The 72,089-nt window shown below is 42.1% G+C and overlaps 3 long non-coding RNA genes across 3 annotated transcripts in view; all 3 read right to left on the bottom strand.

Moving 5' to 3' along the window:
* LOC141744041 (uncharacterized) overlaps positions 1-9,337 on the bottom strand; it is a 16,912-nt gene extending 7,575 nt beyond the window's left edge. Inside the window, exons 1-2 of the long non-coding RNA XR_012587322.1 lie at positions 9,170-9,337; positions 8,307-8,573 (exon numbers count right to left, since the gene is read on the bottom strand). This is a non-coding gene — a long non-coding RNA (uncharacterized LOC141744041). The remainder of the gene's footprint in view (positions 1-8,306; positions 8,574-9,169) is intronic.
* Positions 9,338-13,969: 4,632 nt separating this feature from the next.
* On the bottom strand, positions 13,970-36,029 carry LOC141744042 (uncharacterized). Its single transcript, XR_012587323.1, has 5 exons — positions 35,772-36,029; positions 28,803-28,933; positions 20,247-20,343; positions 15,245-15,634; positions 13,970-14,037 (listed from the first exon to the last, which is right to left on the bottom strand). It is a non-coding gene; the product is annotated as an uncharacterized LOC141744042 (long non-coding RNA).
* Positions 36,030-36,703: 674 nt separating this feature from the next.
* On the bottom strand, positions 36,704-43,849 carry LOC141744044 (uncharacterized). The gene is made up of 3 exons (XR_012587325.1): positions 43,722-43,849; positions 38,115-38,358; positions 36,704-37,246 (listed from the first exon to the last, which is right to left on the bottom strand). It is a non-coding gene; the product is annotated as an uncharacterized LOC141744044 (long non-coding RNA).
* Positions 43,850-72,089: the final 28,240 nt, after the last annotated feature.

Below are 72,089 nucleotides of genomic sequence, written 5' to 3'. Positions count from 1 at the left end.
GTTGTTTCAGTTAGAATACAGATGCTCAGGCTTGGTCTTTAATTGATCACCATCAAATGAAGGGTCTCTTCAGTACCCAGGGAAGCCTGCTGTCCGCTTGAGTCACAGCATTTGAATTCAGGCAGTACTGGCAGAAACAAAGGTGACAAAATACAGACAGGGGGGAAAAAAAGAGAAGGAAAAGTCTCAGGAAAGAGTTAAATGGAGCGAGAAGGCTCAAAACAGATAAATGAGATTTACCTGGAATAACAAAGTAACAGAGAGAAAAAGAGAGAAGAAAAACCACAAAGTCAGCTGCAAAGAAGTTCACAGAAAAAGGGAGAAAGGGAAGATGGTTGGGAGACACTGAGAAAGCTGAGACACATACTGAAAGGAACAAAAGAAGAAAAAATTTAGAAAAAGTTGGAAAACAAGCCATACCTCTAACTACTCTGTACTCGGCACTGGTGAGGCCTCATCTCGAGTACTGTGTTCAGTTCTGGGCCCCGCTGTACAAGAGGGACATAGAAGGGCTGGAGCGTGTCCAGAGGAGAGCTACCAGGCTGGTGAGGGGTCTGGAGACCAGGTCATATGAGCAGAGGCTGAGGGAGCTGGGCATGTTTAGCTTGGAGGAGGCTGAGGAGAGACCTCATTGCCCTCTACAACTACCTGAAAGGAGCTTGGAGAGAGGTGGGTGTTGGCCTCTTCTCCCAAGTGAATAATGACAGGACCAGAGGAAATGGTCTGAAGTGGCAGCAGGGAAGGTTTACATTAGATATTAGGAAGAATTACTTTACTGAAAGAGTGGTCAGGCACTGGAACAGCCTGCCCAGGGAGGTGGTTGAGTCACCATCCCTGGAGGTGTTTAAGAAACGTCTAGATGTGGCACTTCAGGGCATGCTCTAGTGGCAGAGACTGTAGGTTGTTTGGTTGGACTCGATGATCTTAAGGGTCCTTTCCAGCCATAAAGATTCTGTGATACTGCTTTCTACCTTCCTGAAACCTAACCGAGGTTTTGCAAGCAGCTCTGTTACCCTGGCCTTGCATTTAAGCTGTTATTCTAAATGAAATGCAAGAAGTCACAGAAATTACACGGCACATTACAAAATGGTGTCTTAGAATCTCCCATTCTGGGCAAAACACATGTCTCTGTTCATGTCTGCAAACAAGTTGCAGCATGCACAGTTTTCTGAACGCAGTGTTTTGCCAGACCGGGCAGCTGGATCTCTTTGCAGCTTGCTGTGTCGAGCAGTGATACCTCTAGATAGCAAAGCCTGACAATGCCACCCTCCTTTTCTAGCAACTACTGCTCTTACCTGCCAAGGCAGAATTGCGAACACCAGCCCTCACCTTCACAAATAGCTTTTATTTACTTTGTCCCATTTGCAAAGTGTTTCCTCTGGAATAAAGATGGAGGTGTGATGGAGAGTACCTGAAAGGCAGTTTTTGATCCCTGCTTTCTTATAGGTCTCCATTGTTGAAGAAGAAAACTCAGGATGAAGCTCTTCCTTCAGCTGTGGTGTTTATAGAAGTGCTCTTTCTTGTGCAATCTCTGCTTGTCTTTTGCTGAGCTTAAACACCATCTTTCCTCACTGAGGACACTGACAGAAACCCTCTCCTGTACTTGGCTAGACAGAACTTGTAAGAATTGACATACTTGTCAGATTTGTTCAGAGTAAGAATTACTGGGAAGGAAAAAACCAGAAGAGGATTACTTCATACGCCCCGTTTCCTTTGGAAACTAAGCTAAAAGCATTATAGATAGGCTTAGAAAATAGTTACACCCATTAATCTTTGATTGACCTTCCCGATGCTATCAAAACTGAGAGCAGTGAACCATGTGTTTTCCATTTGATTTGCTGTGTTCTTGTTCAATAGGTTAAAATCTAGGACACGTCTTGAAAGACAACTGTTTGACTGGGGCAACCAGAAACTGTCTGCTTAATGATGCTCTTCCACACTACCTGTAAGTTTTTGTAAAGCGCTTGCCTTCTCCTGATGACAAAGGAGCTGCCAGGTCCGAAGGGTCACAGCTCAGTGACACAAGTCCGACTCGCAAAGTAGGAGTTGTCACCATTGCAAACCAGCTTCCGAGCTCCATTGGCATCTCATGTCGTTCACAGGGCTAACGAGGATTTGCCTAAGTCAAGTTCAGAAAGTCAAGGAAGAGTTTAAGGTACTTTCAAACTCTAAGTGCTTCTCACACCAAATTTCTGCGTATATGATAATTCTGAACTCTCAAATAACAAACTGGTAGAGTAAATACAAGTATCCAGAGGCAGACAGACGGGCTGAAGCTGCACATGTGAAAAACACAGTGCCAGAAACCACTTCTGGGTCGGCTCCACTACATCTGCAGATCAGCTCCAGCATGCTTCGGCCTATGCCAACAAGTCATTTCCCAAATTCTGCCATTAGCACAGCCCAGGAACTACATCCAACAGCAGTTTCCATGTAGGCAAGCAGCTCAGCTGAAGGAATTTAACAGTGTGGACAAGGTCAAGTCCTGCCAGCTGGCCTGAGAACCAAAACCCACTCTCTGCTACTGTTTAATCAACTAGCGCAGCTGTAGCCCACAGCTGGTGGAAGTTCTGACAAGGCTTGCTTCCTCAGATGCCATCCACCATTTACTTTCTCCAACTCAAATCTTTGAAAAGATGTCCCGTTCTTTAAGGATCACCATCCTATAGTGTCCTACCCATCCAACGCCACTCCAAAACACAACTTTAACTGAAAAACTCATACCTCTAGATGGTGGTTACCAGTCCTTTCACAGTTCCTCCCTTTCCAAACAAGGTGAGTAACATGTTAAAGAGATACTGCTGTTTTGTCTGCTATCATGCTAATTTAGATGCCTTTATATTGCTGCATTTTAATCCAATTTGCAGACATAGGGGGAAAGTTTACTGCTGCTTGTTCCAAGGAGTAACTGCGCAACCTGATATAGCTAGACACCACCAGCTCATGCTTACAGAGGACTCTAAGCAGTCAGTGATCCTAACAAACAGAAACTGAAATATTTTGGTGTATTTAACCTTCATTTCACAAGTCATGCAGCTGCATTTGAGAGGGTGACATAGATGAGAAAGAGGAAGTTGAGACCAGATTTCAGATTAGATTCGGAAGCTGTGCATGACATCAGTTTAGAAGTACGTGGATAAGATGCATCATTCCACTAAGCTCGCACTATTCATGACAATTCCTATAGATCCATGAGCAATTGCTAATCACACTTTAGATATGTGACAGTCAGTATGGCATATATAGGATCACCATCAGAAAAATATATTAAGCATTCAAGGAATAGAATAATCAAGGAAATGATGACTAATACAATTTTAACACCTTTCAGCTAAGTGTACATCTCATATCCCTTAAATATAATATTTTTTTTCTCCACTGGTAAATAGCACATTATTGTTACAGAATCATAGAATAGTTTGGATTGGAAGGGACTTCAAAGGTCATCTAGTCCAATCCCCTGCAATGACCAGGGACATCTTCAACTAGATCAGATTGCACAGAGCCCCGACCAACCTGACCTTGAATGTTTCTGGGGATGGGGCATCTACCACCTCTCTGGGAAACCTGTTCCAGTGTTTCACCACCCTCACTGTAAAAAGTTTCTTCCTTATAGCTAGTCTAAATCTACCCTCTTCTAGTTTAAAACCATTACCCCATTAAAACCACAAAGCCTTTCCTATCATATCAGGCCCTACCAAAAAGTTTCTTCCCATCTTGCTTATAAGGCCCCTTTAAGGACTTAAAGGCTGCAATAAGGTCTCCATAGAGCCTTCTCTTCTCCAGGCTGAACAACATCAACTCTGTCAGCCTTTCCTCCTAAGAGAGGTGCTTCAGCCCTCTGATCATCTTCATGGCCCTCCTCTGGACCTGTTCCAACAGGTCCATATCTTTCTTGTATTTTCTTGTACTCCAGGTGGGGTCCCACAAGAGCGGAGTAGAGGGGGTGAATCATCTCCCTCGACCTGCTGGCCACGCTTTTTTTGATGCGGCCCAGGGTACGGTTGGCTTCTTGGGCTGCAAGTGCACATTGCTGGCTCATGTCCAGCTTTTCATCCATCAGTACCCCCAAGTCCTTCTCTGCAGGGCAGCTTTCAATCCCGTCATCCTCCAGCCTGTATTGATACTGGGGGTATTCCTAAGGAACGGAATTAAGCAGAATGACATGCATGCTGAAGACGTTCCCACAAACCTATGAAGTTCTTTATAAAACTGCATTTAACTAAAAAAAAAGAAAAAAAGTTTGTTTCAGAAGAAATTTAATGATGCATCCTTAAGTGAATGCCTGGTTTCATACTTCACTCAAGTGTATTACTTCATAGTTATTGTATTGTCACAGGTGACATATAGTATTAATTTAGTTAAGATGTTTTTTCTTTTTTTTAAATTATCTCTTCTGTGAGTCATTCAATGAGAAGCAACATCACTGAAAACCTGTATTCCCACATAGTTCCACTCTGTTGGCTGGCTTCACTGATGTCTAATAAGATGTAAGTTTTCTTACTGTCAGGATGCTGCTATACCATGTTGTTTCACTGCAATCAGTGGTGTCCTTTTGGTGGGAGCAATATTGGATCTCAGTCTCTTGACATCTGACCATCCTTTCTCATAGGAGCTTAATTACTTCTGCGCACCCTTGTGTTAAATTCGGTTAAAGTGGCAAAAGAATTCAAAAGTTATATACTAAAGGAGGGAGACTGAAAAAAAGACAGTTCAGTGTGCCTGATCTCATTTCTTCAAGAAACTTTCAGAAGGAAGGCAAGGAAGAGCGTCGTTCTTTAATCTCACAACAGCTTTGCGTTTTGGTGCACAAGGTCCTTACCATGTGTGCAGGAGCCCTGCACAACTCTTGGCTCTATCCAGGTCATTCTGTGTGTCCAAACAACCAGATCCCTGAGGTACAGTGGTTTTCAAAATCACTGATCTTTAAGTATGTCTACGGCATGAACTGGCTTGATTTTGAAAACACCACTCACAGCAACTCCATCTTTCAGCTGAATAATCCATGTGGCCCAAACCATGTGAGAAAAAGCAGATGTTAGGAGATGTAAGGGAGGACTTTGCAGTATTCTTAGCTCCAGCTGAGATCAAGTGACAAAGTGTTGGCATCCTGAACATTTTTAGAGCTGGGAGATCATTTCCCAGCTAGCTTTATTGTTTTTCAAAATCAGGTTTGTTTATCCTGGTGCTAACATGAGGTGTGAAAATGAGGTATGTACTTATCCAATCTTAGTTATCAGGCTTGTCAGCCTATACTCCATGCTAACCCAGAAAACCTGGCAGGCTGCAAATCTGCCTTCCTGACTTCTAATAGTAACCCATCTCCATGGTATTATAATACCAGTTCAGCTATTGGAGCAAAAACCCGTTTTTTGGGTCCTGAAGGACTGAACAGCTCTTGGATTTTGCCTTCCAAAGAGGGAAAATAGAGAGACAGACTGCTGTTCAGGCTGTCACATCAACTGCACTTCCAAAAAAATTCTGCAAGAGCAAAATGTATAGAAACTGTACAGAAAAAATTGCTTCTGTTGGGTCTGCAGTCTGAGCCACAGCACTATTTCAAGGCTGATAGACCACAGGAGAGCTAGGTGCTCCTGGACTCTTTTGGCATTAAAGATGTGGCCAAGATAAATAGCAAAGGTCTACAGAAGAGAGTTTTCACAGCTCACCCACGGTCTGGCAGCTGGGCCTCTCTAAATCCCCAAAGCATAAAAAATTGGCTCACGCCACCTGCCCAATCCAAAATTCAAACAGTGGAACTAGCCTAGGCAATTAGGGAGAAACTTACCACCAGGCAAAGGCTGCGTGCTGTATTCTTGCAGCAAAAAGAAAACCAGCATTATGATTAGAGTATCTTTAACACAGTAATAATTTATGGAGGGGGGAAATCTATGTATTCAACTTAGCAAAGAAAGGGGAGTCTAAAGCAACAGGTTTCACATTTTTTCAGAGATTCAGCACACAGCAGTTGCCCTTGGTCTTAATGAGGTGAGGAAGATGGGATTTCTCCGGTGCTGTCACAAGGGTACAGATTGCTGAGGATTCCTGCAGCCAAGCACGATTTCTCTGTTTGAACATTTTTAAAGAACTCCCCCCCACACACACACACTATCCCTCCCAAAAATACGTGTGTCAATGCTGCTGGATTCATACAGATTCAAGATCCTGAGAAGTTCAAAAGAGTCAATGTCAAGATTTTGCAAAAGGAAGTGATGCTGGTTTTTTTGTCAGATTGAAATAACATTTTTTTTTAGTAAAATTAACTATTCGGTGTGCATTTTAAAATATGCAAACCTCAAAACCCAAAGTAAAATAGACTCAGATTTCCTTTACTCTGGCTTTGGGGGAAAACATTTAATATTTAACCTGACCACAAATTCAAATATACATATAAGCTGTGAAGCACTTGACTACTACAGCAACAGGGTAGGGGGTACACAGAGGAGAGAGACAAAGAGGTGAGTAGGATGGGATTCTCATGCTGTTTCTTAAGCCATACAGAGATCAAACAAAAAACAGGTCCAGAGAAGACAAATCCTGAAATCCGGCTGAAGCACAAAAGTCTTTGTTTTGCTTACTTCTTGGAGCCCTTTCACTGACCAGGGAAACATCTGATTTAATGGTCACTGTTTCTCTCTGTCCCATCCAAGCTATGATTTTCCAGCCCAGCAATGCCACGCTGACAAACCCAACCTCACAAGAGGCTGAAGCTTTCCTCCGTTTCTCAAATCAAAGAGAAGGAAACATGCTGTACTAGGTCAGGCCAGTGGTGTAAGTAATGCCACTACAGCAACGGGCATCTTTGAGACTTCTCAATTTCACAGGTATCTCTTGCATCACAAGAAAAGTATAACCAACCTCATCCTCATCACTAGTGCATATCTCACCTGTTTGCTCCCTCCCCTCCTTTCCTAGTCATTTTTTAAGTCTTTTTTCTAGATATTTTTCATTTCTCCCATTTGGGCGAGCTGTGGTAGGCCCACTGCAGGAAAAGACAAGCTGCAATGAACAACCTGTGCCTCACTGCAAACATCAGATGACAAGGAACAGCAGCTAGACTGTAACAACAGACCAGGAGGTGGCTACTCACACCCCAGGACGGTTAGTGAAGGACTGTCTTCTGAGAGGATAAGCTCAGTATTCTCCTCTGCACAGGGGAGCAGGATACAGCAGATGAGCCCTGTGCAGCCACAGTGATGCCTGTAGCAAAGCAGCAGCTCACATGCAGACGTAGATCCATGCACAATTTCTGCCTGGCTGCTTCCACTGAGAACCTGATTCAACAACATTTGGTGCTGGCACGGCACTCCAAAAAGCTCTGGGTGGAAAGGAAAGTGTTTGTAGAAATGAGGCAGTGCCTAATCAGGTGCCTTCTGACGTGCACTTTGGTTCATTTCATAAAGCAACGCTACTTTTGAAGCCCAGACACTGCACCTCAGCACACCTACTCCTCCTGCAGGAAGGCTTGTGACAGAGCTGATACGTCACGTTGCTAATGAAGCAAAACCATCATCCAAAGTAATTTAAGCCATTTGGAATGGCCAAATTCATCAAGACAGCAATGACTGTGACTGAGATCCTAGCTGAAGCAATCACATTCAAAGCCTTTTTGCATCTTCGGCCAAGGGAGAGGCAGGGATGCCAGGCTGCAGACCTTAGGGGAAATGAACTGTTCTCTGGAGCTCCTGTCTCTCTAGGACTTGAGACAGAGGTTATGGTGTCTGATTAAAGCACCTCAACAAGGTATCTGAGACTAAACTGGATAAGCAACACTCTCTGGTTTCAGAAAGCCTGAAGTGATCCCTAAAGAAGAGCTGGAGCGTGCATGGCCAGTGACAGTGCTAACGCTCATTGCCACAGCTGTGGCTCTGCTGTTCTATACTCCACCAGAGTCCGGCCCTGCGCTCACATAAGGAACCACAGAGCAATCATTTTGCAATCTCCATCAATAAGCAGAAGGAGGCAACATGCTGGATACTGCTAAGTATAACTGCAGTTTATCTCCGGTTGAGCAGGATATAGTGACTTCAGGCACCCTTTTCCTCTTACATGACTCCTCCAAAACCAGAGAGCAACTCATGGTCAGCACTGTTTAAGGTGATGGGAATCAGATCAGCTCCCTTAGCAGCAGCTGTTCAGATTTTCTGTCTCCTCCTGTGTTTTTTCTAAAAGGCCAGGTAATTACTCAGGACTGAAAAATCTAAGTCAAAGCCATCAGTAGTGTCACCTTGTTGACTTCAGAGAAATTGCAGCAGGAATTAATCCGACTTCACTATTCTTCTTTTCCCTGTAAAAAATTGAATTACCTATGTAGATCCTGCCTGTAGGCAGCACCACGCAAGAGGTCACTCCAATAACCTGTGGGGCTTGATCCCTCTGGAATGCCATTTTCCTCATTGAATTCTCCCACATCTGGCAGCTAATGTTAGCAGCCAGCAAGGCACTGAGATGTCCCTCGTCCCCCGTCTCAGCCAAGCAATGCGAGGGCAGAGCTGACAGGGTCCCTGCTCATTCTCCTCCTTCCCTGTCCACAGGCTGAGATGGACATCGAGGGCCACTGCTGGAATTAGGGTCTGGAGAGGAAAAAATACAAACACAACAAAAGTTCTGTTTCTGAACTGGTGGAAATACACATAGTTCACCTTGCTCTCTAGCCTACATACAGAGGAGTGAGGAGGGACTGAAAGACAGGTAAACAGGTATTTATCCTTGCTCTAAATGCTACTTAGTTTTTGCACTTTCTTTTCCCCAGAGCTCCTTATGGTCTAACCAAAACCCATCCATTGGAAAAAAGGGAAGGATAGAAAAGGAATTGTAGTGGTAGATGTTAGTTTGCCAAACAAGCCACCAAACAAAGCGTGCAGAAAAAAATTCTCTGCTTGAGCAGGGGTGCTTGTTCATCATTTACCTCATGTGTTTACCCTTGGGCTACCATTATATTAGCGACATTTCCTGACTGAGCTGGAGCACCTGGTAACTATAGTAACCGCATTTTCAATTCTGCCCATAAATTCCTTCGGTTCTAATTAGGGCACTCATTTATAACAACACGGGAGAAATAACAGCAGACTTAGCTGAGATGCAGTCACCTCTCTCCCTCATGTCACAGAAATGACCCATATCTGAGCAGCACCATAAGATGTTGCTTATAGCACAAATCCTACCTTACCTGCCATGTCGACTGCTTTGTATCCATCTGCTACGTTGTCTGTATCTTCTCACTTTCTAAAACGTCTGTTCATCAGCCTTCCAGTTCAAATGAAAGCCTGACTCTTCTCCTTGCCAGCAAGCTTCACACCAGGCTGCGTAAACGTGATTTTCTTGATAGAACGAGGTATTCACACCTAGCCTACAACAAAATCGCACACCCAGCACCATTGCAAATTTTACAGACAGTAGGCGGATGCTATTACAAACAGAAAGGCTAAGCAGTTCAACTTACAAATTTACCTAAGCAATCTAGATAGCTATGAAGAGAGGATAAACCATGTCATCCAAAACAAATGACAGGTAAATGATGAAGCAGCAATGTACAAGAAATCAAGACCAAGTAATAAACAATTGCAAAGTTCAATGGCTCGGTGTGTTTTACCACAAATTATTTCCTTCTCTATGAAACAATAAAACTTGGTGAACAATTTGAAGTGTGCTGACATGATTTAAAAAGATGGATGGGCTGGTAGGTAGTTGAGAGTGTTTGCTTTATTGTTCACAGAGTCACTGCTCAGAAGTACATTTGTTTTGGAGTCTATGTGAATTATTGTCAAAAAAATGACAAATCTCTTTCTCACTTCAGGCCACACTGTGCAGGCCTTACATGAATTTCTTTTGCTAGAAGAAAAAAGACATCACGTCTGTGTATTGGCAGAGGTAAGACAGCAAAGCCCAACTCTGCCGAGATCAAGAGGGTGGGGCGGCTCTGGCTTCAGGTGTTGGGGGGCTTGTTGCCATCAGAAATTTTTCTCTTGATAGAAAAGCATGTCAATTAGCATAACTTAACTGTGACTGTCACAACAAGAATATCTTCTCTTAAACCTTTATCCACTTTTCCTCCACATCCCCTGGAGGCTGAGAGAACTGGGTAAGAAAACATACTGGAGCATTTGCTGGTGCTGTTGGTGATTTCTACTTTGGAATATTAAATAGCCCACCAGTTACCCTGCTTGCCTTTGCTTACAGTGGCTTGATGGCAGACCTCAGCCAGGGCTTTGGGGACCAGATGATCCTTGGCAGACAGAAAGGGTGCCACCTTGCATGAGAACACTATCCACATTCCCACTACCAGCACAAAAATTCAGGGGCACATTCAGGCTCACTTTGATCACCAAGAATGGAAGGTATTTCACCGAATTTTTAATTTTGGAACCCACTGGCATAAGAAGGGGTGCTGCGGTCACGTTCCAGAGAGCTTCCCCATTCCGGTGTGCCCTGTTTTCAACCAAAGTACCCACCAAGAGAAATGGCACCTTCCTGGCTCAGTGAAGTGATACCTGTTACCACTGGTGACAGCCAGTGTGCGTACCTCTCCCCTGATGACCCAGTGGGTTTGCATCAAGCTCAAAGCATTCTGGGCAGAGTTGGGTGAGCTGCCCTTAGGCTGTGGTTGTGAAAGGCAGGTAGGGTTTGTTCACTGCATGCTATTTTATCGCTTTATCAGCTCTTTACACCAAGTAATAAGAGCTTTCAAAGCGAACAGTGTTGTGATGAGAAAATGTAAACTTTAGTGAATTGCCAAAGAAAGGTTCAAGTTATTTGCCAATTTAGTCATCAAGCACCATTTAGAAGCATGGACAGAAAACATGTTGATGATCAAATTCTAATATAACCACAAAAATTGATTTAAGATGCTGCCAAACGTGAAGCACAGTAACATTCAATACCACATATATGCTTTTTCGTTAAATAAGCGAAAAGTAATTTCACTCACTGCCAGACTGGATTAATCTTTGAAACTTCCCTCAGTTCATGAGATGCTGTTTGGGACTTGGGAGGAAAGTAGCCTGTTGCAAGTTGTGTCACTCATCACTATACCCTCATTTCTCTGTCAATCTCTTACTTATTCAGGCTGTAGTCTGTTAAGAGATGGGCATTTGCAGTATGCATGATGCATAATGAGGCTCCAGTCTCTATGGAAGCCTCTAAAATTGCCCATCATACTTTGCTTACTGCTCTTCCCATTTTCATTATGAGGGAACACTCTCGAACTGTCAAAGTCTTTCCAAATGACCCCATAGTAACCACTGTAGCCTAGAGTGCTGCTTGGCTTATTAAATATTATAAACAGAATGTGAAAAATATGATGTTTTACTTGATTCTACTAGTTAAGGAAAGCAAGTCTCCGAGAGAAAAATAATTACCCATAAAATCAGGCAAAATGCTAATTAAAAATAAGATTAAATAAACAGTTTCTATGTGATCTCTTGAGCTAGTTTCATTGCAAAGACATCCTTTACCTAGCATAATGTGTGGTTTGCGAGACCCCTATGTAAGGTTAAGCCTTCCTTGGCAGTTGCCTGGAAACTGTGCCAATGACAGTTTGTTCTCATTAAGGGCAAATAATGCAGAAAGACTGTTACAATTGTACATCTGAACATTTAAATCAATTCATTTTGGACATGTTTTTTCTCTCTAAAGATGCAAGTTCTGAAATCTTACCAGAAGTGTTAGCAGGAAATAGATTCCAACTTACATGCATGAGTCAGCACAGAAATTAATTTGAAATTACCACTATTACTATTATTATTCTTTAACCTAATTAGTGATGAGCAGGAAACAACTGTTTTGGTTTTTCAGTGTTTTTGAGGTTTTTGTGGTTTTTCCTTCCTGTTCTGCACAGTGCGAAACTCGTCGCTTTTTAAAAAGGTCCTCTGAAAAGTAGGAGAGACACCTTTCAAAGACACTGCTTGGAAAATGAGTGAGAAGAGCAGAAATCCACCCAAAAATAGCTACCGTACTGGGAATTGGGGAAGTTCTTCTTGGAAAGGAGAGCCCACAAATTTAGTCCTTGCTTCACAGTTTGTTGAAACCACACTGCTTCACCGGGCCCCGATCAGTGATGCCTGCGCTTGCCTGGGGACGTGCTTCAGGCTCATGGCTACCGGGGCACAGCAGTCATGCCCCAAGCCTTACAATACCTGCTTTTACCCTGTAAAATTCATCTACTGGTGGCGTTAATGTTCCAGTTTAATTCAAACTCCTCTGAACCAAACGCAAAAACAACCTGCACAAATTTCACTGCTTCGGTCGTCCGTTGGGGCACCACGTCTACTTTAACTTCACCAGTTAACAAAGCTGTGGCCCCCAGCCATCTCCCTCTGCTTTCCATCGAGGCTGTCCTTTATGACCAGGTGAAGCCATGGTCAAACACGGGAAGCGCAGACCAACCAAAGCGCCTTCTTTACAGAAATCAATGACAGCACGAAGCATCACAGCTGCAATTAGAAGAGCTTTAACTAGTTCAAACTGCTGGCAAATGAAAAGAAAAACCACCCTGTTTAGGACTGGGAGGAAGGCATCTATTCTTACAGATTTCCAGTCAAATATTGCCTTGTGGGGATGAGCAGGTGGATAGGTGGACATATTTGTGATATTTAAGAGCCGCAGCTGGCAATCCTGTATGCTCTTTTCCCATTTTCTGTGCAGCTTGCTTGTTACATTGCATTTGCCTTAGATTCATATAATCGATTTTGAATTGATCTGATGGAGGAGAGGACTGCAGTGTTACAAGTAGCAGACATCTTGTTGTGGCCAGAATCAGGAAATGTCTGTTCCCATCAAGAGATCCACAGGTTTTCCCTGGAAGGCATCAGTATATTTAGTACCTGTACTAAATTTAACACTATATTTAGCAAAGTCCATTCCATCATTCCATCACATGAAATTTTCTTCTTTTTTTTTTTTTTTTTTTTTTTTACAAGAGATATACAACAGCTTAGGAGGAGCAGTTATAAGAGTAAGAGGGGGAAAAAAAAGTACACCATTTTTGTTTAGCTTTTGCTTTTGTTGTTTTTTTTTTGTTTTTTTGGTGTTTTGTTTTTTTTTTTTCTTCAAAGTGAAACCCACGCGCCACATAAAAGATGATTAACAACAGGGAAACATCTTCCTGCATGGACGGAGTTGCATGAGGTTACTATGAAGACAGGTTAGTGATCTGTATTTCTCAAAAAAGGGAGAATTTACCCATTTTATTTCCTAAAGCAAAATGAACTCCACTTTACGGAGAAGCTTACAAACAGCTGGATCGGCCAGCTAGGTACTACTGGACAACAAGCAGATTTTATAAACAACTAAAGAAGTTTGCCATCTTATTCCCATCCCACTGGGAATAAAAGATGAGGTCGAACTCCATTCCATTAAGGGAAATGAAGACAAAGGCTTGTGCCAGACTGGGAGGGATGCAGGCAAGACAACCACTGGCAACAACGCTTTCCCACAGAGTTGTTTCTTTTCTCCACTGCTGCAAAATCAGTTTACAACCGAACAAACAGAAACTGCTGAAAGCGTGAATGCAAGATATTTCCCCTGTCCTCAGAAGCTTTATGTTTCCAAAAAGCATGGGGCATAAGGGGAAATCTTTGGAAGAAAGCATAGTTTATCTTGGAAAAATGACCAATAACTAAAATCTGTCCTCCTGAAGAGGACTGCAGAACTGAAGTTGAATCAGAGACAAAATCTTTGAGGAAGCACAAAAACTTGGTGTAAATAAACCACCACATGCAGCAAACTGTCTCATGTTTGTAGCCTCTTGGGCTGCTGGAACAAATACTAGTCGGTATATATAAGCTTGAATTAGTAATGGAAAATAGCATTAGCTGTAAATTCCTCTTCTTTCTCTCATTGACCGTTGGAAATCAGAATATATTTGCAAGCCCAATTGTATGCATGCTGGTCAGATGGCTATAAGGAAGATTTTTCACACAATGTACAATTTGAGACAATTTTCAAAGCAGTCATTTGCTACTCACAATGTGTTATATCGAAGCTGTATCTGTCTTACATGTCTGTATCTCTTCTCACCAACTAGAAGACTGAAGCTTCCTAAACAGAGTAGTAGTAAAAAATGAGTAAACAACCTGTTCCCATGACAGTAACCCCTCCTTATTCTTCCCATTGCAACAGTATGTCGTCTATTATAAATTCTAGCCTCACGCAAAGACTCAGCGCAAAGTCCCCCTAAGACTTGAATCTGCATCATCTCACGCTGGCTGTCTGCCAAAAGGGAAGTTTTTACCTGTGGCAAGTAAAAGGCAGCCCCAGGTGTAGGCAAAATGAACTGCAATAGAACTGCAATGAGAATATGCAAATGCCATTTTGCAGCATTTGACCCCCCTCCAGCGAGAATACTCCAGTGCATTGTGCAAGACAAACAGACCAACCCGCTCAAAGAAGAGTTCTTTTGCCAATTTAAAAGGTATTCTAGTTATAATTTTTAATTGTAGGATCGACTGAGAAAAAAAAATGAAAAAACATGCATCCATAATTCCATTAAATCCATTTTATGGCTTGGTCTTAACTCTCATACCTTCTACCCAGGGACAATGGTGCCTACAGCAAGGGGCTTAATCTGGCCAGCGATGAGTGGTTCTAGCCCAGTGTCTCGCCACCACCTGCAATCCTTTTCTTTACACACATTAAAAGCAGACTTTTACATAGGGTAATTAACGCACAGCACCTTCCTCCGATACAAAGTCGTAAGGCAGATGGGTGGACATATGTACAACTGCAGCTAACTGCTAATGTAGCCATTAGCACTCAGAAACATGACACCAGTTTGGGACATTTTCTGGAAGAATTTATTTTTATAAATAAAACCTTGGCATCCTGAGACTGATATAATCTTGCTTTCATGCAACCTGTGCGGGACATTTAAAGGGACACTGACCTCATTCTCCTTTTGCCCCTCTCTGATGAAGGTTCAATAATATCTCTTCCTCTCATCATGAAAATACTATACTGACATGAAAATTCATTATATGACCCTGGACTTCAAAACCCACTTTACTTTAACTTCCATTTCTATAAGTTAGGGAGACTGATTTGTGATGGAGAAGTTTTACTCAATTCCTCCACTGGCCAAAATAAAATTAAAATGGAACAAGAGCAAATGAGAAAATACAATGAAAGACTACAACAGTAGAAGTCTTCTTCTAAAATACGCGTCTCCATATCAGGAATGGACATGAGTACATATCCATCCACATATTTTTTTGAGGTTCATCACTGCAGACATGAGAATTTTCCATACCTGGAAAGAATATAAATTCAGGACTTCATTAACAGCAACTGAGTCTCCATTACGTATGATAGACAGTTTGGTCCTGGGGTTCTTCCACAACTAAACTAGGCAGATGGTGAAGTGGTGCTGAAGAAAACAAATGGGGTCCTCTCCTATTTAGGGCATTCAGTTGGCAGCTGGTTTCAAGTGATGTTGACGAGGTCTTCCCCCAGGGGTTACCTAGGTTAAGGCTGTCAACACGTTACCAAACTTCAGAGGAATTGTCTTTGCCTTTTGCATGTAAAGCCTTCTCTTTAAGGGGATGGTTATATCATCTCATGCTGGTCATATGTCCATATGGTCAAAGGACTAAGAGATCTTTTCCGGGCTCCCATCGAAACAATTACAGGCAGATTGTTCCTGAAGAAAGAACAAAAATTTTATTTTTACAAATCACGTGTTCATAAATATTTGGGGTTTTTTTCAACATTTACCTAAGCACTATTAATAGGTAAATAAGTAAAATGGCTTTCCCCCCCAAAATTAGTCAATTTACAAAATTTACAGTAGAGCTTTAGTTATTTTTCCCATCCTTTTTTAACAGATTGTTTACTTCTCCCAGGTGAAGCCAATACAGCGCTATAGGAGAAAAACGAAGCGCACAAGGGAAAGACTCTTTCAGTCATTAGGTCTTTTTCATTGGCAACTCTCCCTGTGTTTTCATCTGTGAACTTTCTAAGGTAATGGCCAATCTCAAACCATGTGCTGAAGTAATAATTTCATGATAAAACTAATCTTTCCAATAAACAGCTCTCTGAAACACTCTACTTTTCATTTTCAAAGAGCCAGAAGGATTATGGTAGTGATTTAGATATCTATTTTTCTAAAATTGCCCTCCAAGTCTTCCTTATTCTAATGTAACGCTCAGAATCCTTAGCAAATAAGAATTGCATCTAGAAGAGGAAAAAAAATACAGCAAAAACAAATGTAACCTTAGAAAATCACTGATGTAAGTAGTTTCATTCCATGTACTAAAACCCATTTGAAAACTAATCTACTGCATATTCGTTCCTTTCAGAAAATGCAAATTGATCTTTCAGTTTGAATACCTGTCAAAGTACAACCACTACAACACTGATAAGTCATTTTTGCTCGTCAGTTGATAATGTCTGATATACTGTAAACCTACACATAGCTCCACAAGAACTGCTGGACCAGATTACACCCAAACCATGGTGGAGGATGTTCACTCCTGGAGAATTTGGCAACGGCATGAGTGAGGGGTGCCTTTTTCCCATCACCACCTCCCAAAGCAGTATGAGAGCACATCCCAAATAAAGACAACTGAATATGATAGTTCCCAACACGGCGCTGGTTTGTTGGTCTTCCACAAATTGCCACCATGCCCCTTCCATACAGTGAATGGGGAGGATATTACCGGCTGCCAGGAGTCTAAGGACGGGTAAAAAAGTACCAGCCTCTGTTACTGGGACATTCTGGATAAGCTCACAACAGTGACGCTATGCAGAGGCCCACTTCAACAACCATAATATTTAACATCCACTCTGGCAAAGCTGGATGATACAATGTCTTACTTTACCAAAAAGTACTTTAAAAATAAATTTAAAAAAATCCTAGATACCCTTTGAATTCAACCACTTCACTTAAAAAGTCTCTTCTGGGTTATGGATATGTCAGTTTCAATAATATTGCCCCCTCTGGAAAAAAAAAAGAAAAGAAAAAAAAGATGCTTTTGGGAAGGCACAGAAATATTGGGTATCTGCTGCCCTTTTTGCTTGTTTCTAAACTTAAGGTTTAGCACTCAACTTACCCTAAATTTTGTACATTTACTCTGAGTTGCTGGGGGACATTGCTTCCTAAATGGGAAGACTCTTGTTCAGAAAATACTGAACAAAGGCAAAATTGCCTTTGATTGTAGGGACGCTGTGAATTCACTCTGTGAGCAGTGCTTTTCCCCTGACTTTACCCGGTTTGAAGTAAGATGTCTTGAATAACCCTGGGGTGTGTGCTCCTTCCAGAAGCAATGGGAAAGGACAGCATCTCCGAAGTGAGAGGCAGCTCATTGAATAAGTGTACAGACCTTTCTGCTGACTATTTGAGAGTGCCTACATGTCTAGTTAGACTTTTAGATTAACACAGCAAGGTGAGAAAAGTCCCAAAAAATCCTTTTCCAGTTTTGGTACCTTATTTCTGGTTCGCATATTATTCATGAGCCACCCATTTCTCTCAGAAAAGCATATGTTTTTCACAAGCACTCACTAGTCATGAGAAATTGCTTTTAGCCTACGAACTGTCTCTAAACACTTCATCTCAATTATTTGTTATTTGTGGAGTGCAATTGGTCTGCTTAATTACTTGCTTCTGTCTTCTTGTGCCCTCAACAGATGGCTGAGCGCACTTAAATCAAGAGAATAACCAAGCTGAAAAATAACGACCCTTTTTTTTTTTTTTTAGCTGAAGAAAGATTGATGACACACTTTGCAGGATTTTCACAAATCACTAGCATTTAAATATTTGTGAGCAGTGAGCAGGCTACACGCTCACATGGCAGAGTTTTACGTGTGCTCATCTCATTCATGAAAGCAACTGCTCTGCATGCAAATCCTTTCTGTTTAGCCAAGTTTTTTCCTGCTTCCCAATACCAGCGGTTAAATCCTGAACAGAAAGAGATGCCCAGCAAGAAGAGGGCAAGTTTTGGGTTGCCAGACCATAGGTGGCATTTCTCAGAGGGGACTAGAAGAGCATACAAAGCTACAGGTTGTATTTTTAGACTCGGGGATGATAGAAGGAATGAAGGAGCAGGTCACAGCCTCGAAGATTCATCTTTCAGCTCTTAAGAAAACTCTCACAGGTGTTGTTTGGGCCTGAGCAGATGCTGCAGCTCTGGCCATAGCTCAGGCATGACCAGCACAAGCACAGCCTTGTTTTACCACATATGTACTCTTCAACGCAGCAGAGCTGCTTGAAAGGTACTGAATTACTCATTTCTGACAAAAACTACCCATTTTTTTCATCTCTTTCTATGAAACTTTCCTTGAGCAGCACGTAGGTGTCTGAAAGTTACCCGAAAGCCAAATCCCTTCCCCTTTGCTGAAAGCAGAGGGGAGAGCTTCATAACAAAGGTGGCTTTTTCCTTTCCTAGAAATCACAAAACCCTCCTAAAAAGTATGCACAGCTTTGTCTCAGACTGACAAAAATCCCATCCTAAAGGACAAGTAAATATGCAAATTTTTGTTCTGGCTTTTAAAAACAAACAAACCCACAAAACCCCCTCTAAACCCAGAAGACAAAACCAGAGCCATAAATGTCAGTGCTGTTGTAGCGAAATGCACGTGTGTGGACAAAGTCCCACTGCCAAGCAAAGCAGTTTTGGAAACTAAACCTTCAGTTTTCAGTTGAGTGATGCCCTGCCTCACGTCAGTCATGAATTCGGCTGTTCAGCCAGACACTTATTTCACGAAGGTTGTGTTCAGCTGGTGGGACTTTCCTCCCACTGCTCGTGTGGCTCCACTCTGGCTCCTAGTCCTCCATGTACTCACTCATATAAGGGATGCAAAGTGGATGTCACTTGCTGCCATGCCAATGGCTTTTGCTCAGCTCCACCAAGCCAGCCATGGTCTGTTTAATAGTATGCACTAACTTTTTGTTATTTGGCACAAAAGTCTAGCTTTCAGTCTGTTTTTCTGTACGTTCCCTCAGGTGCCTGCTGCCTTTTCCAAATGCAGACCCAATTCCTTTAAGGAATCCCCTTCCCGCCCCTCCCTTCATTTTTCTCAATCACACAAACTAAGGTTGTCTCTAAGCTTCTCTCTGCTTTCAAACACAGTTTCACACTTTCTGTCTCAATTCTGTTACATGCTTGTCAATCCCATTTGCTCCTCAGCGTGGATAAGACCAGACTGGCTCTGCTTAGAAACAACAGGCTTTTCTGGGAGTTATAGTATTTCCTGAATATTGTTCAGATTTCCTACAGAGTGAATTGACTGCAGAAGGCACACAGTTATTTTTAAATCATCTTCCTTTTTTTGCCCCCTTCTCATCTGTCCCAGATTAAAACTCAAAGGGATTTAGAATAGATGCTCCCAACTCATCACAGTCCCTCACACATTAATACCTCAGGTGATTACTATCAGGAGCTTGAGATGTTCCATGTTACATGGTACGCATTTAGCTTCAATTTTGCTTCTTCTGATTTCCTAAATGTGTTAACTCTGTTTCTCCTTGTAAATCTAAAATTTCTTAGTTGCAGAGCCTGAAAGCATCCTGCTGGGAACAGAGCTCCTGAAGTTTCCTGAAGGAAACCCGGTTCTTTTAGAGTGAGATTCATCAAGCAGATCATTAGTAAAGGAGTCGGTAGGGTATTTGGTTCCTCCAGCTTTGTGAGAGCGTGGGTGCAGTTGCAGGAGTGGATGATGTGGTTAGCATCCCTTTTAGTGAAGAAAATGCGTTACTTCTTCAGTACCTTAACAGGCTCCAAGTCACACCTAGGGATAAATCTCTGAAGAACTGCAAAGTCCATAAAAATACCTCCAACATGAAATTTACACCAGGTGTGTACATGAGACAGTATGTGTGTAAAAGCAAGCGTGTATGTATGCACAGTGCACATGAGAATGGTTGTGTACGACACGACTGGATGCGCAGGACTGTGTACAGGAATGTGTGCAGGAGTGAGAGTGCAGCCCAGTGAGTGAAAGTAGCTGTTCTTCTGGCCAGGCAAGATGTACTGAAGCGGGTGAGGGAGTGGAAAGAAACATCCTTGCAGTGAGCAGAAAGGCTTAGGAGCCGACTTCTCCATACCTTTCCTACACCTAAGTACTCAAAAATGGTGCCAGCATCCCCCTGTGCTAATGTACTTGTTCTGAGGGATGCTGGAGAGCCTGAGGGCTTTCACACAACCAGGCAGAAGTGTTAATGTACTCACGAGACAGATGTCTTAAACTTTAAGGCTTCTTTAATCTACCGGAGGTGAGGTGTGGATGTCGTAATGACTTACACATCATTAGGTTACCTGACAGCTCCTTATTGCCATTAGTAGAGAGAAGGCTGAACAGGTGAACCCCACAGGGAGCAATGGAGAAGCAGACGCTGGGACTTCTTGCTCGTACCTGCAGGAAAGATGAGAAAGAAAAGACCACAGTGAGTGAAATGCCACAGGTTAGTACATGAAATTAGATGCCACACAAACTAACTCGCTCCGCAATAGGGCTATAGCCTCAGGGACACATCTGGAGTAGTAAGAGGCAATGTTTCTTAGCTGAATGAGACCAAGCTAGAGGGAGGCATGATAAGGCTGGTACCTGGCCTAGCTGAAGGGGAAGACCAAGCCAGGACAGGGCACAGCCTCAGCGGGATAAGCTACTAAGAAAAATGTGGCGCTTGAATTTTTTTATCCTGGAGATATAATCTGCCTGCTCTTGGCTCTGGGTCACTGTAACAGGTAAACGAACCCGAACTCACACAGTGTACTGGTGACAGATCGAGGCAGCTCCAGGGGAGAAGGGGGCCCCAGGCTGACTGCATGGAGAGAGGAAGAGTCTGATGGAAACAGAGCCCTTGGCTTTTCTCAAGCTAAAGTGTGGCCAGAGATGATGCTGCAAGAATTTCTCCAAGCAGTATGATGTAAAAAATCTAGTTTTATGCAACTGAAACTGTTTGAGTCAAACAGGGCAGGTAGTAATGGCCAAAAAACAGTATGGAGAGGAGGAGAGAGAAGGTATGAGTTCCACATGTGAAATATTGTCTTAACCTTTTTTTAGATAAAGGTGTTCAACTTCTTATTTCAAAGCAAAACTTCTTTTTTAAAATTTAAATTATTAAAAGCAAAAGCATTAAAAATAGGAAAAATTAAATGTTTAGGTAAATATAAAATTATGTTTTTCTATTTTCTTCTCTCCATTCTCCTAAAAGAACAAAAAGATTTGTCTGGGACAACCATTTTGACTGCTGAACTAAAAATCCATTTTCCCAAAAGGTCTTCACTGGCTCTCAGTCCATTAACCCTTCCCAGGGCCAGGTATTATAAGAGCTAGTATAAGCTGGCTACTGATGAGTTTGAGAGACCAGAGTAATGGTCTTCGATAACGCTAGCTCTCATTTGTCTTTACACTAAGCATAGTTAACTAGAGTCTGGCCATATAAACAGCTCCTATTTTTTAACACTGACAGCTAGCAGAAATAATGAAAGTCATGTCTCTTCCCAGAATGGAGCCTATTTTGATTCCAGGTTGAGCATTTTCAGGGAGAATTCCAGAGGCAGGGAGAAATGCCCTGGTACCCCTGGGGGACACCCTTTGGGGAATATCTGGGTGCTGCCTCGTATTTCAGAGATGATCAATATTTTACCCAAGCATGAAAGGAAGGGCTGTTTGCTAGATTTCTTCCTTACTACAAATTACTTGCCCACTCTGTTACCGAGTGCTGTGTGTTCAGGAATTGCAGGAGCTCTTGTGACTGGCTTTGAACTCAAAGCCTGGACAATACTTGACAGAAGGTGAAAAAGGCCCTCTGGCTCTACCTCACATTTATGTCACTTAAGCGTAAGTACCTTTCCAGCAGTTTAGTGCTTGGACACCGCTGCCCGCCGGTCTTAAATCTCCAGTATGTTGAATATTTAGCTATAAATTGTGATAGTGCAGCCTACCCAGTGCGTGAACTCTGCCTTCTCAACTTTGGACAATTTTCGTATGGGACCTTGTATAAATCACTCAATCTCTCCATAGTTTAGTTTTCTAGATGTAAAACAGAGATAACTTTTACTTTGGCACCCCTCTGTTTTGTCTTATCATTAGCACATGCTTGAGGGGAAGGCCTGTCCTTACTACACGGTTATACCTCACCTCACGTAGAACTGAGTCATGACCATGAGCACCTGGGTTTAAATAAAAGACAAATACAACACACTACACGAAGAATAACTGAATGCAAATAAAGATTAAAGACTATTAATGTAAGGAGGCATGCCGGTGCAGAAGCTACCTGGTGCAGCGGTAAAACTGAGTTTCTTTAATTCTCTCCTGCACTTCCAAATAGAGTTTAATTCTTCTCTGACACAAGCATTTATGCAACACTTTTTCTAGAGGGTACATTTTACCTGAATGCTGTGTCACACACATCAGTCTTCCTTCAAGGTCAGGATTTTGTTTGATGTCTTTGTCTTGAGCAAACAAAGGTAAATGGGAAAGAGAAAACACACACTAAACTAAAACTGCTGAGCTTTCTGTATAAATGTTTCCATTTGCTCCCAGAATTGGCTATGTGTTTCCTCTATTTAATCTTTTATAACTATATAAACAAACCAATGAATCCAACAAGTTCACATTTCTAAATGAAAAAGAGAAAGCCAAAACATGGTAGACGCTATAGTGTCCAGTTGGTGCCAGTTTTGGGAGACTTAATCTTACATGAAGCTTGTAAATTATGAAATGAGTAAATGAAATGCCAATACAGAATATTTTTTCCTGGTGAAAGCCACAGTATTAAGATCTCCAGCTCTTTTCTACTAAGTGCTGCATCAACACAGAGTGGTAAATAATCTGTCCCATCGGACCAGAAAGGACCGTGATGGAAATGAAAAATTAATAGTTTACACAATGGGAACCAAGGCTATGAGGCTATCTAATATATCTAAAGCTAGAGAAGTAGCTTGTGCCAGGGCTAGGACTTGAAATCAGCCCTTCAATATCTTAATGTAGGTATTTGGCCGTTTGTCCCGAAGTAGACAGTGTGTTTTGTAACACTGAACTTCATGACCATTAGAACATGGGGCAAGGGGAATTCCAGCAAAAGCCAAGCTGAAAAGCATGGGTTTCTAGTGAATTCTTGAACACAGACTATTCTTTCTGATACCAGAAGAAAAAAAAAAAATAATCTAATGAGCATGGGAAAAGGTAAAGTGATTCTGAGCAAGTTCTAATTACAGCACCTTGTGTAAAAGTCTATGAGAAAAGGCAGAGCTGGCAGAGAAAAAGGGATGTGCTGCTGCTTTGATCAAAGAGAGACCAGAGAAGCTGGGGGGTTAGCCCTTTTCCTGTACGACTTTTTCCCTCCCACTAACTCGAACACCTCTCTTATGGGAGTGGGGACTCGAACACCTCTTTTATGAAGAAAGGCTGAGGGATTTGGGTCTCTTCAGTCTGGAAAAAAGACAGCTGAGGGGGGACCTTATCAACACTTATAAATACCTAAAGGGTGGGTGTCAGGAGGATGGGGCCAGGCTCTTTTCAGTGGTGCCCAGCAACAGGACAAGAGGTAATGGGCACAAACTTGAACATGGGAAGTTCCACCTAAACATGAGGAGGAACTTCTTTACTTTGAGGGTGGCAGAGCACTGGAACAGGCTGCCCAGAGAGGTGGTGGAGTCTCCATCTCTGGAGACATTCAAAACCCGCCTGGACGCGTTCCTGTGCAACCTGCTCTGGGTGACCCTGCTCTGGCAGGGGGGTTGGACTAGATGATCTCCAGAGGTCCCTTCCAACCCTATGATTCTAAGGGGAACACCAAGGTCACTCTGCAATAAGTGGCTACTGCCTCGTGAAGGCAACGGTCCTCTCTTGGTTCTTTCCAGCTGCTCAGCAGTGGCTGGCAGCCCACAGCAATGCCCTGGCGTTACCTGCTCTCCCTGAGGAAAAAGAGCTTACTCGATAGCATCTCACTAGGCAGCAAATTAAAAGCTACCTGAACGATGGCCTATAATAGCAGGGAAATGACATTTGCGCCCCTTTTTCCCACATATATAAAGAAAATATTCAAAAGAACAGGGGCTGGTGTAATACAGCACAGCTCCACCTAAAATCAGTGAAATGAAGTCAAATGGGATGGACTGAGGATCTGGCCCATTTCCAGTGACTTTTTTTTTTTTTTTTTTTTTGTTCATTTGGTCGTAAAACAACTGCAACAAAAGTAAAATATAGCCTGAATACAGGTCAGCTGCTAAGCTAATACAGAACTTCCCATAAATGACTGGAAGACTTTGCAGACATAATTCATGTACAGCAGACCTCGGCATTGCCATGGAAACAATTACATTCAAAGAACAAAACACAATTGATATCAAGCCATTCAGAAGGCATTTAAAACTTGTTACGCACTTAAAGTACAAGGAAATTAGTTTGCTAATTAACACACTGTTCCCAGCCATTGTGATTTCTTTCTTTAATGGGGAGAGCGGTATTTGCTGCTTTGCTTTCCCTCCTAATGCTCCCTCCAACAAACACACTTAGCTTAAATACAATATTTCAGCATTTGTTTCAAACCATGTAATAAAAGCTCAAACCTCAACTAGTCTTTATCCTTTCTTTTTCAGCCAATGCCTCCAATAGATCCTTTTTAATCTCCCCTAATGTCTCTAATGTAATGAATCCCATATATAATGACATTATAATGGTTGGAAAGTGCTTAGGCAAGCCTTCCAAACAGAAATAGACTTCAGACTCTTCAAACAAAAAGCCAAAACAAGAATAACAACCCCGTCCTCCAATAAAAACACCTTTTAATTAACTGCACTGCTCAGGGCACCGCTTAATTATGAATTATGATTTCTGATATCCCAGTCCTAGTTTTGCATGAGATCAGTCAGAATTTTCTCTAAGTTTGCAGCAGAAGAGCGGCCTAATGACACTGAATGACACCCAGCACTTGGAAATGCAATGCTGGTTGCATGCTAATGGAAAAAAAAATCTCTTCTTTATGATGATTTTAGCATAAGCTTCCAGAATCGTCAGGATACTAGGAGAGATTAACCATGCGGATGACACTCTCTCTGGCTGCCTCCAAGAAAAGGGTCTTTTGTATATTACACTTGCAAAATTCCTGTAGAGCCAGTGAAAATATTTCAGGCGGTGTAAATTCGGTAACATCTGTAGCTCTCAAGATCTTGATTCATTCCACTGTCCTGCAGGCATTTAATCAAGATGCCTAAAAGGGATGTGCAGTTGTCTTAACTGTCTTCTCTAGCCGCTGGGCAGATATGAAACTTCAGAGAGCAATTCAGATCTCAGCTGGGTTCATTTGCTCTCTGGAGGTTCTTCTGTCTCTATTACCTACAGAGAGACTGCCACATGATGAACTCCTGTGTTATGGGGGGTAAATCCAACCCCTAAGGTCCCTTTAATGCAATAAATAGTATTGTCTCCTCTTGACTTTGTGAGAAACTGAGGCACAGAGAGATGCTGTGACCTGATTCTTGATATTAAGAAAAGCAAAAGAAGCAGGCGTTTCCAAATCTCTCATCCCAATGCCTTTTGCAGGAATATAAGACCTGCAATTGCTCATTCACACCCAAACACTGATTTTGGCAGCAGCTGAAATGAACCCGAGTCCCAAACTACTTTTATTTCTGCTTTTTCAGACTGCCACATCCCGTCCTGGGCAGAATAGTCTGCAGCAGCTTTTTCATCTCTCTGCAAAGCAACTGCTCTGCAACTGCATGTTTCCTTTCTTTCTTTCTTTCCTGTCTCTAAGCTGCTGTCTGAGTGGACATAAACCACTTCCAGGCCCCTCTCATTCGTTCACTGGTGAGCTGGAGACGGCTGCATTAGCAGCACTGCCGATAAACAGCACAATTAGGGAGAAGAGTGCCCTTCAATCCTAAATACTGTAGACAGCCTGTAAGAATAACACACCTCCCAGCTAAAATTGTGTCCCAGTCCCCATCTTCAGGGAAAGAAAACGCGATTCAGCACTGCCCATGCATAGCTAGGTACACCACTTCCAGGTGTGCTACTGGCCCCAAAATGTGGCTGGAGTTGAATAAAACCCTCAGGGGTTCCCAAAAGTCCATTTTGCATGAAGGAAACTGAAGCACATGGTCAAAGTTGAGAGTTCTTTTGGACTGACGTTTTGGTGCTTAGAGCACTAAAGCAGTCTTTTGGCAATTCCCAAACCAATTTGGGCTTCTAGGAGGTGATCCAAATTAAAAGCCAAAGCAACAACCAACCTTAAAAAAAACCCACCACTTGCTGCGCTTTGCTGTACCAAAAGGCCATAATCATCAAGGCAGTTTTCAGGGTTAACTGTGCAAGGAAGGCACAAACCCCAAATGAGGAAGCAGACCAAAAAGACAAAACAGCTAATATAGGAAAAGGAGGGATGCACTTAATGCCTCAGCAGCTTGACCTTTATAGTAGAATAACCATAAAGCACAATATCTAGCCTAAGGGAAGAAATAACGTGAGCTCGAAGCACAACCCAATACTCCGACCAGAAGCCTGATGACTCTTACATGCTAGAAGGCAAAACGGCCATTACAGGTTATCCAAAAAGTCACCAAAATGTTTGCATTTGACCTTGCCCTAGGGTTTACTTGCAGCTACAGACCCTGAATATTTATTTCTGTGTATTCTGTAGCCTAGAAAAAAATATCCTTGCTTCCATCAGTTTTATAATTGGCTGTAGTATTTCCTAGAAAGACCACGTTATGGCCTGCTAGCTCCGCACATCACTGCAAGGGGATCTGATTTTGGGTGAAAATAGCCAATGAATTCAATCGTATGATGTTAATTACTAAATTACTGCTATATGTCATCACTACTACAGTTGCTCTATGCTATACCAATGGTATTACAGTGAGAATCGCCCAAATTAATGAAGAATTAACTTCGATAAAAATGAGTAAAGTGCAGTGGTGAGGGAAACCAGATCTGGCATCTGGCAATTTTCTCAAGATCAACATCTTCAACTCACAGACGTCGGGCATACGTCATGCCAGATACACCAGCTGTGAGCTCCATATGCAGCATGCAACAATTCAACACCACACACCATCGCTCCTGCCCCACAGACAGCCCCAGACACTGTCTCACACACAAAGAGGATGACGCTTTTCTTCATGGAGACAGCATTGCAGGCTTGCCTTGAATTACACACTGTGGACAATGGGTGAGTTTCTATGGAAATGGATGACTCTTCCTTCCTCGAAATATGCTGCTCAGGGACAAAAAGGGCATGCTGGCCAAAACTAGCCGTTATCCAGTTGGGAGAAGGCCAACCAGAAAGCACCTTAGATGTGAAGTAGCAACATGGTCACTGAATGTTGGAAAATGAAGGTGATCTTTAGCAGAGCAAAGGCTGAGTACAAATAACAGCTCAGAGGGAAGAGCAGCCATCCAAACCAAGTGCCCCAGCCGGGGAATTTGTGGTGACTCACCAGCTCTGTGGACCTCAGTAAAACATTTGTATCATAGGACAGAGGCAGGGAAGGGATTCAGGAGCACAAGTGTTTAAGGATTTCTTCTCTCCTAAGGCAGAATTAATAGACTTATATGAGGGTAAGTTCCAACTAGTATTTTATGCAAGCCTGTAAGAGTTGTTCTTGTGTGAAGACTAAATTAATGCCAACATGCCAAGCTTGTAGCAGCTCTTATTAAAAAGCTTCAAGGAAGCAGTCCTAGATTTCAAGGACAGAGAGATCATCAGTAGCACCAGGAGAAGCTCAATCAGTCAGTTCAACTACCCCTTTCCAGTTGAAATACGGTGCAAAACAAGCACGTGCGGTGCTTCTTACCAGCGTAAGGAAGAATTTTCTGTTCTACCATATTTGACAGGACAACATCAGCTTGTCATCAAGTCAATGAGAACAGGAGACCTGAGCCCCACTGTCTCGCAGCAGTCACGAAGCCTGGCCACAACACTGGGGTGTGCCCACTGTGTGAGGGGGCCAAGTGCCTACGCCCTGGGCACGGAGAAGCTAGAAAGAAGTTGAAGCACAATACTAAAAGCGTGTAACCTGCCACCAGCATGTTTGTGGATAGGATTCTGATGGGTGGTGAGTGAGTATTCTGATGCCTTTGCAGCAATTTAGAAGAGTAGAACTTTTCAATAAAAAATACTGTCGATGGCTGGGAAATGTTTTACTCACTTCCAAGAGGTGGAGTTGTCACCCAGGGGAGAGCAAGTTCAGATCTTTGCAGCCTTCCTGAGCTGTTTTGGATCAGTCCACCCAGTGCCTAGTTTTCAGTGGTGCAACTGGACACGCAGGGGAATTTATAAAATGATCTAGGTTCTTGCATCTAAAAATCAGACGCAAAGCCTCAGACATCTGCCTAGGCTCACTCTGAAGTCAATGGAGAAACAAGACAGGGGCATCCCACATCCTCAGATTGTTGCTACACTTGTATTATGGTGGATCAGCACAATTTTCAAGGCTCCAAATTGACTTACAAGCCTCAGTGTCAGGGGGAGGCATAACATCCCATATCTTAACAAGGTGCTTCAGAAAACAGCTCTCAAATCAACAATTTTTGTCCTAGCTGGAGTCTGGCCAGCTTGATGGCCTCCATATGTCAGCAAGTCCAAGGGCAGAGCGTCCTCTCCCAGCTAGCTGGTGAATGAATTTGCTCTTCAGAGGGAAAAGTAGCATTTATTTCCTGAGTTATCCTGGGCTTTCATTGCATTCCCATAATCCCAGCATTCATACAATCATAGACCTTTGCACAAAAATGAGAACAGTGGATTAAACATGCATCTGTCACCTGAATGTTTTGCTTGTCACCTATTACCGCTTTTTCTTTTATTGAAGAAAGAAGGCATCTTTACAACAAAACATCTGGAATAAGTAGAAAAGTCTCACCTTAATATTTTTTTATTAACAGCTTCAAGATGTAATAGCAGTAAGATTTCTTCAGCATTAAAGATGCAGAATACTTCGTCCAGGAGCAGGCTGAATGGCAGGACACACACGACAAGATACAAAGTCCCAGGCTATTTAAAGATAGAAAATATCTTATTATCACAATTATCAAGTTGGAGCCAACAGGAGGGGAATGGACAACTCAGCTTAACTGGACATCATCTGTTACCACCCACGTTCTGTGAGCAAAAAAGTAACCTGAACTGTCAGGTTATTGCTAAACTAATGCACATCTGGCTCTTGAATAGCCAGAGACAGTATTTGAAAGTAATGATTTGGAATATTATCATCTAGGAGTTGATATCGATTCCAGAAAGCAGTTTGGTATCTGAAGGCACACACCTGCTGAATAAATATTTTAACTTGCTTAAATGCAATTATTATCCCTTTACAGGGTGGGAAGGCACTTTCCTGGTCCTGTATAACAAGCACATGCCCTCCTACGGGCAAGATTTCAACAGTGTGTGCTCAGCCTCAGCATCCTCCTCCTCGTTATTTCTTTGAGCAGAAACAGTACCCTCTCAGAGAACATGTATCACCATTTCATTGCAAGACTCACAATATTTATACTACGAACCCTTAAACTTTCATGATTATCAGATAAATTCAGGTTTTTAATCTTTTTTGTAACTAACTGAGAGCTGCAATTAAAAACTGAGACACACAAAGCAAGCCACTGCTAAAGGATTAGAAGCTATCAAATATACAAAACCAAAGAAGAAATCTTAGGATTTAGGTTCATTCCTACTACTTGAGAGAATGTGTTTGGCAACATAAATTGTCCTTTCCTTCCCGCAGTAATTCTTGCTCTTCTATCAGAAGCAGAATAGAATAAAATACCATGACAGCCCCTCTACATTGCTAGGAACGTTAATTTGAGATCTGGCCTTGGTTTAGGACTATCCTTGGTTGTACCCCTTCACTGAGTTTTTGTTTACTTGAATGTTCCTGAAACTCCTGCACCGATTTCTGTCTCTTCTTCCATGTGATGCAATTTGACCATGAACACAGTCCACTGAAATTTAGAGATCTTTCTTTCTCTCCTCATCATTTATTACTTGTTGTGTGAAACAATATATTATTTTCTCTGTGAAGTAATGAATCCTTCCCACTCCTGTAACAATAAGAAAAGAGCTTCAGTAATACTTCTGACTGTTCCCTAAAGTTCATGGTACAAGGATCCATCTTTTATTCCTCTTCACATTAATCATCCAGCCGATGACTGAAGACACGCTTTAGAGCAACCAACAGTTGTGTGTCACCATCACCTCTCTGCAAGCTGCCTGCTGCTTGGATCAGCCCTCAACATTAGCTCACAAGTAACTTCCAATAAAAGAAAATTAAAATCTACTGCCATGTTTAGCCATAGAAGTGATACAAACAGCTCTCCGGCACCCTTGGCTTCATCACTGTGAACTTCAGCTCTCAAAAGCAGTGCCAGGGTGCTTTCGTTCAACACTCACTACTCCGAACTTTTCAAATTATTCCAAGACCCCGACAACCTGTATCAATGTCTCTCTCAAAATCCCTGCCTCTGGTTCAACAAGCCTTGCAAAGAATAGTCTGTCTCTTTGTCCGTTATGTGTCTTGGAGGGGGCTCTGATGGGATCAGCTCTGCATGGGCACAGTAAGTGCCCTTGGCCCACGTTGCACAGAACTCCCCACCCAAAGCAGCCCTTGCTGGTGCTGTAGGCTAAAGAGCCCAGTGGCTGCTACACAAGAAAACTCGAACATTTTAACAGTGCTTTTATTTAATTGGCTCAGAATAGCATAAACAGTCTGTAGGAACATATTTCAGAGTAAAGTTAACAAAGCCTTTAAGCAAACTATAGCCAATAAGGGCGAAGCACAGCCCAGTATTTGTGAATTGAGGGGGATGAAGCACTAGGCTAGGGCATCAAATGCCCATTTTGCATTTGAGCCCTATCGTCTACAAGGCAGGGTGTGGGGAACAACGTTTGCCCCCTGCTCACCCATGCTGCCTGGGGCTGCTGAGCTGACTCTGCCTTTGTGCATCTCTGCTCTGGTCCCACACCAACAGGGCTTGTTTGGGGACTGAGAGGAAGAGGGGGCAGATTCCTACGTCAACACAGGCAAGGGCAATTATCACACCCAAGGGAATATAATATAATATAATCCAATTCTCCTGCAATATTTGCAGACAAAGGGGTCAGGAACAACAAAGAAGATACCACGCCCGTTAGTGCGCACCTCAAACATACCTATAAGCTGCACGCATGTCTACAGAGGCTAAACTAGACCTGCAATCTCTTCCAAGCAGTAGCAAGCCCCCGGGGAGCTACTTCTTTTGTACTGTAAGTAGATATCAATGGAGGGGACACACACCACTATTGCATGCCTAAATGTTTTTGTAGTACTATTTTGCAACAGTATTGCCAGGGCTGCGTTATTATTGTTCTTGAATTCTTCCTCTCCTCTCCTGGAACATTCCTCTGGGCAAGCCGTGGCTTACTACGGGCTTTTACAGCAGACAGTCAGAGACAGAGCAGATAAAAATCCAGTTAATTTAACAGGCAGTAAAGTGTAGCATTGAAAAACAAGCCTTAAGGAACGCAGTAGTTAAGCCAGCAGAAAACAATACTGTTTTCTGTAGCAATTTAGGACGTTCATAAAAGACAAAGGAGTCTAATAGTGTGCAGCAATGGAGAAGGGCGTAAAAGCGAGAAACCTCTAAGCCCTGCACATGGTCTCATCCAGCAGCAGGCTGGACTTTGTGTTTGCAGGCAGGGTCAGTGCGAGCATACAACCTCCCAGGGAAGCCAATACCCAACTCCACCCAACAGGCACACACCAACTAAGCACGCACCCAGTAGCTGACACTGTCTGTTACAAGGGAATGAACGGTGCCCATCATCTTCCTGGCCCCGATTCTGCTCCACAGGTCCAAGAAGAGAAGGGGAATAGATGTGGATCCACTCATTCCTAATCAAATTGCATCTGGGAGGGAACCAGCTATGCAGCCAATACACCAGCTGAGGAACAGAGACCAGATATTGGAGCTTGCTGTCCATAAAGCTGTGAGCCCATGACATCTGTCATGTCATGGATAATTACAGTTGCTTCCAAATCTGGTTTCAACTTATCCACTGGAGCAGAAAGCAAGCGGGTTAGTTCATCAGTGAGAGCATTTTGTAAAGCCTCCACCTTTATTTGTGCAAGGCTTCGTGGCGCAAACAGGGATGATGTGGACATACTGAGACACTTTGTAAGGACAGTACGGGTAGGCATAGCAGTGACATGGGCTTCAACAAGGCCACCCATACAGCCTGTATAGTAGATGAGGTCCATACTGATAGTTAAAAGTTAACTCGGACGTAACTATATATATGACCTGCAATTCAACACCTGTACTGCAATGTAAAACAGACAGAAAAAAAATCCCATTTAGCTCCTGGTCTGTCACTGACAAGTTGAGTGACCTTGAAAAAGTCACAGCTCTTTTCTACCCCTCTGTTTAAACTGTAGAACAAGGATGGGAGAGGCAGTCTGCTATAATGGGACCTTGATCTTGACTGGGATTTCTGATGGGTCAATAATCCCAATAATAAATATTTCAGAGGCGGAATTACCTAGAGTCATCCTCAGGCACTTTTTGTATTGCATATGTATATATTCTAATTTAGGCACCTACACATTAACTGCAGGTGAAGGCATCACCTTGTGCTTTTATTACTCAAAGTCCAAAGAAACTGCACATCCTAAAAGCCACCTCATAGGATGAAAGAAGCTGAAATACACAGAAGCTGGTAGAATGCCTTTAGCTATAAATCTGCATGGTAAAAACTGGTCTCTCTTTCCTCCAGTCCATTCAAATTGTCTTTTATCTACATACTGAGAAAACCTACTCAATACACAGTCTGAGGTAAAACATCCATGGTAGGCATTTGGAGCCTCCAAGGGCATTGATAACTGAAATAATTGGCATATTACCACCAGAGACTCAGAAAAGTCACCTTCCAACTACAATGGGTTGGCTTCTGACAAAAGTCAACCGAAGCGCGTAATGTCGTTGTTGTTCATTAGGTTTCCATTGATGATAAAATTTCTGATTTTAATATTTAATACAGCTCAGAGATCATGGTGCATAATTTAATGTGCAAGCAGATAATTTGCTGATCAAGGTAGATGTTTCGCATTAAGGCAAATTGTTGCACACTTTGCTGATTAACTGAATCACACACACACAAACTATTCCACTCTTCTATCAGTGAAGCATTGTCCTCTCTGGAGCTAGTTCATCATGGTAGACAGATAAACCCTGTACATCTCAGCTCTTTTACGTGCAGCATAAATGCTGTATCATCCGTACTTGAACTGTTTTCTACCCTGACACACTGGTTTCTGGGACATACATCATTTCAGGACACCCTTATCAATAATGAAGTAGCCCGTGTGTTGAGGATGCGGTGCCACATGCCTCTCTTTTGGCTGTTTACGTATCTTCACCTGAATCCACTCCTTGCCTGGCATCTTAGGTGTGGAGAGCAGCTCTCTGGGCAGGAACTGTGTTTTGGGGGTTTCTAGCCTTTCAAAGCCAAGCATGAAGGCACCTGGATGAATGATAGATACAAATTCCTTTTAAGCTGGTATGTTCAAGGCTTTGCGGAAACAGACAGGGACATCACCTTGAAGTTCAACTAGGACAGAATTGCAGGTTAAACCCAGAGACGGGTAAAGTGGGAAAATATTATTTTTCATTCAGCAATTCAAAAGGCTCCCTTTGCTCCAGGGAGTAGCAAGACCCAGGTGCCAAACCTCACAATGATTCAGAAAACAGAAGGGGTCATTTTTCACTTTCCTGCCTCACGTGCTATTTTTTAGGGTGGGTTTAAATCATCTCAGGCAAAGGAAAGAGTTTAGTCAATGGACAACTGCTCCTAACCACTCAACAAAACACAGGGGATGGAAGCAGGCTGGGGCAGCTACTCATAGATTACAGCCCAGTGGCATTTCAAAAGATCTCACTACTATTATTTGAGCTACATAGCTTACTGCACTTGCTGATCTGGGCTATAAACATCCAAACCAATGTTATTTACCCTGTAAAAATTGGGCAGAATATCAGCAAACTCTCTGGAAGCCCAAATAAAAGGCTAGATTATTCCTGGAGATAGTATCATTCTCTCTAAAAACCAGGACCAGGCACCACAGGGTTTATGCTGAAACCACTCTGCAATGTTTTACCCGAGCGCTGCCCATTAACATGCAGCTAAATCCCTGTGAACCATTTAGAAAATGTACCCCCAAGTCTGAATTTGCCTGAGATCCCAGAAGGTACCAGCAACTTGAAGAGGTTTTTATATTTCCTTTCTGTCTCCAAGCTCAGTCAAATTAATAGGAATATATTGGCTTAGCCAATCACACTAGAGGAAATTGAGCTGGCTATTAATGATCTCAAACAGCAAATGGCCCCTGGGCTAGAAGAGCTCCCAGTGGAGCACCACTGCAAGTTTTAACAAAAGCCAAACTTTTTCTAATGGTTTCACAATCTTTTTTTTTTTTACCCTTTCACTGCCAATTTCCCCCCAGACTCTCTCTGTGGGCAGCAAATATTCCTTACCAGGTACCATTTGCCTGTGTGCAAAGCAACTCTTGTCTCCTGGGTCTGCTTTAAGTGGTGCCCCTCGCTCTGGATGCCAAAGCCAACTCCAGATTTGAAGTAAAAAAAGCAAAGGACAGCAATAGGGCCAGATCTGCAGTGGAGACAAGTTGGCTTTCTTGGATCTACACTAACTAAGAGCTTGGTCCTGGGGGATCTTAGCTGGTGGGCCAGTGGGTTTGTATCTGATGTGGTCCTAACCTGGGCTGCCTGGATTTCTGTAACCAAACACAGTTCAGCTGATCCAAACAGTGGTTGGGGAAAAAGACAAATTGTCCCTTTTCCTTCTTTCTGTTAAGATATTTGGGAAACTCTCCTGAGGACAGCTATAACTGAATGCTCTTCACACATGATTTCACGTGGCTATTAATCATGACAGGCCTTGTCCTTTTATTAACATACCGGTTAAACTTATTCCCTCTTTGAAGCCAAAGAAAGGCAATCCATGGTCAGGAACAGAGGGGACTCCCTGGCTACTCAGCAAATATAAGATTAAACAAAGGGGGCAAAAAAAAGAAATGCAATTCCAAATCAATGCCACAGTTTTCAAAAGCGCACCAGCCTGGGTATTTCCTTTGATTGCCATCTTATTTTGGTGTCAGACTGGGGGATGAGATCTATTGTACTTTCTTTGTTTCATCTACTGAATTCAAAATGCTGAGGGTGCTGGGAAGCAGGGCCTGGCATGCAGGCTTCACCACACCCTGCCAGCGGAGCATCCTACCCACCGCATTACAAAGTCAGGTCCTTGCATGTGGCCTTTCCCCTCCTCTCCCTTCCAAACAATTCCTGAGGACCTTTCTGTGCCATGGCATCGTTTTCACACCATGCAGAGTATATTCCTGCTCTGCCTGGTTATTCCTGGGAGGAGTAAATCCTCCCTGGGTGAGGATTGCTCTGACTGCTGAGGGTCAGGACTTCCTGTGTTACCAGCAGCACATAAACACAAAAATTAATTTTTCTAAAGTACGACTACAGGCAATGCTCCTATACCAGGGGATCTCCCCACACACCTTGATGCTCATTTATACGTATAGGTCACACACACAGATGCAGTTGCAACACAAGGAAACGGGCCTGGGCCAACAAGGACAACCTAGGACAGAAGAGACATGGCAGCACAAAGCTCCGTATGAAGGCAATGCTTGCTGCAGAGTTCCAGGCACATACACAGGTTTCTATCCTGCAAAAACAGAAAGAGTAGAAAGTCCATAGCATCCTAACTCTTAACTGAGGTAGCTGAGTTGCCTGCACTCAACCATTTTAACTGCAGAGCCAACAATCCTTACCTGCTTTAGGAGTGGTGAAAGGGTTGTGATAAGCCCAGCTATGCTTCAGAGCAATACATCTCCTGCCAGAGTCCTTCGTGGTTGTCTGTGATGCATCACAAGGAAGATTTCCCCCAGCGCACTTCAGGAATTGATGGAGGTACCTGCATTAAGAGCTCCACCTCCCTCTGCCATCTGCAGATTGAAGGTTACTCCAGCCAGGTAAATCCCGCGCCCAGACATGCCAAATTACTTCCACCGCACAGAGAGGTTATTTAGAGCAACTCACATGGAAAGCTCTGATTTTGCCCCTGATTTTATCATGTTGTGCAGTCTATCTCATTCCTTGCTAGTGACTCTATGTCCCTTCTACTACAGTTTGCAAAAGCGATCACTGATCTACAGGCATCAAGCTCTCAAATCCAAAGGCCAGATTCATCCAAATATTCAGGCACCTACTTCCTGCTCAGTCAGCAACAAACTAATTCCTGCTGGAGGAGGAGGAGGGCACTGAGACACAGCAATATAACCACCCATCATTATGAGCCATCTCTCCCTCCAGCTGTGCCAGCTTAAGTTGAATGTTTTGCAGGTGTCTGTATGGCAGCAGACTTCAAACTAAGCCACTCTCCAAACCTCTTAAGGTCAGAGATTTTAGACTTTGAAACCTTAAGTACAAAAAGTGCACTTCACAACAGCTCCTGTGGGTGTTATAAGGAGCAACAAATGCTTTTAAGCGCCCTTAAGAGAGAAGATGATGACAATGAAATTGAGGGGAAATGGAGAAAAAGATAATCACGCTGCAAGTTGCTGCTCTCATCTCCCAACTACTTCCAAGGCAGCAAGAACCCAGGCAGCCGGCAACAGCTGCCACCCTATTAAACTCAACAATTTACAGGTGCTCAGGGGGAGCACTTGCGTGCAATTAGCCGAGCAAATTCACTTACTTCAAGATGCAGGGCCCAGCTCTCCACTGCTGCAGTTTGGCTGCGCTCCGTTGACTCTGTGGAGAACTGCCAAGTTACTCCAGACGAGGGGTCTGGCTCGTGGATGTTAAGGAAGCTGGGAAAGTCTTGCTCCACAGTGTGATCTTGCAAATGATTACAGGTGTATCAGAAAGCATAACGTGCTCTTCTCACTCTGCGACTGCTCTCTGCCTATGGAGGGTACTGGAGCAGTGTATTAGGCCTACAGTAAAAGGAGAAAATAGGGCTCCATCCCACACAGGCCTATTTGGTAGCATTAATCTAGCCATCCCAGAAAACAGAGATGGGAGAGATACAGGGGAGTAGATTTTGTGTAAGTAGCAAAGCTCCTAGGCTTGCTTGGAAGCCTAGTGCGGGCAAAAAACCTGCGTCGCCGCTGACTCAGGCTAGTGCTAGAAATGGCCTGAAGACGTACAGCAACATGGGCCTGGCCAGGTCTGGCAGCCGTAGGCACTGTGCCACTTGTGCTGGATGTCATGCGAGTCCAACAAAGAGCCCTGGCCAGGAATCCTGCAGCCCAGACAAAAACAAATAAAATAATCACAGAGTCATCAACACCCTCCCTGCAGCTGGGCAAGCAACCTGCTCCACCCTGACCTTCACCCCAAGAGCCTCCCATCTAGCCATCTTTGCTCCATGCCTATTACAGCCTCCCCTTGCTTCTGTTACCTGACAAAAATGATAATCAACAGCAATAAACGTTGTCTAGCAATGCCACATCTACAGTGAGGCCCCATATTATGAATTGTTTGCTTACTCGAGCTGGAATGAAACAGGGACAGTTTGGTGAACGTGGCCCTCTGCAATCAGCAGAACTACTTGCATTTATTCCTGATGAAACTCTGTCCCGGTGATTTCGGAATCAGACAAAAGAAAGCTGGGATGATTGTTTTCAGCATGGAATAAATAAATATGAATACTTTGTGATATGACGTCTCCTCTTCTGCTGTTCTTTCCCTTCCAGTTAATCTCATTATTGCAAATTAGGGAGTTTCTCTGGCAGTTTAAAAGGTGTACTCTCACACGTACAAAGGAAATAAACAAAGTATTTTGCTTCAGATCTCAGCTGCAGTCGATTTATTCTTTGAGCCTCTTGACTTGAAAACCATAAGACTTTGGTCTCTTTGCTTGTATCAAAGTCACACACAAATTGAAACAGCCCCTGCTCACATCCACTCAAATTCAGTAAAACTGTTGCTCTGATTTTGCAATGACCTGAAAATACTTCTGTATTCTCTTTGTTTCTACCTGCTTCTTTATAGCTATTCTCCAATTAAACAGCAGAAAAATTCAAAGTACCTTCTAATTGAGGGTAATCCAAAGCGAAAGCTGGCTAGAAGGCTGAAATCAAAGAGCTGAATAGGATATCTTTACTTACACCAAACAGTCCCATGACAGCATCTGAGAGAAGATGATGGCTTTCCTCCATAGCAGCCGGGGTCCTACTCACTGCACAGGAATGCAAAACCACAGAGCACAGCGCATACAAAGGTGATGTAGCGTAGTCCTCGGCTACTGCAAATTACCTTCCCACTGTTTGGTGCAGGCTCTGTGATGATATTCCCAGTGCTCAGAAATGTCCTTTTCCTCTGAGAATGCCTCGAGTTGAGCAAGAACAGTGCCTGAGAGTAAAACGAGAGAGACTGATGTTAGAAACTCCTTGCTAAATCGATGCTTTGTTTAACATGATAATTAGAACAAATATCTCGGAGATTTTGGGTGTTGTTACAGCTTTAAGGCAGCCTGGAAGCACTTAAATTGCATGTTTAAAATTGTCAGCAGTCAGGAAACTGGCTATGATGCTGTTTTGAAGCTGTTGTTAGCACCTTTAGGAGGAGCCTGGTTCTTGGACTCTGTATGCTGTGCAGCGGTGATTGCCTCAAGGTACAGTATGTAGCAAGAGCAAATAACTCTCTGAAGCCATCAGGGACATGGGCTGATAAGAACAGCAGAGCTGCCCACCTATCCATCAGGGACCAAAATTAAGAATTCCACTTACATGGAACTGCCAGAACCAATTTCCAAGGGGATTTTAATCTAGCTCTTAAAAAAAACATTTTTGAATACGGGGAACTCCACAGGATAAGATTTTAAAAATGTGGGAGTCTGCCTGCTAGACTTTAGGCATAAACAGTTAAAATGCCACCCAAATCCCCATGCCCATGTGTCCTAGCAGCAAAGAGTATGAAGTCTCCAGTCCGTCCACAGAAAACACCAAGCGTGGGCATCTTGAGGAATCCAAACTCACAAAAGTACTGAACTGCCCATCTCCCCAGGCTCCTGCTGTACTCAGCAGAGGGAGATTGCTCCAAAGCATGAGCCTGGCCCTCTATGAACGCCTAACTCCTACAAACTATAAAGATGATGATGAGGTCAAGATCTAATGTCGTTGCCTTCATTAGATACCTGAAGCAACTGGATGGATCCAGACTGGGATCCCATGTGCCCGGGAACTGTTAAATTTAGCAATAACGATGCCTGGCTGCATGACTGTGGAATACCAGGAAAGCAATAAAAAGAGTGAAGATTTTTGCCCTTCCTGCTGTGACTTGTGCAAAGAATTTTCAACTGCATTAGTCATGGCAAGCAGGCAGCCACATAGTGCAAGAAAACTTTAATGTGCCCCAACTCTATTTATTATGAGATCCAAAAATCAGATGACTGTTTCTCACATTGTAACTCTTAACTGAGAGGTAATCCCCCCAACTTCACCTCCTATTTTCATTGTAGCTGCTGCTTATTGCCATAATCCCTGCAAATCAACTTGCTTTATGACACACCAGTTCATCCCTAGACTCAGCCTCAGGTCTCTTGAGGTATTAACAGCAAGATAAGATCCATTGAGAGATGTGAATGTAGGCTCAATCACCCAATAAACAACCTTTTACCAACTGGGCATAATCCCTTTATCAGATTACGCCTGATGCATTGTATTCTCTAGTCTGCAAGTGGTTTTCTGGGATCAATTAGAAGTAGCATTACAGGAAAGGGAAAAAATCCTTACCGAGGAATTTCGCCACTAGAAGGATTTCCTGGCTGTAAACCATCCCAGGCTGTTAAAAAATCGGGTAGGTTTAAAGGACAGCAGCAACTCATACCATCTGAAAGGCTTCCTCTTAAACTCAACTGGGCACTGCAGTTTATCCCAGAGCACTCTGTTCGTGAGATGACTTATGTGCAGAGAGCCAGGAGAGGGTGCTCAACAATAGCTAGAAGAGGCCCTGTATGCTGATTATGCCCTGGCAACAGTGATGGTTGAGCACAGCCACTTAACATGGAAGTGCCAGAACCAACATGAAGAATAGAGGACTTCTTAATTCATACTCCAGAATTTCCAAGGGGATTTTAATCTAGCTCTTTTAAAAAAACTTTTTTGAATACAGGGAACAGGATAAGATTTTAAAAATATGGGAGTCTGTCTGCCAGACTTTAGGCATAAACAGTTAAAATTCCACCCAAATCCCCATGCCCATGTGTCCTGCCAGCAAAGAGTATGAAGGTCTCCAGTCTGTCCACAGAAAACACCAAGCATGGGCATCTTGCAGAATCTGAATTAGTTGGATTTGTCCTTAACTCATTTAGACAAAATATTATGTCCTAACTCCCAAAAGTACTGAACTGCCCAAAGATTTTTGTCAAGCAAGGCTTTTCACCAATTTTTTTTCCAATTTTGAGTAAATTGTTTTAGTTGATGTTAACTGGAATAAATCTACAGGCTTCAACATTTGATAAATAAGGCAGTGTTTCTTAATATAGGAAATGTCAACCTTTTTGTAAGGAGTTTTTAAAGCAGAGAAAAAAAAGAAATATTTATTTTCAGATTGAAATATCCGATCAGAAATAATTACTACTATCATAGTCATTGTCTTTAAAAATTATTCTTCAGCAAGAAAGAACGAACCTCAGCTGTCCACGCAGCTCCTACAGGAGTAGGGCAGGAACCAGGACTCCAAGCAAAGGCTGTGCAATGTTGATCTGTGAGGTCCAGCAGGATGGGAATCTGGGGCTATGGGTTTACTAATGACACATGTCCTTTATCCAGCTAACTGCAAAGATTATTATAGAGTCTGTACTGTTTCTAACACGAATAACTACATGGGATTAAATTTGCCATAACAGAATGAGAGGAAAAAAAAAAAAAGAAAAAAAAAAGGGAGGTGTGAATTGATCGATTAAATTTGAAACAGGACTTTTTTATGGAGTCTGCCGTCACAGCTGCCTAAATTGGAAAACAGTGAAAACTCAGGCTCTCCGGACTGAGTAAATGACTATAATTTGGATTTAAATGGCATAGGAATCAAAAGTTGACTCTATTTGCTGATTCTATAGCCCTGTTTTTCCTCATTGTTTCTTCCTGAGCATCCTACTGTTTATAAAATTGAAAAATCAAGCTGAGCTGAATGTCCAATGCCTTCACTATGATTGAATCACTCTTTCTATGCATGTGATTGACAGCATCAGAAAAGAATGTTTTCCTTAGCTAACAAGCACTCGCTTTGGCTTCATTTTATCTGCCCTTGCTTGGGACCATTCAGCCCCGGAAAGGAATGCCACTGGGAGTGACCTTCTTGTTGATAACCTCCTAATAACTCAGACAGATATTAAAACCAGTTCTGCTAGACAGGTGCTGGAAGAATTTCATACACGATACTTGCAAAATATCCTTCCATAGCTCTCAAAAATACAAAGCATCTCTTGAACCTACTTGGCAAAGACCCTGTGTAAGGTTAAAGATCCTTGTGCATGTTATTGTCTGTGCAGGGGAAAACACTAATCCACACAGACATTAGTTTCAACAGCAGTTTTAAGTCAATGTCACTTTCTAGCCTTCTGTGGCATTACCACTGCTTTATTCCCATGTCTGGAACAGGAGAGTCAGACCACGCTGTGTATTTTGGCGCTGCAAGTCTTGCTACCTAAAGTCACAGATTATTAATTTCTCATAGAAATAACTGACCGCTAGATCTGTTTTCTCCGTGATTGCAAGTGATGTTACCTTTACAAAAATCTTAGGAAATGGAGGCGGGAGGGACCTCAAGAGAGTATCTGTTTGATGCACCTGCCCACAGCAGCATCAAATAGACGAATCATGCAGGATAGACACTTATCCACACTATTCTTAAAAAGAGCTAATAATGGTCAGGGTTTAAGGTCTGCAAGTCTGCTCTTCGGGTGATTCTGAATGACACTGAATTGCCTTATACTGCGAGCTGCACGTCCTTCTTGGAACAAAATCTGTATTAAAATATTACACTATATATGATATGCTCTTGTCAGCATTCTGAGAAGAATTCCGAGTGTATTACAAAGTCCCACCTATACAGTATTTGTGCGCTGTCTGAACAGGGTCCACCTTCATGGAAACTCATCTAATGACTTTTGAAGCCAGATACTGCAAAAGCTGGTGTCTATAACCAGGCTATTTTAAACAGCCTAAATAAGGCTCAGAAGTGAGGTAAGTTCCTATTACAAATGGTAACCAGCCAGTATCTCCCAATTAAACCAGCTGAGGATAAGGCAAAAAAAACAAAACCAAAAAACCCCACAACACATAAAACCAAACTCCAAAACCAACCCAGAAATACTGCATTCTCTCCGGTCTCTTTATCGTTTTTACTTAAGGGATCTCAGCTGATATTATTGCTTAGTACTTTAGGAAATCTGGCTATTTAGGCCTCTATATATGAACCCCCCCACGCTGAAATATATCCCTATAAAGACACTGATGGTGGAGAGAAAGGCTGATTTCCACAGAGAAACATTATTATCCTTTATTCTGAGATAACAGAGATGTCTCTAGACTAACAGTACATACAAGGCAGCACAATTATGCTTGAAAGTGAGGGAGGCAGAGCTCCCTTTGCTTTCACAACCCAGTGCCCAGGCAGAGGACTTGCAAACTCCAAGGCAGAGGGGACCGAGGAGCCACCACCCATTTCTTTCTCTTATGAGTACCCAGAAATCATTTGATTCAATGTGCAATCAGTGCTTGAGGAAAGTTGGAAGAGGTGGAAAAAATATTAATGGCAAGGCTGTATTCGAGCACCTGCACTTGTTTTACTTCAGGTGCATTTTAGTGGGCAAGATGTTGTTATGGCGTGAGAAAGTCCATGAGAACCTAAAGCCATGCGAGGTCAGAAAAGTGAAAACATAGACTGTAATTTTTGAGTTAGGGACAGTAAGCAGTCCAGAGCAGGAACATGCAAAATACTGACAGGGAAAGGTGGTGGTGGGAAGATGGGAAGACTCAGGAGATGGAAACTGCAACATCAAGGATCAGCCCTGATCCAAGGAGTAGTGGAAAAAGATGTCCCTGCCTACTGGCCTGGCCAGTAAGGCCTGTTTCAATGTTTCATTGAGGTATTGAGTGGGTTAACGAACAGCCTATTAGCTGCTTCATTTTATTGGGTACATTAGACTACAACTAATGCTTTAGATTTTTCATTTATGCGTACCCTGTTTACAGTCTCTTTGTACACAGACATGACCCAGAGAACAAAGGTTGTGACACATGTAAGAAACCCACATTAAAGTATAGTGGGAAAGAGGCAAAAATACGCTAGACTAATAAATAGCACATTCTGGCTTTCTTACTAATCATCAGATTTAATCAGATAACTATTAGCTCCATATTAGCTCTTGAACATAGGAAGTTCCATCTCAACATGAGGAGGAACTTCTTTACTTTGAGGGTGGCAGAGCACTGGAACAGGCTGCCCAGCAGAGACGTGGTAGAGTCTCCGTCTCTGGAGACACTTAAAACCCGCCTGGACGCGTTCCTGTGCAACCTGCTCTTGGTGACCCTGCTCTGGCAGAGGGGTTGGACTAGATGATCTCCAGAGGTCCCTCCCAAGCCCTACCATTCTGTGATTCTGAGATATTTTCTACCTGGCATAATATTGTATCAATAGTAGGCGGATATTGGCCACCCATTCTCAAAATCTGTGAAGATCATCTTAAATACTCAGGTAAACAGGATCCTTACCTTGTTGCTAATGTTGACAGCCACAGTTCTTTGATGCAGAACTTTAATTGAATTAGATGCTCCTGCAGTCACTGATTCATCATTCTAGTATTCAGTGCAGCTCTGCTGAAAAATCTGCAACATTTCCAGTCCTTCAGAGGTGGCCTTACTGGGAAGAGAATTCCTTCCATTCCATAAACTATTAAAGATACAAACAGTTTGGCACTGAATCATTTTTATGTGACTGCTGGAACACTAGTCTGAATTAGGGCTGTATTTACATAAATCAGTGTGGTAATGGCCTTCACCTTTTTTTATTTAAAAAAAAAAAAGAGAGAGAGAGAGGGACAGAAGGAAAGAAAGAGAGAGAAGCTGAAAAAGAATAGGAACTGCAGTGACATTCAACGGAATAATTTTGTGCTGCTACAAATCAGTGTCTAACCACTAATGACAAGCTATGGATATATATATAAACAGCCTTAATAAAAAAGCCCTATTCCAATCACAGAAAAGCAGCCAATGCCAAGGTTGTAATGTTACCAATTCAATCATAAAAGCTTTCAGCCTTAATTTGTAATGCTGGACTCATTACTCAGAAGTGCCCTACTCTTCCTATTGTCTTATAACTGTTTCTGGGGTAGCTTTCAGGTTTGGTCACACCACGGTCATGTCCTTCAAAGATCAAATTGAGAATGGCATTTTCTCTCTTTTCTTTACATATGCTAAAAAAGTTCCAAATTGGGCTTGCTCTTGCTTCTTTTGCAAGGCCAGATAGTCTCCAGCAGTCCCACCTGGGAACAATCAAATCCCAGCTACCACACTCCCCACTTAGGTATCTGAAAGCAGATGCGCTGGGCGCTGAGCCATTTCCAAGTCTGGCCCACCACCAACGCAGGGCTATTCATGGCAATATGATTCATAACAATAAATGTTTTTGAAGTGCTTCTCATTAAATTATCGGCACAAGCTGATGGTAATTCCTCCGTGACGTGGAAGAAGCCTTTGCAATGCTGGGAGCCTGCTAAGTGCCATGCAGAGGAACACGCCCGCTCAGACAGACAAATTTCCATGGCAAACTCTGGGCCTTTTGTTTCCTGCAGTGAGACCCAGAGGCAGCTCATGAGAATCATGAACCCAGAGGCCATGGTGCAGGATGATTTCTCTGAATTTGCTCCTTCTCTGCAAGCTTTTAAAAACAAAAAAAAAGCTCCAGCAACTCTTAGGCTCCCAAATCCCCCTGGTTTTGGCAGTTTCACTACGAATAAATAAGGAAGACACAATTTGCCAAAGGCTCGTAGAAATGCAGTGAGGGAATGTCTGTCCCCTGTGGCGTGCTTTAGCCCTCTGCACTAAATAAAGCCATTTTTCAAGATCTTGCTATAGACATAAATGCTCGGTCTCATAGCATCTTTAGAGGGATGTGTAACGATATATATACGCATGAAAACCTCTGAGTTTCTTGACTGCAAGGAGGTTTATAGCTAGCAAGTACGGTGCTATTATATACTGCATGTCATGCCAGGATACCTGAGTTTGAAGTATTGCTACCAGCCTCCTCCAGCCTAACATATTGGCCCTTAATCTGGTTCCCCTATGAGGAGCCCCACTATCATGTCCACATGTAATCAGACCTGTGCAGCTGCTTACATGTTCTTTTTAATTGGATTGAAGTTAATCACAGTAGGATTAATTTGGAGAGATCAAGAAAACAGAGTGATTTTTGGTGGAAAGCAGATGGTTTCTTCTGGATGGAGTAAAGCTCTGAAAGCAATATGAGGTGTTTAACTTTTCAGGTTTACTGAGATTAAAAGCTCAGGGATTCTGAAACGTAACTGTAGTGTATTTAATCACATTTATGCCATGTCAATGAAAGAACCCTTTGGAAATTAACTGTGTGGTTTTCAAAAAGAAGTGGCTTACTGACAGGTACCAGCATCTGACGATCATCAAGTACTGTGAAGGGAGGTATGAAAACATACGTCCAAAGCTGGCATAATTATTCCCAAGCAAACAAAAGTTAAGCACTTCTGTTTTCATGAGAACCAAGAGCATCCTGCCTCTCCAAATGGCGTAACATGTGTCATTGTTAAAAATTAACCATAATAAATGGATTGGCAGGTCAGCACTTACTTGTGACTTCAGCTGTTTCCCTTTTTGCCCTCCAAACGGAGTTATTGTAAAGGCGTTCAATATCAGAGTAAGTACATAGCCTCTTTAAAATAAGCCACCAAAATTCAACCACCTAAAACCTTGGGCACATTTGAAAATCTGGACTTAAAAGGAAGAATCATTTCATTAATCAGCTGCTGTTCTTTTTCCATCTCTTACATATGCATGTAAAATATATTTGCCCATTCCCATGCTCAAACGCACACACAGACATCCTGATTTCTCTACAAAGCCAGACCTTGCTGAAGTGCCGTAATTTATATGCGATGTATACGTTAAGCAGGAAAGAAGCGCGTCACTACAATACGGATGCAAACTAGATGGAGCCGAGCCAGGAATAGAGATAGCAGGTCTGTGGAGCAAGGGAAATGGGAGTCTGGGGAAAACCCATGCAGGGTAACATTGGTGTGTCCCTCAAACTCCAGGAAGGAGAAAGTTTTCCAAAAATAACGAGCAGGTATAAAAACCTTAGGTCTTCAACCGTGAAAAGAGACACCCAGAGCTCACTCACACTCTGTAGTCACTGACTTCATGAACCCAGTGTGAACAAAGCCATTTCACTCCTATACAGTGTCAAAGAAAGAAAAAAAGAAAAGCTCCATCAACCATTCTGAAATTAAACCACAAGAAAGTGTGTTACCTAGGCTTGCACAATTCCTTTCACAACATGTCTTCTAAGGTCAATGCACGTGGGATTGCCATGTAGGCAGGACATAAGGCGGGACTGATGAAAAGGTCTAAACAGATATGCTGGATTTTATTTTCCAATTTTTCTTAGCACAATTTCCCCCAAATCTGATCAACCCATTCAGTTCTGCCCATAGTCTTTCTTTACTACTGAGTTGAGGGCAAAAACCAGGAGTGTAAGTTTTATAGCACTGCATTTCTATTTCATTTCTAAGAGCACTAAACAGCAATGATTACTCAGCTAGATTTGCCCTTTGAAAAGAGGATCTTGACTTACTTGAGAAGTCTGCCCACTTTAATTATATCCAATTATTTTGTGCAGGGATATTAAATAGCACACATCAGTAATATTAGCAGGGTCAGAATACCATTATGGTGAAATGCATTCCTTCATCCAAAACTCCTAATCAGAGCTCCCCTGTGATGCAAGACACTTCCCTACAGATGTGTTCCCTCATCTTCCACTTACTGTAAGTACTACAGCCTTCATTATCATAATAGATAACAGCCTCCCAAACAGCCACAAGTTTATCTTCACACAAAAAAATTGGCATGAGGTCAGTATTCCCTCTTTGGAGCTGGAGAACAGAGAGATGAAATGCCAGAGCAGATCCTCACCTCTTTCTGTGCCTGCTAAAATGGGAGCAGGTGGAAGAACAGTAGGCTCTGGAAAAGGAGAAATGGAGAGTCACGAGTAGAGAAGGCGGCTTAGCATTAAGGGCACAAGGTTACTTCAGTATGCCCCCAGGCTTGCAGTGTTTACCCTACTTACAACTGAATACAACTTTAAGCAGAGAAGGCTATAGAAGAATGAAATCCATTAAGAAGTATTTTAATCTACTTTAAACACAACATAACTATTCATTTCCTTTAAGCATGTCTCATTTAAACCCCAGGGTCTAGTTCTCCTCCCGTTATATGCATTTATTTAACATTTCATAATCTGCTAGTGCTGAAAGGCAATTTAGGGCAGGACTTCATAGCGATTATCACTTAGTACAAAGGAGCTTATTACCTTACACCCACACTCCAGGGCAGTCACTGGAGATACACCAGAGTTTATATCAGCTGAAAGTAAAGATTAGCTATCGATATTAATAGATACACGATCATATTTTCCAGTAACATTTATGTAACTACATACGTGTTCTATTGTAAAGTTTTGCTTTTCATCATGTGATTAAAGGTGATATACGTGAGGCTGAAGGTAATAAAAACATTGTATGTATTACCCTTTTGACAAACTAAGAGATACACTGCTAATAGCTAAGCATGTTTACTCTACAATTGCTATAAATCATGTAGGAAAATGTTTGGTTATATTATTAACAGTAAATTACAAATATGAAAAAGTATAATTAAGTTATTACCTTGTAACTAAAACATAATTGTACTGCAAGTATAACACTTAAATATGACACATATATTTAATTTGTTTTGGACAGCTTTGAAACAAACATGGTGCACATATACTACCACTTCACAGAGAACAAACTTCCTGGCATTTCTTTGGCATAGAGAATACTGCAGCTGCTAAAAGAACAAGTTTTTTCACTAATATTCAGTACATTAAATTAAATACTTCTTTGTTACAAACACAAAGTGTCCTTTCATCATCAAACAGCATCTACAGTCTTTCCAGCTGTCTTCTGAATGTCTTGATCACTGCCTTGGCGTCATTTTACACCAGTGCAAAATGGGTGAGAAAGAGTTACGCTCCCCCCCTCCCCGCCCCCTGCAATGACAGTCCTTCTACTCACAGCGCACAGCTTATTTAATTTGGGGGCACCCGGATCAGCAGCTAAAAAAATAAATCTACTTCTATTTGGGCCCGGACACAAACAGCTAGTTCAACTATGAGCAAAAATCACGTCACCTCCATCTCCTGTTCTTTTCTAAGACTGCAAGCTTTCTGGGACATCGTATAGTACAGTATAGCATATACCTATGCAACTCACTTTGCATAGCTCAAAAGCTGAAGACTGTGTAAACTGGCAATGAAAATTTCGTGGAACGGTACTTTTCTGCCTTTATGATTTCTTCTAAAACTATGGCCTACAAAATGTACAATTCCTCGTGAGCGTTAATTGAAACAAACTCCCCCAATTACCATGTTCTTAATGCAGATTTCTGTTTTGGAGTTATTATTAATGACTGAAGTAGAAAGGCCTTCTCAACCGATTCGCTTCTAGCCAAGCTGCAAAAGCTCTCACAGGAAGATGAAAGAGTTAATTAGAAAAGAAGGATCAGAGTAAAAAAAAAAAAAAAGAAAAAAAAAGTAGAGTACAAATGACTGATTAGGGGAGAAAACGAGAGATCAATTTTTATAAAGGGAATTGTATTCAAATGCCAACTTCCTCCAGCAGTCTGCATAATTCATGTAATACCTCTAAGCCCATACATGCCAATTGATAGCTGTACCTGTTTGAGGACATTAATCACACACTAGAAAAGTCAGTTATTGTGTTAAAAAAAAGATTGGATAGATAATGAAAGTAGCAGGTACAGAACAGGAAGAACATTAACTCTGATGTCAAGACATCGCAGACATGGGTGGATGGAGAATCTGACCTTCATTCTGTGACAGAAACAAGCAGTATCATTTTAGAGAATGTTATTTTACTATGAAAAATTGAAATTAGTGTAGTATAGCCTCTGGGCAAAATTTTAATCTAATTTCAGTTTTGGAAAATAAAGATTAAACTAATTTGAAATGAATAACTTTTCAAAGTTCATTTTCCTCAGAAAAATTCAAAGGACTTTCAAAAACGAAGTGCCTGCATAATGTGAAAATTAGGTATTAGTTGCTCTTGTAAAAAAATAAAATTGAAAATGTCCCTTTTGATTACTCAAAAGCTGTAAAAAACCCTTCATATTGAACCAAAAAAAAAATCACACCGAATTCAATGAGCATTAAATCACACCTTTTGGGACAGTCCTTCTACTCTAAGCCTGATAGATAAGAAAAGTAAAGATAAATATTTTTACTGTCGTATTGCCAGCTTCTCAATATCCACAGCACACCCATGTGTTATTTGTCAAATGCATAAGCTTGGATAGCAAGTAGCTACGACTACTCCTAGACCCCAGTTCGCCTATACTGTCTGCAGTGTGGGCATGGACACCTGGCCTCAGCACCCTGAGATGCGCCAGCCAGAGCTTATATCTACTATTCTCACAGTGGGTACATACAGCTTGTCCTGCTGCTCATCCACTCTCATCACACGAGATAAAAACTAGCTCGGGTATGTCTTGCATTACACGTGTTTCCAGCATGGATGGTCTGAGTGGACGGTGGTCAGAGTTGGCGTTGCCCCAGGAATAAGGACTCAGGGCTTCCTTCACTGGAGACTGAATGCTCTTCCCACAAAGGCAAAAATACTTGTTGGATTCTGCCTCCTTAGCAAGCCCAAGCACTACCACCCTCTTCCAGTCCATTTCACGTCCACCTCCATGGCTCCTACGATGAGGATCTTTCACTGTACGTCATCCCCTGTTCTCCCTGTTGCATTTACCCTAGTGATACTCAGAAGCGGGTTTACTTCACAGAGCTCTCTACCTCTTTGCTCAGCTATTTGTACAATTTGCCTTGGCCACCAGCCCTTGTATGGTGAGGACCAGGATCTCTGTACATGAGTAAATGTAATAGGACGATGTAAGAGCATTTAGTAATCAGTTATGCATGCTGCAACCAGTTGCTTCCCCTTGATTGCTCCTTTTGTGTTAAGAGCTTGTCCTTCACACGTCTTCGATAGCAGAGAAATTGTGCAGCTAATCAGTGCGCTAATGAAACAGTTGTTCTGTTAATAAAAATTTTTAGAAACTGGCAAAGGAAGAGGCAGCTTTACAAATGAGCCCTTCTCTTCAGCTAGGGCTCCCATTCAACTCGAGTGGCACAAAACAGCACTTCAGCAGTGCTTAAGCTTTACTTCTTCAGCTGTTGATTTCTTTCTCCCCAAGATCATGAACCAATTAGAATTGCTACAGGAATTTACCGAGAACAACCAAGTCAGCCCTATGGCTGTTACTATAATAAAGTCACACCTGAAGTGTCCAAGTCCCGGTTGAGAACAAAGCCCGCTGTGTCACGGACCGCATAAACATGCAGCAAGGGTCCCACTTCTAACATTGACAGTCCATGCGTTATGGGGACTCACCTGTGCATGGTGCTGCTGACAGCGCAGCACCCCACGCCAGGACATAGGGCGGCCAGGTCAAACAGGGCCTCTCAGAGCACATCCAAACCAGCTCTGGAGATGCAGGGTTACCTACCTCCCACTTGCCTGATGGGCACCTATCCTCCTGCTTTTTGTAGCTTGACAAACTATCGTTTTCATTTACATTTAACAAGCGGGGCTGAGAAAAGCAGCAGCCAAGTAGTCAATGTGTATCTTGTTCCACCAACACTTTCAGGAAGGCAATAATTGCCACCAAATGGCACAGATTGGGGTACAGGCCGCTTCAGCCTCCCAAGCAGCAGTTGGGTGCTTCAAGCAATTTGTGTTGACACCAAAGTCATCACAGCCACAGGTCTGAGGCAGCAAAAACAACAAGGGGAAAATGAAATTGAAGAATATGCATTTGCATCATGGCTGCAAAGTTACTGGTGACTCCCTGAAGAAATGCAGCTCCAGAAGGGGAAAACGCTCCCTTGTCTCCAGCTGAGAAAATTATTTTGGTAAATATCACAGCTGCACAAACCCCAACAACTTAATATTTAAAAAAAAAAAAAGAGGGAAGTAAGGAAGAAGCAAAAGGAAGGATGGAAATCAGGAATGAAAAGGCCAAGTAAGCACAGAGAAAATGAACAGCAGGTGAGGGCAGTAGAAAGGCTGGCAATGAGTTTATGTCAAAGTGAATGACCCGTGAATCTCCCTTTTCTATATTTTTTTAGGGGAGCAGGTATTGTTTAAAATGTATTACTTTTTTTTTTTTGCCAAAACCACATAAATTCCTCCCACCTTCCTGCCCTTGATGCTAGAGAGCCCCCAAGTACAAACAGAAATCCCCATCTTTGCCCCACAAAGCAAAGCTCTCTCATTGCCAGCTCTGCTCCAGTGAAATCTCTCAGCTCTAGAGATCTTGGCAAGGATGCTCAGGCCACCTGGACAGCAAGGTCTGCTGAGACTTTGACATGCGTGGTACATCAACCTTGGGCAGCATGCTCATGGGACCTGGGAAACCCTGTTTCCCAGCCGGGCTCCTTTGACAGCTTCTCGTGAAGCAGTTGGTAATCAGGGGACTACGTGTCCTACCAAAGTCCTTTAGCAAAGAAAAACAGAATTTGTATTCGGTATTATTTCAGATGTGAAATTATAAGCTGCTTTTGTGTGGTATTAAGTAAATAGTTAAGGACAAAGCAGTTTTTAACAAAAAGTGGTAGCGAGATACTCATGGATTAGTTTTGCACTTCAGCAAGACTCAAAGAATTGTCTGTAATATCTCCCATTTCTCAGGATGTAGCTTTTTCTTTTCAATGAGCCTGTCACCTCCTGTCAGCATCCCCTCTGCCTTCCTTCATCCTCCTAATTAGTGACTGCGAGCTCTGCCTTTGTTCTCTCCATTCGGCTTTAAGCTAGAGAAATTAAATCGCAGGAGTCCTCCAGAAGGCTTTGTACCTGCCTATGAAGGTGTCATAAATACCTTGTTACAGATTTGAAAAGTGACTAATAAGTAGCTACATTGGGTAACCTTTCAGCATACTGAATAATTTGTTAAAAACTTAATCAGTTTAATGGGGGCTAGTTTAGTAACAGTATGGAAACAGGCAAATTGAAACTCATACCGGCACCATTGTTCCCTCTGTGCTTCTGTGACTGAGATACTTCCCCCTAGACGTCAGTACTGGGGCAGAGCCAAGAATTAGGGTGGAATTAACTCAAGGGCCAAAGCCTAAGGCAGATGTTAGGCCTAAACCCATTAAGTTTGCTTAGTAGAAAACCCTGTAATTAAACCAATCCAGTTCAAACACCTCAGCTAAAAATAATTGTCATCTTCAGGGGATACCCCCATATCTTCTAAGTCCAATAAAAATTAATTCCTCGATTTTGTGCACCTATGCTGTCGTTACAATCTCATTTCTAATCCCTGTTTTCTTGCAGCAGGTTCAATGTCGTAACAGTGCACTGGAAAGTTATGAAATACTTCACCTTCTAGCTGTTCCTGCCAATAACCCAAACACCTTTGAAACTTGAGCAATGGCAAGGGACCTTGATGTACTGTTCACATCCACTGCTACATCTGCCAGTGCTGATTCTCAGAACTTGAGATGCAGGCAAAAATGCAATTTTTTATTTTTTTTTTAATAGTTAACAGAATGACTTGTTTGCACAAGACACATCCCTACACCTCAGCTCCTCAAACACTTTCATATATCATACCTAAGGGGAACACACGTATTAACAGGAGCTTACTTTTTACAGATTTTGTGCATTAATGGGGACTAAAAAATGTGCTGCTGTGGCTGGCCACATCCCAGCTTGGGATGCAGCGAGACTGCAGTTGAACCAGTGCATGATTCTAAACCCTTCTGGCAGGAAAGTACCCAACGTTAATTATTAACTAATAATAAATTACTCTAGCATTGACCTACAAGTTTGGTAAGATATTAGGATGCTTGTGTCTAAATCTAATTCTGTGTAGAACAGAAATATTCTATACAGAATAAGCCTGCTGAAAGATCTGTACATGTGTCATTAGCAGACATGACACTGTGAACAAAATAAAATGTTCCTATTGTTAGTGACAAGAAGTCAGGGTGTTTCTGTTTCCAGCTGGGCCAAGCAAAAAGGTTTTTTTCAACCACAAGACTGTAGATTTCACAGTATCAGCAAGCATGTCACAAATCCTTACCCTGAACCAGGCTGCTTGCTCCAAATCTGTCTAAGAATCTGCGACAAAACATTTCAATTTTTCCTTTTGAAATCATTACCAATTTGGAAATAACCTTGAAAATTTCTTCTTTTTAAATATTTCAAAAGTCTTATTCAAAACACAGTAGCTCAGTATGGGTTTTGGCAAAACATATATGTCAGGGAGAAGTGAGATAGAAAACATCTGAATATTTATTTCTTTAAATATTTTTTCCTTTCCTCCTCTGATCTTTTTCTGGAACTGGCAGGTGACCCGCCAAATTCCCAATTTCCATTTTTTCCCAGGCAGAGATCTTGACTGGCTAATTCATCACCATAACTGTGCAGACATAGATCAAGGATCCTAGCCTCAGAGCAAATAGCACAGTGGGGTTTCTGAATGTATAATGGTTGAGATCCAGCAGCAAAAACAATTTGAAAATCTTCATTTGGGAACCTGATCCAAAAACTATCAAAACAAATGCAGGACCAACCTGGGCAGTAGCCCCAAGAGAAAACAAAGTGAAATGCTTTTTGGGAGACAGAGCAATTTTTTTTTTGGTTGGTTTGGGTTTTTTTTTGTTTTAGGTTTTTTTTGCGGAAGGGTGTTAGAAAACAGATTTCAGTTTCATGCTTCAAATGAAGATAAAAAACAGGGAGGAGGAAAATACTGTGTTACAGCATGAAAATATCATAAGGGTTTGCTTTTAATTTTATTTTTTTTTAATTATATGAGATTCAGTTCCCAGGTAATGATCCCTGAGACTCAAACACACAAAAGCCACTGACAGTCTATTTATGAAGCATGATGCTGAGGTTCTTTTTTCTGCTTGGGAACGTGCTTACTCTTCTCTTCCTGCCTAAGCTGCGTCTCACTAGCCTTGACTAACCTTCAACTCTGTAACTTAAATGCATCACGTTTAGGCTCTGGTGTGCTTTGGAAACCTTGATACCCACCTATAAATGGGAAAACATGACTCCACTGTAGTTTCTTCCATTTGTAGGAAGATAAATATGTATGGCATCAATGCTTCTTGGCTCTCTGACAGCAGAGCTGCCACCTCCTGATCTGAGGCAAACTTTAATGATGAAAATCAGTAGTGCTTTCTGACTTGGTACTCACAGAGAAGCATTAGTGAGACAGAGCTCCAAGTAATTTTTGATTAGTGTATTTCTCCAGGCAAGTGCCTGATTGAGTAGCAATTTCCAGGCTGAAGCCCTTTGGACCACGAGGGCATCCTTCACCTGTCAGACTAAAGTCAGTGGCAACTAATTCCATGACTTCAGTGAGCTGAGACCTTTCAAACTCTCTTTCACAAAAAGGATACCTACAATCAAGTCAAATAAAACAAACCAAAGCCAACTGAGACCCTAATTTTGACAAGATTTCTGATTAGCCCAAGACTTTTTGACCTTTACATCCTGCCGTACCTGTAGTTTGTGGGAAAACAGCAACAAAGAGCCTATTTGTAGGATAATACTTACCAATACAAATGCCAAAACCCTGTGTTTCTCCTAGTGATCAAAGTACAGAGTTCAGGCAAATTCCACTTTTTAAAGCATGCAGTCCAGGGACAAATCTACCAGTTGAGGTCTATCTTACTGATTTTAAGAGAAGTATAGCGCAGTTCACTTCAGCCTGCATTTCTCTCATTTCACTGGCTCACGATACACACCTTATGCAGACTCTAGTAAAACTAATTATTGAGCTGTCTGTCTTGCAAAGGTAAATTCCCTATGGATTTCACTGGAAAGATGACAACTGTTTTGAAGAATGGTATTGCTGATCTTTTGTACCAAGGAGGTAATTAGAAATTGGAATCTGCGATAAACACACATGTTCTTCTGATAAAGGTCCATGGTAACAGAGCAGAAAAGACGTAGATGTTTTACTCTTCCTATGTTCTCTTATTGCATTGTTATTTATGCACTTACTAAGGTCAAATCTATACTATGCAAAACCCTTTACAAGCTTTTTAGTGGCTATTCCATAAAATCTGTAAGCCCGTATTCTTTTCGTACTTTGGTGTATGTATCAATGCTTTACAGTGTTTACTGGACACATTTCCAAGCACAAAAATCTATGATTCTACTACATACATTTGGTTTGCTTTTCTGTAACTTTATACTTTCCTGTAACTGAATAAATCACTGCTGAATCTCAGAAAAAAATAAAATACTAGCTCAAACTGAGTATTTTTTACTTTTGGTATAAAGAAGAGACCAGGGTTGTGTTTGTTTGTGGGTGGGCTGGTTTCTTTGTGTGCTTGGTTGATGGGTTGGTTTTTTTACACTAAAATAGATGACTTGAAAATAAATGCTTTTCAGCTTTGGATTTTTAAAATTCTGACTTGAAAACGTAGCCACAAAATCTTCCCTCACAAAGCAATTTGATCTCACTTAAAATTTCATCTTTGAAAGCAGTTGTCAGTATATTCTGAGAGACTGCGTAAGTTAAAACCTGCTGAAAACAATATTAGGAGAATAAAGGCAAATTTCTCGCTTTTGTGTCCTCCCAGCTTGACTGTATTACAGCGTGGAGGTGCACTAGCTGTCACACGAGCCTGTGTGTGCTGTGATCTGCCGTACAGATTCCTCCACTAATGAGGAGCAATGAGCACGCTCTCATGTCCTGCTGCATTTTACTCAACCCGTTTCTTTGCAAGGATCTCTTCTCATCACTTCTCAGTGGGAATTTCTTTCTTTCACAGAGGAAGATGGAGACAGCTTGGTGGGTGTGTTGTCTGTATATGGCTTCAGAAGAATATGTTTGAAAGATGTATGTTGTACAGAATAACGCTAAGCTGCTTACCCTCCCCATCTCAGTTACCCTCTAAACAATAGGAGCTATAACACAGGGAGGTACAAAGATGATTGTGTAGAAAAAAATTTAAGGAAGCTCCAATGTTAGAAAAAGAAGTTATATAAATACCACAGACACAACAATTATTCACTGAATATACCACACCTGAAGAAATAACATGCATGTCCATCAACATTGACAAGCTGTGCAAGACTTCTCCCAGGTTTGAACTGTAAGTGGACCCTGTTGTCTTCAGGAAAACATTTGGAACCTCAATCTGAGTCTCCTGCTGTCATCACTAAACTTCAACTTTTCTTTAGTATCCTATTTCAGTAGACGACTACAAATGACAGAGTAATCCAATTGGTTTTTAACTGAGAAAGCACCCAGGGGAGCTACAGAAGCGATCCCCTCTGCCTATCACGGGCAGTTACCTCAAGCCTAGGGTGCGGGCATACAAGGAATCAGCTCTCCTCAAACAATTACACAAGACAGGCCTTTGAGTTCTTGCAGAGAAAAAAGTCCATTATAAGCGAGTCCTGCCATCATCCCTCTTCTAGGGAGCAGTGAAGTTTAGTTTTCCCTTCACAGCCAAGAAGCCATATGCTGGCACTGCCTTGCCTGTCACCCACCACTGCCCCCTGACACTTCGGTTTCAAATGAGAGGGAGGAGCAGACCCAAGAAGCTCAGCCTTCCCTGCTGCTCTGACTTGGAGGAGGGAGAAGCAGCCCGTGTTTCCAGGCTCATGCAGCAGCCTGGACCCAGCTCTGTGCTGCTTTGCTGCAAGTTCTCCAGGCGAAAACATTTCAAGACAGCTCTAGCACCTTATGGTTGACCACAGCCCCAGCACCCTCGCTTTGAGAGAACTCAACTCTGAGCTTCCGCAGCTTCTCGGATGTATTTGGAAGCATCAATGAATTACAGGTTTGTGTTTTGTCAGCTCTTCTCCTCTGAGCTGCTTCACGTGATGGCTTTTCTCAAAGCTTCCTACACTGCTAAGCTGCTTCCTGATTGTTTCTCCTCAGAGCCTGCCTCCAAATAGGAAGCAGGACAAATATGTAGGAAAAATATGAATTTTGCCTTAGATAGAGCACATGCAAGTTCAAAAAGACTTACCTAGAGGCCCCCAGAAAGACTGTCATTGGACATACACGGCTGAGTGTAAAGGGTTAAAGCTGTGAGACCTGAAGCCTGTTCCAGCATCAACTGAGAGGCCTGTCATACAATTAATGACACAGATATATGGAAAAAAAGGCTGAGACAGATGTTCTCTGGCAGGTTACACTGGAGTGGTTTAAGATCTCCCCACCCTGACTGGCTATATAACATACCTGAGTGGCTTATGCAAGTGCTCCCAATTCATTTTAGTGTAAAGTAACATGGATTCATTTAAATCATTCCCAGCACTGAAGCAGATCAGAAATCTTGCACAGGTTTGGGAGACACACAACCGTGAGGACAGGCATCCTTCCTGGAAGGATGAGAAAGAGAAAATAAGGAATGGATAGTGATATAACCTCTTCAGCAACTCCCAGCAGACCCACAGGAGCACCCGGTCTAGACCCCAAAAAAACAGGGGCACATAGTTGTGCAGGGGTCTAGCTCAGAGACTGTCTAGCACTTCTTTGCTCTCATTGATCTCAAAGCAATTCTAAAACTGCATTATCCAGTTTAGCAGCTGGAGAAACTGAGACACAGCCATGAGGAACTGACTGACCTCCTGGCTCTCAGCTGCAGAACCCAACATATAAACCAGTTCTCTTGAGTCCTAGTCTAGGGTTTTATTAACCAGACCAGGCTAAAAAGCAGACAGAAACCTATACCAAATTGCAACTAGGAAAAACTAGGCATCTGACAAAACTCATCTGAGATGAGGGAAGAGGTAGTGAAGCCATAATCTACCTGGTGGAGCCCGGCCACTGTTGCCAACGAGTGATCTTCAACTCCCTTAGTCTGAAAGAGCCTCCATTCAGTGCCAAGCTGTATCAGATGAGCTGGTTTCGATATGCTTGCAAGGAGTCCTTGAGCATTCGCTACGTTCAACTTCACAGTTTGCCTTTTCAGGTTACAATAAGATCAATAAACAAGCGAGTGATTCTGGCCTCCGTGCAAGACATGAGGCTTCTTTCCTGCTTCCTCTCCTCAGCCCCTTCTTGAGAGATCTCTGTTTTACTTTCTTTTCTTGCCCTTCTGTTTCCTGCTGAATCACACTGTGAGTAATAAGTGTTTTGTGATCTCTTGTATTTTTCTTCTCAACTTTCCTTTCAAAGATGTAAGAACCATAGGAAAAAACACTCCATCAGAAAAGATCAATTTCACACATTGTGAACCGTAGGACAAGGTTTCAAGAGAAAAAGTCCTTCACAAAGTAAAGAAATTGCCATCCACCCTGCAAATAGAAGGTCACGGTCATTCTCTGTGAGATAGTCCTCCCATAGACCTTCCCAGAGGGAAAAGACCAGTTTAGCCATCTCTCCATAATGCTGACAGGGAGAAGAAAAAGCTCTCTTACAAACCTGAATAAGAATGAAAGAAAGGGTTCACATGAATTCAACTAGAAGCTACAGACTATAATAACACTCCCTCCCTGCACAAGTACTTGAAGCCCAGGAGACCTCAGACTTGTCACTGTTTGAACTTGAGCTTTTTGCATCCCTCGTGTGGATTTTTCCAGTGGTTTGTTTTGTTTTGGGGGATTTTTTTTGAATGCTTGTAAACTTTCAGTGGTTACAACATTCTGCATCAAGAGTTTCCATGGCTGAACTATATGGTTTGTAAATTATATTTCCTTGAATTGCTTTAAGCCTTTGTGCGATAGTTTTTCCTCACCGGACTCTAGTACTTGAAGCCCTGGAAGAAACACTGAACAACTGTTCTCTACCATGAACTTATTTCACAGTCCTCCAGCCATTGCTTTTCCAGCTGGAAAAATCCTAAGCTGCTTGGGCACTCCTTGTGCTGAAGCTCTTCCATATTTTAATTGTCCTTGATATGTCCTTTGTATCTTTTCCAGTAACATTATTCAAACGTAAGGCTGCCAGAAACACAGAGCGCACAAGAGATGGGACTCATGGATTTGTACAGTGCTATAATAATGACTTCTACCCTGTCTATTCCTTCATATTTCCTAACCTTCACCTGCTTTTAGGACTGCTACTGATCATTAAACCAATGTTGTGGCAGAACTATCTATTTTAACCACAACATCTTCCTCTTGAGAGGCTAACAGGTAGCTGGTGACCCATTGCTGAGTGTATAGTTAGAATTGATTTTTTTCCCCAATGTGCACCACTTTGGGCTTTTTTCTGCACTGAATTTGGTTTGATATTTTATTATCCAACCACCCAGAATAGCGAGGTTAATGACATTGCCCTCCTGTTCACAGATAAGAAACAGAAGAATGACGACTTACACAGGGATTTCAACAGAGCAGAGGGCAAAAGGTGGGTCTGCTGCATCCTCAGTTTTCCTCCATGTGAGAAAACAAGTTCCCTCTAAAGCTGCTTTAATGTTCTCATATACTTGCAGTGTTTGAGGAGGTCCAAACAAAAGCAGTCATTTCTCTTTGCTTGCAGAAGTAGGGAGCATGTGTACAGAAGGAAAAAAATTCCACAACTGAACACAAGGATGGAAGATGAGATCCGAGAGCTTTTAAGGAAGGAAGAACAGCCAAACAAGTCCTTAAAGTGCCACAAATTGGCTACAAGGGGGTGGGGGTGGAGGGTGGGTATGTCCTTTACGCCAGGATGCTCAAAAGCATCTGTCAAAGCAGCTAGTCAAGCTTAATCTAAACAACCACACAAAAACTTGGTATCTTGTAACCATCTAGCTGATGAGTATGGAGTAGGGAGTACGGAGTCACTCAAGCCACAGGACGGAGATGCAGCTGGGATGGGGAGACCAGCACACGGCCCTGAAGATGGGGGCTTGATATTTCTTCTGCCACTAGGAGAGCAGGTGTGTGCATTGCGCAATGTCCCTGACAAGGCTGCTGTGGGCTGGTACGAGCCACCCAGCTACCAATGGACAGGCAACCTGTTCCTGCAGCCTGCTCATGAAGAGATCTGCAGCCATGGTGGCCTGGTGCTGCTGCACACCTTTGTGAAAGACCATCAGCTTTTAATATTGAAATTAATCTTGCTGCTTGCCCAGCTTCACATTCAAAACCCCTCTCAGCTACTGCGCTACAGAAGATGTGATAGCATTTGGGGATGTAATCGAAAACGCTGCAGCCAGGAGGCAGGTTTGGGAAGCATATGGGCAATATCCTGCAAATCAATTCCATATATAGCTGTTATTTCAGAGCAGATCTTGTGTATGTAACTGCAGCTTCTGTTATCTCCTTTTCTCTCCTACCTTCTCAAAACTTCCCATCTGTTTGGCTCTCAAATTAACTGGGCATTTTAGCACAATGGGCAAGCTCCTCCAATCTATTATCTCAAAGGGAATTTTAATAACTTAGACCTGCTGGCCTGCATATTAACTCTTACTTTTCTGCCGTTTGCTACAAAACAACCTGCTACATGCCACACGCGGAGACTACCATGGGATTTCAGGATGTGCATGTCCCTATCCGATACGCGTGTCAAGGAGCAGCACCCTATTGGGGCAGCACAGTCTCGTTAGCCCCAAATTAAACCTGTTCTTTCCAGTTAGCACCACCTCAGTGCATTCAGAAGGCCTCTTGGTCAATCTTGCTCAGATCCCACGAAATCAGCTCTTCCATAGACTGGCTCAAACTCAGTTAGCTCCGCTCCACTTCCACGGGGCAGTATCAACACCACTCTGTCACAAGTGCTCATCTCACTAAAGGCACCTTTAGTCAATACCCTGTCCCTTGGCACATCAAGTTTTTAAGAATATTTAAGTAAAAAGTAAGAGCTTTGTAAACTAATAAACTCTCTGCAAGAGTGGGCAATGGGCTTGCTGGGAGCACACTGCCCCTGCCCAGAAGAGCAGCCTGCAACAGGGTGAAATCTCACATTTCACTCGACATCAAGGTATCGTAGCATACATCATCTGTAAAGTGATTTCCTTAAATGACACCTGTTTATGACCTATGACCCCTGGTACTGCAGGACAACTGCAGCCCAGAGAAAAACTGAAACTATCACATCACTGGCTTCATCAGAGCTGAGCTAAAGGCTCTCTCCTGCAGAGAAGTCTCCTCTTGCTTATACACATGTCTATTGAAATGTCCGTTGGTCAAAACCATGGATGCTGAATATGTTTCTGATCAATATAAGGAAAAACCTACAAGCAACAAAAGGTCTATTTTATCCATACTGGAAATTCCTATCAAGGACACAAAATAGCTCAGCACCGAATGGAGATTAGTAGCAGACTCTCGCACCTGGAGGAAGACAAACAGTTGGAGAAGAGGCCAAGGGTTTGACTAAGCTGACTGAAAGCAGTCAAAAGTGTCCTGTGAGCCTCTGAGCTTGGGCGAGACACCACAGCGAGCTTCCTGCTCTGATTTTCATCATGGCGCAAAATCTAGGCTGCTCTCAGACCTGCTGTCCTGGGCGAATAAATGACTTCAATAACCAGAAGCGCCTTTTGCTACATCTGCCTGCACTGGTAGTACACAGCTGCCCCAAGCCTATAAAATATACCGCTGCCTGTCTTTTTATCTTTGTGCTATGGGTTCCCTCACTACTGAATGTCTCTTCCTCATGTGCACGGAGTCTGACAGAGTAAAACCTTGAGACACTTCCAGCACAAGGACTGCCTACGTCCTGGGACAGAGGCTACAGCACAGTCCCTTCTAGCCCGCGCGCTGGTTGATTTGCTTTACCATGTAACATAGGCCAGAGGAGCCACCTATGGCCTGGAGCTCCAGACAATAATTAAGTTGTTGGTGGGTTGCCCCAGCATTACTGTAATTGATGATTAAAGCAGGCACAGGACACCGCTGAGGCCTGGCACACAATAAGGCTGCTCAGTTGCTCTCCTCCAAATTCACACCATTGAGCAATTTTGTTAACACACATCATGTTCCAGGATGCTAACAGCTTCGCTGTTTCCTAATCAGCTGGGGCAATTTACACAGTCCCTGGCTGTGTTTTACATCAAATCTCATTTGATTCTCTGGTATGTTGCAATAATGCTAAAGACAACCATCCTTCAAATATGCTTTCCACACACATCATTCCCCTTCTTTACCAGTTTTGGATGAAAAGGGCAACATACAGCTGTGTGTGTTAATTAAGAGAGTCCTTATATATTGCACTCAGCATATTTCTCTGCTTTGTTTCTGAAACGGTTCTCTCATCTAATCCCACAGCTGATATAGTAAAAAACTGATAATACAATGGCATCAATTAGAACAGGTTTGACATGGAAACGATGACATTTTGTCTTGTCTCATGCAAACAGCTCTACATCCATCCAGCAGAGACACAGGGATCTGAAAACTAGATTAACCCAGCACTGGCTTATCTTTTTACATGCGCAGAACCGAGAGAAGAAACTTGTGACATTGCTGTGTGTAAGCTTGTACTGCTACTTTATAGACCACCAGCCCAGAACACATCTCTAATAACAAAGGCTGCAGGTGAGCGGGAGAGATCTCCTTCAGTCTGAAATACGGCCTAATTGGAAGCGAAGTGCCTCACAACACATTCCAAGCAAATACATTTGTATCACCAAATGCTTACCCATAGGCAGATGGCTGGAATTGCACAGTGGGGTTCCTTCTTGCAATCTGCTGCCACTAAGAGCCTTTTGAGCCAGATCCAAAACCTCTTCAAGTCAATGGGAGTTTTTTTCAATTAACTTCAATAGAAGTTTGGTAGGATCCAGAGAATTAAGTGACCCTGGAAATGTCTTCTGGGCATCTGCTGACACTCTCCAGGGGGGGAATTTCCAACTCCTTTGGGTTGTTTTTTTTTTTCCAGACAATTCTGAAACAAGAGAGGTTTAGTTTAAATTTCCAGAACTTCACGCTACAGGAAAATCCTGGCCCTGTTAAAGTAAGAGGAAATTTACACTTATGACTACCATTTGCCTGCTCTAGGAGTTTCACCATCTCAGAAAGCTGCTCAGATTGGCAAACTGGTTCTTGTGGTACCAAACAAGCAAGGCCAAAAATAAGGACCTAAACACTGCTCTTGAGATGCCCCCTAGAACTCGGTAGCATCCAGAAACTTTCCACCACACCATTTCCTGAGGGCTTATAGCAAGCCTTACCTGTGAGATCTATTAACACCAGCCTTTCCATTCCTCCCACGCTTGAACTATTTTAAAAACATTCTGCAGTTAAGCTGAAGTCTCCATAAGTTTTGCATTAAGCTGGTCCGCTTCTTGAATGTGAAGAGTAGCTATTCCCCAGTTCTGTTTTACTTCTGCGCAGAACAGAAAGATCTACTAAATACTGCTAAGAGCTACGGTGTGGCCCATTGACAGAAATGCAGCTTTGAAAAATTTATATGCAAGGCCACGACAAGCAGGCTTGGTGGCTTTTTGAAAGAAAAAAAAATTAAGCATAACTTTCACCGAAAGCAAGCAGCTCGGATATTCAGGACTTAGTCTTTTCAGATAGCTAGTAAAGAGGTCTACTGGGGATACAGCAAGTAAAAATTTCCTACATTTACCTCAGGTAATTATAGGCCTCTAGCGAAAAAAAAAAAAAGGGGTGGGGGGAGGGGCAGAGAGAAGCTTAGTCAATGGTGGAACGGCGTTCAAATGGTTCCTCAAGGTGACAGTCCACAAAGTAAAAACTAAAGCCCATTTTGAAGCCCTATCAAGTTGGATGTGCTGTCTCCCACTAAGTCCTGCTGGGGGCCAAGGGGTTTGTATCCATTGAAAAGGCACCTTCAGGGGTGCAGGACACTGTGGTGAAGGCGGGCTGCACTGGGCATGTTAAGGATGCAGTCAAGGAAAAGGAGCTGTTTAGAGAATTTCTATCCCACCACCTCCTCCATGTCCTCAGTTACTGTGCCTCCTGAAGTCTTAAGGCTAAAGAGGTGCAACTTGATGACTCTTCCATGTACAGCTAAAAGAAGCTGATATATGTTATATATATGTTATATCTATATATATGTTATATATATATGTTTTGTATATATATATATATGATATATATACCGATTCAGTGATCTTATTTACTGATCTTATCTGGTTTTGGTTTAGACTCAAGAATTCAAGACTCTATCTTGGCATTTGAAAAATAAAGCTCTTTGATTTCTTTCCAATCCCAAATTTTCCTTTTTTATAAGTAGAATACTCAAACCAAGATATTTAGATTTTGGAAGAGATAAAATGCTTTCAAAATTCTCTTTCAAAAAGTAAAAAGTTGAGGGTTTTTTTTGTTGTTGAACCTCAATGTGTATAATAGCCTTTTTTCATTTGTAACCTTCTAGAAAGCCTGCACAATCATCTGGCTCTGGCTGGAAGACCTAATTTGACACAGCATTAGCTTTCCAATGGAAATCCTACAGGTCCACAAATGGAAGGGCATGCACATTTCTTCCTCCAGCCCGTGTTTGTTCTGTGCTTTCCACGCAGAGAAACTTTGCTTGGGAGAGAGCCCTGGAAGACTCTGTGGCTGCAGACCTGCTATCAAGACACCTACAGACCTCCATCAATTTGAGGTGCTCCATCAGTTCAAGTCCTTACTACTTATTCCAGACTTTCTAAAATATTAGCAGAAGGGTACTGAAGAAGTCAGTATTCTGTTTGTTGATATCATCAGTGATATCAAAGTCCCAGCACGCAAGTATCTCCATGATATAACACGGTCTGCAGAGTCTAAATCTTGACATTCCTAGAAGTATGAAGACAAACAAAAGGGTCCGATTTTGCAAAGAGTCAAACTACTAAAAGGAGATTCTTCTGGGAGGTAATTTGGTCTTTCATTACCGTTTCAAATCAATCTCACCCAGTCTTCCAAACTGTGTCCTGAGCAACTGAATATATTTCTGTGCTGTAAACACCAGGACAAAGTCAGTGTAAAAATCTTGCCATCAGTTAACTAGCTTGAAGTCTTTCCTATATTTTGTGTTGACTGGAATGATAAATAATTTATTTTCAGAGATCTCAGAAATAAATTTCTAAAACAAAACTCCTGCAAAACACAATTATTATTCAACTCATTTTAACATTTCGATAAATGCAGTGCAATGACTTCCGTTAGCTATTCTCCTAGCCAAGTTCTACTACATCATTAAATATTATTGAGTTGGGTCTGCCATTTTACTTGAAATTATGCGCCTGGCATTTTAGTCTATGGCCATAAATGCTGGAAATGTCAGTTATATAAGCATCCATCTTTTTCACTACTGTCTCCCATCAAACATTAATGGTAGGAGCTCTAATCCATTCTACACAGTCCCAGATATCTACATTTGCTAGGAAAGGAACTGTAACAGAGCGCACTGACAACTCACAGTAAGTAATTACTCTTAGAAATATCTCAGTAAACTCAATTTGCTCCCAGAGGTCTTTTAAATTATATCTCGTTAGAGCGCAATGCTTTTTCAAATGACAAGGTCACACAAAAAAGCAAAACTCTATTTTATCTTTATCAGAGCTTTACCCCCCCACCATAAAACTGTTATAACACATAATTTCAACCAGATAGAGATATTGTGTTTTACTGTTGGAGCCCAGGAAAGCTATAAAGCAAGCAGAGTTGTTGTTTACAGTCACAATAAATTTGGAATATCGTATAGCATTCTAGGTGAGGCAAACGCATCTACTAATGTCAGCTGAGTGGAAAGAAGTACCTTTTTTTTTTTTTTAAAACTTTGCTGGTAAAATAATTTTCTTTCAAATTTACACTAAAAAACTTCTCATGAATCAGAAACGATTAATCTCAGACTACATTAATACAGCAGAACACACAGTTTATCTCCTCACCCTGCTTATCTGCCTTGGTGACTTTACAGCAAGAGGTTATTGAAAAGCAGCAAGGATTACATAGTTGATCAACACTTGTAATTTTATTATAAGTCTTCATAGTTGTTATTGTTTCTTATAATACCAGCTTCTGAAGCCATGCAATTGGGAAAGTATATGAAAAATATTCTTACCATTGTTTTTCTGAAGAGCATGGAAATATGTTGTAGTGTACCCTGAGTTCAGAACCAAGAGCTAGATAAATTATTTAGAAAGCATAAGAATCCCTGAATTTATATGCCAATCTCTTGCTATTTGTGAATGGGGTAGGAAAGGACTCCTCAATCTTTAAGTCTTCAGCAAACGTACCAAAATAGTTGCCATGCAATCACATGGGACAATGAGAAAGATAACTAAATTGCAAACGTAGCAACATAATCAAATTTTAGCAGCAGTCATTTTGAGTCACAGAGCTGCATCTTGTATTAATAAATAGAGATTTTATTTTAACCAGAGAGGAGGAGGTAGAAGCAGCCAAGCCCTTTATTTAGGATATCCTTAATTTTGTTCCCATTTGAAAAACTATGCCCTTAAGTGAATATGTGCTTCTATTCTTAAGTCCAAGTTATCTGACACATTAAAAGAATGCACCAAATTGAAACCCAGCAGCACTGGTGTTAGCAAATAACTAACTCCAAAGAAATTCTCCAAGGAATTCAGAGGATAACAAGGTGCCCTCATAGAAAATGCACAGCCCAGTCTGAGAGCTACTATACAGGGGATGGGATACAACATCATTCTGCAAGTAGGGATAAGCCCAAGTCTTTCCAGAAATGTACCTAAATGAACTCACCTACTCAAAGCAGAGGTAGGAAAGACAGAATAATTTTGGAAGAATAGATGTCCTCATAGTGAGCGTTTTTTTAATCCTTTTCTTTCACAAGGATGTTACATAGGAGCGATTTGGGAGAGACTTGCAGGAAATTTAATGGGCATAGCACAAGGACTGTCATAACAGTCAAGAAATTTTCTGAGCAGCACTTCCAGTTCTATACGCTTCACCATCTTGTGTTTGACTTATTTCCATTTTTTTCTTTGACAAGCACAGGCTGAGATTTGCAAAAGGACAGCATCAACAGACAATCATCTTACAAACATCTTTCCCAGAAACTTTACCTTCTCTGAGACCTGCCAACAAAAATAGGAGACCCCTCTTCTTCCGACAAGGGCTTTTCTCATGTTGTTTTATTTCCTTGCATTGCTTATAAAAGGCAAATGCTTAAATTAATGCTAATAAATACAGACCACAAAGCTATAATTTTAGCTTGGGACTGGAATGGAAGGGCTGCAAAACCTCAAAGGTGGGAAAAAATTAAATTAATAAATTAAACGACACCAATTTGATGGAAAGTGAGATGCGAGCTTTTTAAACACACTACAACTCAACTGCGTGGTCAGTAATATGAGCTCAGACAAAAAAGTACCCAGCATTGCATCCTTCAGGCTCTCGGTGGCTTTCTGAATTTGGGTTTTGCTGCTCCGTTTCTGTCAGCTAGAAACCCATACCTCTTTGACAGGGGATGGCAAGGACTTGACTAAAATATTGCTGACATGCCATGACTGCCTCTTGCTGCTACAATGGCATTTGCTGTTATTTGCCTTAGGTAGAAAAAAAATTATATATAACCTTATCCTATTTCCTCAGAGGCAGTAGCGACTGAAAAACAAAGGTATCCATGTATGCAGGGGAGGGTGTAAGGACTCAGCAGAGAACTACGCTCTATCTTTAATGTATCTGGCATAGTCCTTCTAAAGGGGTTAAGGGAATGTAAGGGTGCCCAGTCAGGTACTACAGGACTGTCTGTTGGGAAATCTTTTAAGAGGGGCTCTTTGGACACGTTATATCAGTGAGAATTATGAAGTCCTCTTTGAAGAGGAAAATGAAGGAGTCAGGAGCTGGGGTGGGAAAATCATTTCTCCTCTCCTGATATTTCTTTGATCTTCATTAAGGATTAGTGTCTATGAAAAAGCTTGTGGATGCAAAGCCTCAGAACAGTTATTAATGGATATACGTCTACACCCTGAAAAATCCCCTGTGAGGCACCAGAAGGCAGCTGCTTGGGCATAAAGCAGAAACCACAGTGGAAGAAAGCATCTTCCCCCTTCTGAGCTATTGCTGTAAGTCAGGGCACAAAGTCAGGCTGTGACTTTCTGTCCTTCCATCCCACGCACAGGACAGTGTCTGTGGATCACTTGGTGCAGCAGTAAAAGTAATCCAAGAGAAAAAAAAAATTGGATAGAATGGAAAATGAAAAATTAACAGCACAGACTGTATAGACTGCAGGTCATTTCCTGTATCCTTATACTATTTAGACTATAATTTGCATGATCAACAAACACCATTCATTTCTCTTCCCTTTTCAGCTTTTCTATGCAGAACAGCATAAACAGAGTTAACACCTCCAAAAACTGATTTTAGAAACACCCGACCAAGCCACCCTGCTCAAGGGTTCTCAGTTATTGAACCTTGTGGTTCAGACTGTTCAATAAAACCTCGAATAGGTCAAATCTGCCACTGAACTGCATCAGGTAACTTGATGAATTTAGGTTTATACCACTTCAGATCTGGTCCGCCTGATTTCATGGAGAGAGCTGTGTCATTGTATTCCAGATGTAAATTTGATTCATATCAATGAGTTACTCTGATTCATATCGGCTAGGAATTTGATCCCATGACTGCAGAAGAGCTGAGCTAATTTATGCCACTGGAGAAAACGGGGACAAATGTCTGTATCTGTAAAACCATAGTCTGAGCTCCCTCTTACTATAGTATCAAACATTTCAAAAGCAACTAATAGTCCGAATTCTCTTCCCTTTTTTTGGCCCAGTCTTTAGCGAATATCCACCCTGAAATATTTTAAGAAAACTAGAACTGGCTGAAAAAAAAGCTACATAAACATAATTGGAAGTTACATTTATCTCTTTATGTAGAAATATGCCTTGTGTCTGAAATTATTCAAGTTTTTTGCTGAGCTTTAACTTCTAATGCAGAGTTTCATTTTGTCTTGCCCCAAACAAAACCAGAACATTTCAAAAGTCCAAATGAAAATGATACATTCAAGTTCTGAACAACAACTTTTGCTTGAGGAAAACAAAGACTTTAATCAAAACCACAGTTTTCAGTAGGAAAACATTAGGGTGGAAAATTTTCAGCCAGCTTTACTAAATATCTGAACCCTTTTCATTCTGACATTTTTACGTTGCTGGTAAAGCTTCCATCCACAGTGAGTCCCATTGATTTCCCAGAGCTAAGTGGCACCTTTGCAGTTCACACCTGGCAGACAGTGGTGCTTGAGCCATGTCATCCTGGGAGCACGGTCAAGTGATGTTGGGCTCTATGGATACTCTTAGCTTTCTAAAAAGGAAGGGGAAAGATTAGTAATTCACCACTGCCTTAATTTCTCCAAGCAGAAAGATCATTTCTAGCGCTTCTAAGACTCTTCAGTTTATCAGGCACATCATTCCTACCTCTACAGGCTGTAAATTTAATTCAGAATAGCAAAAAAAAAAAGACACACATATGTTTCCATTTGCTTTTTCTTTAAACAGAGTTTCTAACTGGCAGAACATTATCCAGAGGTCTTGGAGGAAGTTCTCTATCTCCTTAAATCTTAAAGATCGCTAGATCTTTTTAAATTTCTACATTTTTAAATCAAGACTGAATACATACTTTAAGAACTTTGAGTCAGTTTAGCCACAGGTTGTTAGGCCTGGTGCAGGACTCAGTGGGTAAAATTTCATGCTTGCAAGTTGGTTTACAAGATCATCACAGTCCCTTCTACCTTAACAATCTACAAATCTATGCAGCACGCAGCAGACTGTAATCAACCTTTGGCTACTCTTCCTCATTCCCCTAGTTCTTTTTTTATTGCAATCCTACAGAGACATAAAAATTAAAAACATAACAGCAAGTCTGAAATCAAAACAATTAGATGGGAGAGCAACTGAAACAAAACAAATGACCAAAGCTGCTTCTTTTTTTTTTTCTTTTTTCCTTTTTGTTATCCTTTTTCTTTTTAATGTATAGATCCCACTTGCAGCTCCTCAGAGCCACCAGAAAACTGAATCATTCTATTATACACACAGCTCTGTTGCAAAAATCCAGGCTCTGCTGTCATTCTTACTTCCCACTTGCAACGTCACTAAACTCTCAGACATCCCTGCACAAACAAGTCTTTTACCAGAGCATTTTATCCTTTTTTTACCATTGCCACCATGAAAATATCCTCTAGGCTTTCATCAAGCTGAGGGATGATCAGAAGTTTTGTGGTGTGCTGATAACAACCAAACACAGTGAGTCTCCCAAGATTGTGGCTTGTATTTCACAAGTGCATTGGAGGAAGATCACAGGCAGCCGTTACCCCTTTTCACCTCTCTGCATCAGGCAGACAAGTTGCTATCTTCATGACCATGTGGTGGAGGAAATCTGCCACAGCCTGCAGCAGGGTTAGCTGTTGCAAGAAAAGCTGGTAGGGGGAAAAGCAGCGATGAGATTATTTTCCTCCTGATTTCCTACTAGCCAGCTGTTTGGAGTCGGAGCTGTGGCCAGGTAAGCACGCACGCAGCCGCTTTCAAACAAATCACCTAGGCTCATTCACAAAACTCAGAGAAAATCCATTAACTCCTACAAGGCTTAATCCAGATTACACCACCACTGTTGAAACTGGATGCTGGCCCATAAATCGCTACAAATGAAGTTGAACTTGTGCCACTTTGTGTTTCTATAGATAAGAATGGGCTATCACCATTTTAATGCCCAGTATCACCCACAAAAGACCATAAACTTTTAACACAACAATAAAGCCAAGCTTTAGCCTTTTAAATAATCTGCATCTTGACTGGCTGTCCAGTCTACGTTCTCCTTGCCAGTTATATTGAGGGGCCATAAACAAAGGGGAATGAGAATAGCCAGGAAATTAAAGTGCAGGCAACTGAAAAGGTCAAAGTAGTATGCTTTATTATTGTCTGTCACTGAGTATATGGCATGTTAAAATTCATACACTGGTCTTTCAAGAAAATAGAAACAATCTCTAAAGCGCGTGAGAAATCAATCAGCATGCATTGACTCTACTAAAAATGATTGGACTGGGTGCATCTTGAAAGGCCTGTGGATATCACAAAAACCCCCTCTGTTTCCTCTCTACTGCCTTAACGGATGGGAACTCAGAGAGGGACTGAAAGACAGACACCTGCATGTATTTCAGCACAACTGGAAATGCAAAGCCAAGTGAGAGGAACTGAAGCAACAAGGATTCCATTGGAGTCCCTTTGCCCCCATGCTCAAATCCTAATAACAACAACAACAAAGTGTTAAATTCAACTGTTAAATTTCACATGCCATTTTTACCTCAATTATCAGCTGCTGAGGTGGTGAAGGATTAAATAAAAAAAATGAGATTGCACCCTCAGCTGCAGATTGCTCACTTTTTTCATGAATGGCCTGCAGCGTACTGGCATCAAGGCATAGAACCACAGCCCTAAGTGGTTCTGCCTTTGTTAATGCTCTTGTTGCATTCAGTCTCATCCACTGGAGGAAAATACTGGATCTCAAATGGGATCTCTTGGATCGTCAGTGCTTTCTGGCCAGTGCCTCTCAGGAGTACTTAGTAAGGCCAGCACTGACATTTGAAAGCTGCATTAAGCCAGTTATCATAACACACCGCACAGGGCAATTTGGTATCATTAACTTGGTTAAAAATGACTGCTCGCTTGCTGAGAACAGCCTGCCTGCTTTTGGTCCCTCACAGTGCAGCTGCTGAAGGACATGTCCCTTTAATTCCACAAGTAAATTATTAGAAACAGGGCTGGACAGATGAAGTCTCTTTCTAGGAATTGGCTAATTTTGAATGTGATTGTTTGTGAGTATAAGCACAGAAGAAGAATTAGAGGGAGTTGACAGTTTTGAAACATGTTATTTGTGATCAAGTCCACCAAACACTAATGAGACACAATGTCTTGCCTGCAGCAGCCTGATATAT

The sequence above is a fragment of the Larus michahellis genome, chromosome 5 (assembly GCF_964199755.1).
Source record: "Larus michahellis chromosome 5, bLarMic1.1, whole genome shotgun sequence".
Lineage (NCBI taxonomy): Eukaryota > Metazoa > Chordata > Aves > Charadriiformes > Laridae > Larus > Larus michahellis.
Note: the sequence above shows the minus strand (reverse complement) of the source record. Positions and strands in the feature narration are given on the sequence as shown.